General features: G+C 43.5%; 2 protein-coding genes, 1 long non-coding RNA gene and 1 pseudogene across 3 annotated transcripts; 3 read left to right on the top strand and 1 right to left on the bottom strand.

Annotated features, from left to right (window-relative positions):
* Positions 1 to 3,375: 3,375 nt before the first annotated feature.
* On the bottom strand, positions 3,376 to 5,899 carry LOC136353887 (uncharacterized). Its single transcript, XR_010737395.1, has 3 exons — positions 5,463 to 5,899; positions 4,796 to 4,876; positions 3,376 to 3,659 (listed from the first exon to the last, which is right to left on the bottom strand). It is a non-coding gene; the product is annotated as an uncharacterized lncRNA (long non-coding RNA).
* An 18,411-nt stretch (positions 5,900 to 24,310) lies between these two features.
* On the top strand, positions 24,311 to 26,214 carry LOC136354192 (uncharacterized). The gene is made up of 3 exons (XM_066305877.1): positions 24,311 to 24,457; positions 24,798 to 25,792; positions 26,070 to 26,214. The coding sequence occupies exons 1-3, from the start codon at positions 24,311 to 24,313 to the stop codon at positions 26,212 to 26,214; spliced, it is 1,287 nt and encodes a 428-aa protein (XP_066161974.1).
* A 7,607-nt stretch (positions 26,215 to 33,821) lies between these two features.
* On the top strand, positions 33,822 to 53,851 carry LOC4350560 (uncharacterized). The gene is made up of 2 exons (XM_066305876.1): positions 33,822 to 34,148; positions 52,326 to 53,851. Exons 1-2 carry the CDS (start codon positions 33,822 to 33,824, stop codon positions 53,691 to 53,693), a joined length of 1,695 nt encoding a protein of 564 aa, XP_066161973.1. The 3' UTR covers positions 53,694 to 53,851.
* Positions 53,852 to 55,783: 1,932 nt separating this feature from the next.
* On the top strand, positions 55,784 to 61,371 carry LOC136354191 (uncharacterized; annotated as a pseudogene).
* Positions 61,372 to 72,089: the final 10,718 nt, after the last annotated feature.

Here is a 72,089-nt window from a genome sequence, read left to right as displayed (position 1 = left end):
GGTATTTCAGTTCAAGAACAAAAATCGAAATTGCTGTCAAGCTAAGGGACCTAAATTGAACTTATTCCTTAACAGTATACACAGAGCTGGGGAGCCCAATGACAAAATATATGGTTTTGAATTTTGTAATCCAAGCCCAACCAGTGTTAGCTTACCTAAATGTTGGGCTCATATCGGTTATCTGTTTGGTATAAAAATGATACGAGAACTAATTGTGCTCATACACTATTTTCTGTTTATCTCATTCCTCTGGTCGGTGGTACCTTCGTAGCAACGTTTACTCACTCAACGATGAAATGCAATTCTTCGATGCAATAAAATTTTGAATCAACGTTTTGATCTTTGGTTATCCTTCATAGTGAAATATCTTGAAGTTTGCAACGAAAACTTGTATATCAACTAGACGATCGTGAAAAAAAATGTCGATCTATAGTTTACTAGTTGCCTGCTCCTGAAATGGTCGAAGCCACACCCATCAAAAAGGGATGATATCCAAATGCATTTCAGCTAGTTGTAGTCAAACCACACCCATCGACCTTTTTCTTTTCCAGCACCATGTACATAGAATGCGATGGCATGCACAAGCGAAGAAATGATTAAGAGAACTGCATTTGCGGGGGAGTTAGGGGGTTTCTATCGTAATGCATGCCACTACTTAACCAGGGATTCATGTAAATACTAGTTTAGCTTATTATTGCCGTGACCACTGCCTACCTTTTCACATTCATTGAGTAATGCATGCAATTATTGATCGATAGAGATGTCATGGTATGGCTTTCCATGTATACTATATATCTACGAAGCTCATCCTCACTAAGTACATTTAATGCTAATTCTCTTCTCTCTCATAAAGTTACATCACCTCAATTGTTTTTAGTCTTTAGATGATTCATCAAGGGTATAAATTGCATCTCTTCCCCCAAAAGACACACTATACAACCCAATCATTTATAACCTATGAATAATTGATAAAAGTAATATCTATATATATATATATATATATATATATATATATATATATATATATATATATATATATATATATATAAACACATGGAAAAAATCGTACAATAGGTAAGAAAGAAAATTTTACAACTCATATATATTATATTATCACACAATTCTCCCACAGCAACGCGCGGGGTACACATCTAGTTAGCTAAATAATTGCGTACGTTTGGGGAATATTGTGTCCACGCTGGTACGGTAGTAAGTTAGAAGGGAAACACAAATAGCTTTAGATTCTTTTATTTATTGCGCGGTGATTTTATTAAAAAAGATCATGCTCATGGTATCTTTCTCTAGTTAGCATGAAAATGGTACATAAATTTTTCGACGTATACCATTTTCGTAAATAATAATAGAAATGATCTTATTATCAATTGTTTCGGATTGTAAAATTCAGTTTTTTCTGATTTTGTCTATGTCATATTGAAGTTTTCACTAAATAGTTAAATTTAAACTTTCAATCATACCAGTATCATTTTTTTAAAATATAATAAAATATAATATCGTTTTAGATCGTTTTCATCCTTACCTCTACTAGCTTGGACGTTATCACCACCTGGATAAGAAACGGTTACGGAGTAAAAAGGATATCGCCTTTTTATAGCCAAGAACTAACAAGTACGTTCCAAACTAAACTCCATTGATCACGAGAACACATATATATATAGCTGAAATTGAAAGCGTTTTATCCCAGGATTATCTCTGCTATATAAATCGCGAATAGATTATAAAATCAAAGGTGTTTTTGATTATTATTTTGTGATGAACAATTGGCATTTGAGATTATTGGTTTTGATATTTGGAATTTATTCACGAAGTGGTTTTGGAGATGATTGGATTTACAGGTGAATCGCAGGTTCTGTGTTATTTCATGTGACCGGTCAGACCGGGCTCTGGTAGCCGGTCAGACCGGCGTGTATCGCGCGGTCAGACTAGCCCAGCCCGCGGTCTGACTGGCCGACTCTGTGTGGGTTTCGGTTTCGGGTTGTTTGTTTGGATATCCGTGATTATTTCATGATTATGGCTTCTAGATGGATACTATACGTATGTAATACTGTTATTTGCTACTAATGAGTCAAGTTGGAGATAGCTTGGTCTCGGAATATGGTTTCTTTGTTTATTTCATGTGTAGGTGACTCGATGCCTCGGGAGAGTATTTGCGGTGATGGACCGGGAGTCAGCTTGGGGATAAGACGACGTCCGTGGTGGTCAGAGATCATGCGGGATACTTAGGTTAGAGTTGATGCACGTGGTTGATGGAGATTCCATATATGGCATACGATGGAGGTATTGTGTGCGTATGAGATGCGGAGTCGAATCTGGAAGGAGTCCAAATTTGGTACGATTGGTTATGTAAAATTTGTTTCTTGTACGAGAGGGTTTCCTAAGGTGTTTAGGACTCATAGTATGAGTTTGGTTCGTGGCTTTAGGCTGCTTAACTCATGTATAAATAGAGGGGGAGCGTGAGGCTTCCTGGTATCGCTTTTGAGAGCAATTGAGTTGAGTTTTGAGTTAGGGTTTCGAGTTTAGTCGAAATTTTTATAAGGACTGCTGTTGGTGCACTTTGTAAACACGGAGAGAATCAATAAAGTCGTCATCTACTTTAAGAGTTCTTCGATCTGTGTTTCACCGGTCTAACCGGCGATATACCAGCGGTCAGACCGGCGGCATTGCGGCGGTCAGACCGGCGGGAGCACGGCGGTCAGACCGGCGGCGGCAACGGGCGTGGCAGGCGACTTCGGCAGTCAGACCGGAGATTCAACACCGGTTAGACTAGCGGCATCTACTCGGTCAGATCGACATATCAATCTTAGTCAGACTGACTTCCGTCGATTTCGAGGGTAACTTTTATTTCCGCTAAAAGTTTTCGGTTTTTGGGTATACCAACCATTCACCCCCTCTGGTTGGCTTAGTTAGTGTGATTCGATTGTACATAGATTTCTTATGACATATAACCCCCATTGGTCCATTATCCTCCGGCTATATATACGCACACCCTACGCCCATTTCATCGCATCAAGAGTTCAAGATCGATCAATTCAGTCACACAGCTACCATCCTCAGGTGTTCAGAAATAATGACTGTCAAGGCTACCATCCTCTCGCTCTTCTTCCTCGCTGCTGTCCTCTTCCATGGGCACAAAGGTATATAATACTATTTATCTCTTTCTTTCCCCCCAACATATTATTACCTTTTCATAGGATTTGAGGTAAACAGGGTTCACAATCTTGACGAATTTCAAGAATTTCGAACATCTTAAGGCAACTTAAAATGTACATATGTAACGATTATATTTAAAATTTGTCAAACTCCATTTAAAACTTTTGAAAAATAACATCTTAATGAGGCTTGAAAATCACTAGCGAATTAGGATCGGAAATCATGGTACTCCCTCCATGTCACGCCCGGAAATTCACTAGTAATTTCCGAACTTATTTGTGCATAAAATCCTCGTCCAGGAATCAACCGAGGTACACAAATTGACAATTTAATATACAAATCCATCATAATAATAACGTTACATATTTACAAAAGAAAAGAAAAATAGCAGCGGAATTAACGGTCTAGCGATGGCTTCAGCTCCACTCCCACAGGCAGCTCAACTAGGGTATAAGCCAAACGTCTTCTCCTTCTGGATCCTTTTTCTTCAACTAAGGTTGATTGATTATTGCAAGAATGAGCATATGACATACTCAACAAGCCACACAGCAAATATGTAAGTGCACAGGATAGCAAAGGATGGCATAATATATGCTCATTTGCAAAAGCAGTATTTAGCAAACATTTAAGAGCAGTAAAACAATAGAGTAATTTAATCATCAATTTTAATCAACACTGAACAGCACACCCGTGCTGCTCAGGCCCAACCATTCTGAACAACCATACCCGGCTGTACAGATCTAACTCCAAACCAGGGGCTAAGAAAATTATTACTAATTATAGCATCCATAATTATTGTGAGAGGTGTGAGACTAATCACGAAAAACATTGCTCAACCCGCCCATGACCGCGGGCATGGCTATTCGAATAGTTTTACTCTGGTCAGAGGTGTACCACTGTACCCACAAGACACAGCTCCACGACATGTCACCATGCGCCTCAATACCACCACGGTACCTCGGAAAGGAACTGTGACAGTACCCCTCGCACAACACAACTCACCAGAGTGCACCAATCCTAGATCATAATCACCCCGTCTATAAATATAACCAGAGGCATGGACTCCCCAGAGACCCCCACGGACTTCTCGCCGCTTCTCAGTCTGGTACCCCGTAATGAACCATGCTATACAAAAGGTAAAGCCGTTGCCCATGCTAGCTTGTGGTTGGCACGGTTAATGTCTCACAACAGTAACTCGCGAACCGGTCCTTAATTGTCATAAGCACGACCTTCAAAACCATGTGCTCACAACCCACCATTGTCAAGTTTTAATTATCAATTAATTATCATAACACGATCAACCATCGTGAGCTACCATTAAATATAATCATAAATAATAATGGAGTAGGATTCATCCCATTAATAAGCTAATGTTTCTAAGCATGGCTAAGCAATTATATATATATAGCATTTAGCTGAACCAAACCAATATATAAGGTTCAAGCTAATCAATTTATTACCCAAGGTATCAAGGAATAGGGTATTCAATGCAAATTGGCCATAACAAAGGAATATGTTCACACCACCCGGTGACATTCGAAAATAAATGCACAGTTGAAATAAATAGAGAATTTAAATATAGAATCAACATGCTCAAAGGATTGTGTTTGGGATCTGTGTGACTTGCCTTGCAACAATCGGTCTTCAAATAGTCTTCTGAACCACTTCCGACGCTCTCACGGACCTTCGCAACGACGGAAACGACAAGCTAACACGCAAAACGAATAAAAGACTAATAAAAACCAAATAAACAGTACATAAAAAGTAAACAAACATGTAGATCATGATTTTAGATGAATTATGAGAATTGAACGGCCTTATTCTGACTTCATATGAATTAGTTATGAATTTTACAAGATTAATTCCAATTAAACCTATTAAAGAAAAGACTATTCCAAATTAATTAAATAATTTACAAATAATTTATAACTGAGATATAAGACTAAAACATCCTCTGGAAATTATTGGAATGAATTTAGTAGACGACGTATAGTAAAAAGAACTAATATGCCATTAAAAAGGGATAACAGGATTTATATTGATTTTAGACGGCTGAGATCAACTTTGACCTAGTTGGCAAAAATTGGATGGCTCGGATTGATCTGATTTTTTAGATGGCTGCCACGTGGGATCTGAGAGACGGCGTGGCACTTAGATGGCAGGGACAGCAGTTGACAAGGCGATGACATGGCAAACACGCGGGATCGACGCCGGCGGCTCTATTCGACGGTGAGGATGGCAAACGGTGGAAACCGAGAGCACGGGGAGGAAGAGGAGAACGCGACAATCCTTACCAACACTTACGCGGCGACGAACGACGAAGGAGATGGCCGACGACGAGCTCCGCAGGGTGGCGAGATACTGGTCAACAACGACAGCAGCGTTCCGGCGTTCTTTGGCGAAGACGAGATGGTGGACGTTTTTCTCCTCGCAGCTGCGAATCCAATGGAGGCGGCGGCGACCGAAGGGGACGACGGGAGGTGCAGCGGGGCCTCGCCGGAGATCAAAACGCGACAGCGAACTTCGGGTTGACGGCGACGATAGAGCTCGGTGGATTTTGGCTTCGGGGAAGGGGTGGACGGGGTGGAGCTTGACCTTGCGGAGCCGAGAGATGCGACGGAACAGGTCGTCGACGGCCGAGGCGGCTGCTAGGGGCGGCTGGAGCGGCTGCCGGCGGTGGACAGAGAAGACGAACGCGGCGACGGTGCTACAAGCGACGGCAGAGAGAGGGAGAGACGGCGGCCGAAAGAGGAGAGGGAGGGGACTCTATTTATAGCCATGGGAGAGAGAGATCGGGCTTGGAACGCAAGGAATCGCGCCGGGAAAACCTAGGGTTTGGTGGAGAGATAAACTCGAAAACGAATCCAAATTCGCGTCGAATTCAAAGGGATAAAATAGGATTTTTTGAGGAAGAGATAGAAGAGGATAAGGGAAACAAATCCCCTCAACTAAATTTAGAAATGCACGAGAGGAAAGGCCGAATTTGGAGGAGAAAACGACGCTGGATCGGGAAGAACAGGCTGTCTGGAGGTTGAAGATGATACTGTAGCGACAGGGAGGAAAAGTAGACTTTTCGCTGGGCTTCATTTTCCAAGGCCTGATTGAAGGAGGGACATGAAATGGACTTTGGAAAAGAGAGGGAGAGGGCTGCAGGCTGAGAGGAGACTGGGCTGAGAGTGAGAGGACTTTTCCTAATTCGGCCCGAAAAGGAAAAGGGGAATTTAATTACTTTTTCAATTAAATTAATCACCAAAATGATCTTTGAATTGTTAAAAAATACTTCCAATGCTCAAATAATTTCAAGAAAAATCCTGCAAATAATTTGACACTCAAAGTACTTAACAAGATTATAATCAGACCATTTAATGTTTAATTTATTATTTAAATAATTGCTGAACTGCTCTTTGTATTATTAAAATTAAGAATGCTCTTTGTATTATTAAAATTAAGAATTGAACTCCGAAAAATCCGAGAAAATTTCAGAGAGTATAATTTACCATGGAGAATTTAATGAAAATTAAATCCAGCCATGCTTTATATTTAGGAAATTTTATTTCCCACATTTAACTTCACTTGTAAATTAATGAACATTTAATATAAATTCCAATAATAATTTATTAAATAATTTATAAATCTTAAAACGAAAATCAGGATGTGACACTCGATATACTTTTGATAGACATATTTTTAAATTCGAAAAATTTATTTTTGATAGGCATATTTCAATCCAACAACCTCTCCTCTTAATGATTTTCTCGGATTTAATGCGTGACTCTCCATCCTTTCACACAAGACTGGCTACATGGGCATCGAGAAATGTAAATATTAATTAATTGCTTGTTTACGAGGAATAACTAGTAGCATGTTTAAATGGATGATAAGTAGAATTACTTTTCCTTGGTCTATGTGCCAAGATGAAATATGACTATCAAGAGTAGATGGAGGGAGTAATATTTAACCCTGATAACCACATTCTGCAACTTTATCATGAAACAAACCAATAAAATTCTAATACATCGAGAATTGAATCGAAATATGTCCATGGCATAATTATTAGTACTCCCTCCGTATTTTAATATATGACACTTGACTTTTCGAACAACGTTTGACCATTTATTTTATTTAAATTTTTTATACAAATATAAAAATATTTGTGCTATGCTTAAAGAATATTTGATGATAAATCAAGTCACAATAAAATAAATGACAATTATATAATATTTTTAAATAAGATGAATAGTGAAAACGTTGGTTAAAAAGGTAGTATATGTTTGCGTGGTGGTGCACGCGCGGATGTGCAGGCGAGGCGGTGGGGTGCGCGCCGTCCGACATCCACGCAGAGAGGGAAGCTGGTGGAAGGGCAGGCAGAGTACCAGGTGACAGTGGACAACACCTGCTCATGCCCGCAGTCGGGCGTCACCGTACGTGCGCTGCCTCGGCCTGTCGAGCATCGAGCCGGTGGACAAGTCCTAAAAGCATTATCACAAGCAGCTCGAAAAGGGTCTTCACAGGCGGGGCGGCCGTCCGCCTGTAAGCCAACGTCTTCGGCGGCGGGGCGGCCGTCCGCCTGCGAAGATAATTTTCGCGGGCGGACGTTGGCTAGTTTGGTCCGCCTGCGAAAATAGGAATCGGCCGCCTGCAAAAAAAAAAACTTCCACCTGCGAAGATAGGTAGAAAATATTGAAATTTAATAATAATTTGCCCGTAAATTACTTTTAAATTATTTAATAGAAATTCTTGCATGTAGATTATTATGTACATATATTGGAAGATTATGAAGCATTTGGTACTGATAAATGTACATATATTACATTACTCAAAAGTGTTGCCAAAATATATATATTACAATATTTTTTTACATTGTCACTTTAAATACGCCATCTAGTTAATACATTATGGCATAGCACTGTTCACTCCCGAAGATCTTTGAATTTGTCACTTGTGGCTAGGGCACCCTCTGGGTCGAAGAAATCCCCTTTCACATGACAGCACTCATGGTGGATGAAGTGACACAGGTCACGCTGGACATTTTTTATGCCTGTATCGTCAAAGCTTGTTCGACATTGTAATCTTGGCAACTGCATGCATTGAAGATAAACAATATATTAGTATCATAAATATATGAAGTTGTCTAGCACATAGTATAGAGACTTACATCCTCCGCGTTAGTCCTGTACCTCCCATTAACTCTAAGGAATTCGCAAGCGTAATACCCGCAAAGGACCGTTCCTCGCGGTTGCTTGTGACACTTCAGGACATATCATAAAAGATAGTTAAAATTTACAATTAGTGAAACAATTCGTATACATTAAGTGAGTGGAGTAATACCGGCCAATAGGTACGTACTAGCAACTTCTCCCTTGTTCGGGTCTGTTCTCCACCCTTGAACTTGTAGTACTGGTATGCTCTGTATGGATGTCGTACCGTTTCACATTAAGGAGGATATTTATTTATAATACATTCATATAAAATGCAAGAGTCATAATCACTTACTACTGTAAGATTGTTAGAAATTCTTTGTATGACTGGTGTTTGTAATCGAGAGGGTCCAAGACTACCACGGTTCCGTCTTTAGGGTGGATGAGTAAACAGATATAATGATCGCTACATATTAACAACGGCATAGTTAGTTAGTACCAGCTAAAATAAGACATATGTGCAGAAGATAAATGTACCCGACTTACTTAAAATTATAAGCGGCCATGACGACTCTCTTATTTTGAAAGTGTAAGAAGGCTCGTCCAATGTACTGTGCGACAGTAATCAATTTCTCCTTGTGCAAGCCCTTCTTGTATTCAGCTATCTCTTTTGGAGTCTTGCCCTTCAGCTAGTCTGACCCTGGTGCTAGCTTCACGGTATGTTGTGTTTGGCAGATTCGAGTTGGATCCAAGAATCCGATAGGTTCTTTTGTCTTCTTAGCATCCATGTATTGCATCCTACAAAAGAAGTTTGTTAGTAACAATCACATGGATTTGTATTGTACATATTTTTCATATAATTAACTAAAACTCATACACACATGCACCAAACACCGACGTAGTTGACGTCCATCTTATCCCGATGATATATGGCGTGGAGATATGAGAAATCTAGCCATACGTAACCTTCTTCGCCGAAACAATCTACCAGTGATCGAGTTGTTATATTGCCCAAGCCTTTCTTGCTGGCCTACATGTAGAAGGTATGTAACCTTTTCATCTCTCATGGTGCTTCGTTCAGTGCCCATTCCGGCAAGAGTGCTTTCCCATGTTCGTACTCAGCCGGGCAATCATCGGTTGCGAACTATTTTGGCCCGGCTAGTTCAGCGGCCTTCTGGGGGTCATCATCTCTGAGCTTGGCACGTTCCTTACCCCCTCTGAAGACGGTTACCATGAACTTCTCCTTGTTCTGATCTTTGGACTTGGAGTCGTGGCTACTAAGCACTTTAGGCACCTCAGAACTGGTAGTGGCCTTCTCAGGGACAGTGGTCTCTTGCACCTCGGGGTCTTTCGCAGGAGAAGAGTCTTCAAATATTTCTGGCTCTGTACCGTCCCATTCCAATCCTGGTACTTCTTCTATTTCTGACCCGACTGATGCCACAAATTGCACCTCTAGTTCTGCCACTGTAATCTCCATGGGCACATCCGGCACTGGAATCTCCATGGCTGCCTCCGACACTGCAATCTCCGGTGGCACTTCCGGCACTGGATTTTCCTTTTGCATCTCGGGTTGCTCTGCCTTATTAGTCACCTTCCTCTTAGGAGGTCTCGGAGGTTTTCCCAACCCCGGTTCTGGCACCACAGTTTTTCGTGTGTCGTTGGTGCCCAATCCAAAGGATATGTCATTCTTGTGCCAGAGAATTACAAGATCGACCGCATCCCCAAGTACGGATACACCATCTTCAGTCAGGAAGTCAATGTCGTAGGACTCAAACCCTTCGTGGACCACTTGCGGCTGCACCTTGGTATACGCATCGGGTATGAACTCTTCGTTGTATGTTCTCCCAGGGATAGCAATGGCTGTAGCGGCCTCAAGAGTTTTCCTAGAGTGTCCAATGGGAACGTGCAATCTGCAGGGCGTATTCTCCTTGAGGTCATCGAAGGGGTAATCTGGCTAAGGTTCTTTGGTTTCGGGGCGAGGCAAAATCATGTGCTTGACGCAGAAATCCATCATTTGCCTTTCAAACTCCGCAGCCCCTTCGTCTCTAAGTTTATCCTTGTACGCTTCACGCTTTTTGTGGGGGTCATGTTTGAACCCTTCCTTCCAACTCATCTTGCTCGACACACCTCGAACCCTTCCCCCATGCTCAGGAGTACCCAGCGCCGTACTTAGCACATCTTTCTCCCTCTTAGGCTTGAAAAATCCTTTCTTCTGTGAACTGGATAAATTCTCTAATTTATCAGCAACGCTCTGTAGCTCCAGATCTTCAAACGATACTTTTCCTTCATCCGTGATCTTAGGAGTTCTAGCTCTTACCCAGTTCCTTGATCTCTGTGTCCATTCCTCAATTGGTACCGGTTGCCCCTTCTTCCTCATTTCCTCCTCCTCTTTTGTCCACTGCTCCACCTTTGGTGCGTATCCTGCCGAGCCTAAGCGATGAGGAAATTTGTTCTTCTTGGCATACTCTGCATACTTTTGGCTCCTTTGAATTTCTTCCAGGGAGTTCTTCAACGTCAGAAAGTCGACCCACTGATTCGGGGTTATGTTGGCATACGTCGAAAACGGTGTGCGTCCTGTCTTGACAAATTTCGAGTTCAAGGTGGTTTTCCAACCACGCCAAGACTTGGCCATTGTTTGCAGTGCACAATTCCTCACTGCTGCCTCTGATCCATCCGGGAACTGGAAGATTTTCTTCAGCTCTTTCCATAGGACTTCCTTATCCCCATTCGATACATGATCGCAGTCCTTCACCGTGATGGGGATCTTTTCCCTTACTATTATGCCACATTGTGAACTGAATTTCACACGTGCCAACTTAGGGGCGAGCGGCTCTCCTTTTGGCGAAACATAGGTAACAACATGGAACCCTTCATCCTTTCTATTCACGCTTCTCTCGCCCTTCCTTTTCTTCGCCATAGTTGACCGTTCGGTTTTCTTTGAGCCGGTTGTGTTAGCTGGTACCTCGTCAATTTGCGACGGAACTTTTTTCTTCGGCTGCCATTTTGATCGCCGTGGCGCCGTTTCCTATGAGAAGGTATACATGACAGTTTCGAATTAGCTAGGGCTAATAGTTATCACGGTGAACAGTTTACATATTACGTTTACTTACCCCTTCTTTAAAGGGAATGTAGTCTTTGTCGCCTTCTTCACCGTCGCCCTTTTTCCTTCTCTTCAGGCTTGGGCTTGGACAAGGATCGCTTGGCGACGAGTACTCATCGTCTTCGTGAGCTACGTCGCTGCCGGAACTATCTTCTGGTGGGACCGTTGGTTCCGGAGCAACCACAACAGCAAGGGACTGCTCTTGCTCTCCTAAACTATCGGCCATAGTTTCAAACCTCTAACATAAAAGAAAAAGTTATCCTCCACATTTTAAATTACTCAAATAAGTACAAACAACTTTAAATTGCGAAATTAATTACCACTTACTATTATGCTATAATAGATATGTTATTAATTAGTATTTATGCTATTAATTAGTACTTACTATTATGCTAAGTTAATTAGTACAAACAAATTTAAATTGCGAAATGTAATTAATTATACTTACTATTATGCTAAATTAATTAGTACAAACAAATTTAAATTGCGAAATGCTATTAATTAGTACTTACTATTGTGCTAAATTAATTAGTACAAACAAATTTAAATTGCGAAATGTTATATATTAGTACTTACTATTATGCTAAATTAATAATGCTAAATTAGTACTTACAAATTTAAACATATCATCCACAATTTTTTTAAAAAAAATGTTAACATACCCTCCTACATGTTATTTAAAAAATTTGACAAATTCACATATCCTGCAAAATTAACTCCCAATTTCATTCACATATCACCCACATTCCAAATTCACATTCACAATCACATATAACCCCTCATTCACATATCACCCACCCCTCATTCCCATTCACACCCACATGCACACACATATATACCCCCTCACACCCACATGCACACACATATAAAAAGGAACACCCACATGCACACACGTTCGCGGACGACGAACGGCTAACGACGAGCTTCGGTCGTGGACGACGAAGGAAGGGCCGACGACGAGGTTCGGCTGTGGACGACGAACCGGCCGACGAAGCCGTTCGGCCGAGTACGTCTTCGCTCGTGGACGACGAAAGGCCGATGACGAAGCCGCTCGTGGACAACTGCGAGAGAGAGACAGAGATGGCGGCGGCGGCTGTGGAGCGGTCGGCGGCGGTGGAGAGGTCGGCGGTGCGGTGGAGGGGCCGGGGGAGAAGCGGCCGGCGGTGGTGGACGGTGGCGGCGGTGGAGCGATAGCGCGCGAGCTTGCGCGCGCGCGGTGGACGGCGGCGGCGACGGCGGAGCGGTGGAGCGGCGGCAGAGGAGGTGTAGCTCGACGGTGGAGTGGCCGGCGGCGGGAGCGGCCGGGCGGCGGTACGGTGGAGCTGGATCGACGGCCGGCGCGGCGTGGTCGAGCGTGAGGCCGGTGCGAGCTCAGCTCGTAGGCCGGCGGCGCGCGGAGGACGACGGTCGGAAGGTGTAGGTTGCAGGTGGGCGGCGGCGGAGGATGGCGGAGGCGTGCGGCGGCGAAAAAATTTGGCAGCCTGACGGCGCCAAAATTTCTAGGGTTCCCGCCTGGACTTAGAAATTTTGGCGTCGCGGGCTTGCCCTTATATAGGGTAACGATCTTCGCAGGCGGGCGGCCCGCCTGCGAAGATCGTTTTTACTATCTTCGCAGGTGGACGGTCCGCCTGCAAAGATGTAAACCCTACTCGGCATAATAATCTTCGCACGCCTGCGAAGATATTTGCAGGACCGACTCTTTCTATTTCAGAATTATTTTAAAATCATTTTTGTGATTTGAAAATGTCTACAGTAGTTGTAATAAAAATGGTAATTGTACATACAAATAGATAAACGTTAGTATTACTACTTTTGAAATTTAAATATTACTTAAATGTTTCAAACATTAATATTACTTATATGTGCACTTACCATTTTTTTAAAACTTTTTAAAATAAGTTTTCAAACAATCGTAAGTGAACATAACAAAATGCTACTAAATTTTTAAACCTATTTTAAAAAAACTTTTAAAAAATAAAAAAATGTAAATGTCACCCTACAAATGGTAATTGCACATAAAATTAGTACAAACTCATATGCAAAATGTTGCGTGCAATTGTTCGTCAATTTGCGATATGATCACACATCACTTTACATACCACCATTACATAACTACTAACTTCTTAGATGCTTACATGCGACTCAACAATCATTACCCTTTAACATTTTTTCCCACACCGTCCGTGCGCATGTAAGGCTTCACGATCTTCTGAGTAGATGTCTCGACATTCTTAATCTTCTATACAAACTGACTATAAAGTGGCATACTATCGTATTGATTGTAATCTTCGACATCTTCAACCCCATCCACTCCCAATATCTTTTGTTTCCTAGGTAGCACTATATCTTTCTTCAAATTTGATGGGTCTTTCACGTAAAACACTTGTGCCACGCGATTGGCGAGTACCCAAGGGTCATCCTTGTAACCCACACTCGCCAGGTCAACAACAGTAAGACCGAACTTATCAACATTGACCCCATTCGGGTATTTTACACACTGGCACTTAAATATGGGGAATTGCATTGTGTGCCCATAGTCGATTTCCCATATTTCTTCAATAAACCCGAAGTATGAATGTTTTTCCCAGCTTCATCAATTGCCTCCACACGGACACCGCTGTTTTGCGTACATGTCTTATTATCTCGGGCTCTTGTACTAAACGAGTATCCATTAATGTCATATCCCTGACAAGAATTTACTGTAGTTGATGGACCACAAGCCAACCGCTTCATAGTTATTTCATCGGTAGTTTGTACCTCAGGTAAGTCTAGGTCTCGCAACCAATCTACGAAGGGACGCTTGTGTTCTTTCATTATCCACTCAGTGGTGCGACCCTTATTGTTAGCTCGTATTAGTTCGATATGTTGATCGATGTACGGCTCAACGATAGCAAACTGATGAAGCACGCTGAAGTGAGCTTCTTGGAATGATTTGTGATCATGGGTGACGAATCTCTTCTTTCCTATCGTTCCCCTGCCACTCAATCTGCCCTCGTGTCGGGGCACAGGTACTCCAATTGCATATCCATCTTTGAGGTAATCGATATAGCACTCGACAACCTCTTCAGTACTATAACCCTCAACCATTGATCCCTCTGGATGTGCACGATTTCGGACGTAACCCTTCAAAACCGCCATGTAACGCTCGTATGACCACATTTGATGGAGGTACAATGGGCCAAGCGCAACCATCTGCGGCACTATGTGAACAATGAGGTGCTCCATCATATCAAAAAATGACGGAGGGAAACACATCTCAAGTTGGCACTGTGTCTCATGTGCGTATGTACGGAAATTTCCAAACTCTTCGAGACTAATGACCTTCTGTGACACTGCGTTGAAAAAGTAGCACAACCTTGAGATAGCAACCTTTAAATGCTCCGGTTTTATGGCCCTTATTGCAATTGCAAGAAACACAGTGAACAAGACATGACAGTCGTGTGAATTATAATTAGATACCAACAAATCTTTCATTGAAACTAGTCGACTGATGTTTGATGAGAAACCTATGGGCACTCTGACATCACAGAGTGAGTTGCAAAATGACTTCTTCTCCTCAGGTGTCATTGTGAAACAGGCTGGTGGAAGATATACTTTGCCATTTTTTTCTCCTTCTTGAGGGTGTAACTCTTCCCTGATTCCCATCTCGACTAGGTCCATCCTTGATTGCAGACCATCTTTAGTCTTGTTCGGCATGTCCAACAATGTTCCAACTATGTTGTCAAACACATTCTTCTCTAGATGCATGACGTCTATGGCATGCCGAACCTCTAGATCTTTCCAGTACGGGAGGTACTTAAAAAATATGGAATGCTTCTTGAATGGGGGAGGGAGTTTATCATCTGGCTTCGAACTATCATCTTGCTTCTTACTATCCCCTTGTTTTGTATTCTTCTCGAGTTTCTTGCACTTTGTCCCCTTTGATGGTTTCTTAGTCACTTTTCCAAACTCGCAAACAATTTTCTCTGTCATTGCACACACCTTTTATCCCGAGGTTGGTTTGGGTGCAGGATCTGTCTCTTCAGTGCCATCGAACTCCACCTTCATCTTACGGTACTTGTGATTTGTGCGTAGGAACCGCCGGTGCCGCATGTACACGAGCTTGTTGGAACCCGGGAGATACCTATAGTACGTTCTATTCAAGCAAATCACACATCCTATTTTACCTTTAATTAAACCTGAAACTAAAAACATTGCTGGATAATCGTTAATGGTCTTCACTGTGAAGTATTCCCTTAAGTACTCGTCCCACACTTTCAATCCCTCTTTCCATAAATCAGCCATATCTTCCAACAATGGTTCAAGAAATACGTCAATATCAATATCAGGCTAACGGGGTCCCTGTATGAGGATACAGAGTAGTACGTATTTTCGCTTTTGATAGAGCCAGGTAGGAAGATTATACATGGTGAGAAGCACTGGCCAAGTACTATGTGAACTGCTCATGTCTCCAAAAGGATTAACTCCATCAGTACTCAGTGCAAATCTAATGTTCCGTGGGTCATTAGCAAACTCTCTGTACTGAGCATCAAAGTTTATCCACTGACGAGCATCTGCTGGGTGTCGAATCATCCCATCCTTCTTGTGCCCTTCTTCATGCCAGCGCATTAGTTCCGCATCTCGCGGATTTGAGTATATCCGTTAAATGCCGTCTTTGACAGGAAGGTACCACATCACAAGCTGCGGGATTTTTCTCTGTCGTTCCTCAGTTGTGTCAGACGGTTCTAGGCCAGTATTGCTATTCGATTCGTACCGGCTAGCACCGCATGTTGGACATTCATCTAAAGAAGCGTACTCTTTCCTGTACAGTATGCAGTGATTTACGCACGCTTTTCCACACCAAGTGAAAGGGGGCATATGAGTTTCTTTGCTTAATATGTGCTGGATGGTAGTGAGTTAGGCCTCAGGAGCATTTTCTGTAGAAGTTCTAACAAACTGTCGAAACTGGTATCAGACCATCCATGTCTTGCCTTTAACTTCATAAGTTCAAGAACTGACCGGAGTATTGTGAACTCACTATCACAGCCCTTCGACTCATCGTACAAAACTTCCTTTGTTGCCTTCTGTAAAGCTTTAAAGTTATTTAACCCTCTAGCCGACCCCATCAGCACCTAGGGTTCTACATGACGTAATATTTCCTCTAGGTCGATTTTGTCCTCAACAGAACCATCGTCATGCATCATGTCTTCAACTTGTGTCGGAACTACATTTTCAGGCCCGTCCACTTGTTCTTCGCCATGACGTGTCCATATTTCGTACTTGTCCATAAATCCACGAGTTACTAAGTGCTCCTTCACTTTAAAAGCATCGTCAAAGTCCCAGGCTATTTCATTTTTACAGTCAGCACATGGACAAATTATCTTCCTCATATTGTTCTTCTCAGCGTGTGCCTTAGCAATACCAATAAATTTAGACACTTCGTTTCTATATGGAGACAAAAACCTCGGCCAATGATACATCCATTCCCTACTTTCGATATCTCTAAAAAAATAAACGTAAAATATTTGCACAATTGATACCAAATTTGTAGGGTTTATTGAAAAAACTTATCGCTATTCAAAACTAATTAACTAAAGGTTAAGTGTAAAGTAATAAAAAATCAAAGTTTATTTTAATTTTTTTTACACAGACATGCCAAATTAGTACATTAGGAAAATCTAACAAAATCATATCATCGGCATATTACAAAATACAACTATTTTTTGATTGCACCGAATAAATAGACATTAAAAATTTTATTCTCTCTCTATATATGACAAGATCTAGATCTAGAACTAGGAGGTGGATGTGATAGCAAAAATAAAAAAAATGCGAATTTATGTTACCACATTAAACCACTACAACAAGAGGCATCAAGTATTACACATACATCTAACATCAACGTATCAAAAGAAATAAAATTAAAAAATATGGAGCTCTTCCTTCACAATTTTGCATCATAAATCCATCACAAATTAAGGTCTAAAAGCTTAAAAAATTACATACCTAGTGTGGAAATGAGTAGATCTAAGTACCGTAGAAAAATCCTCCGAAGATTTGAAGTTTAAAACCTCCCCCTCTATATTTAAGTCACTTTAGGAGTGAGAAACTTCGGGGGGAATGAACATGGCTCGGGGAGGAAGAAGACTATATAGGGGCATCTTTTCAGGCGGGCCATATAAGCGGCGCCTGCGAAGATTGATCTTTGCAGGCGGACCATATAAGCGTCGCCTGCAAAGATCGATCTTCGCAGGCGCACGACGTCTACCGCCTGCGAAGATCGATCTTCGCAGGCGACGCTTATATGGTCCGCCTGCAAAGATCAATCTTCGCAGGCGGACCGCCCTCTCCACCCCGGGTACTTTTTTTTGCCGGCGGGGTTTTGGCTCCGAATTACATTTCCGCCTGCGAAAATCGAATCCCTACAACACCGAAAATGAGTTTTCTAGTAGTGAGATCAGCGTCATCAACAGCCAGAACTGCCTCGTCGCCGGCGGCGCCGCCATCGCCAGTGGGGCGCCGGTGAGCTTCACCTACGCGTGGAAGACGCCGCAGGACTTCGCCGTCGTCGGAGCCAAGCCACAGTGCTAAGCTTAAGCTAGCTAGCTAGCTGACTATGCATGCGGTACGCGTGAGAGGATTACGTGACGTACGTGTGGTGAGTTGTGAGAGCATGACAGACAGCTAGTTGTGAACTGAAGCCTGTTGTATGTTACCAAAGATGGAACAAATAAAACACCTAGTTAAATTTGCAACTTGAGCTCCATAAGTATCCGCACAAAAAATATCTCTATTTTTTTGTGAATTTATTTATTTATTTATTGCGATGAGTTCATTCGAATTTCGTTCTGCCTGTTCTCAACAGTATGATGTCTAAGACAGATCTATACTCTTGTTTTTTTTTTTCAGGGAAGATCTATACTTTTGTTGGCTCCTTTTTCCTCTCATTTGGTACTAGGTCTTAAAAAATTCATGCGAATGCCTTCTTTTTTTTCTTTTGAACATAATGGCTTCCTGTGCAGTTCTACATAGAGCTGACTGTTTTGATACAGTGATAAAATAGCATCGGTTTCCAGTTAGGTTTGACTGTTTTGATAGAGTTTGATATATTTATAGGGACAAAGTATCTTATATTTTGAGGGAAAAAGTACAAAATACCCCCCCAAACTATTGTGGTTGTCCGAATTACCCCTGAACCACAAAAACAGACATTCTTCACCCCCACTATACAAATTGGACGAATTACCCCCTTGACCTAATCCGCGGTGGTTTTGGTATACGTGACGTACGCGTGGCAGTCCAGTCAGCATTCTATATAAAAAAATGTGGGACCCACCTGTCACACGCTCTCTCTCTCACTCTTCCTCTCTCTCTCTTCTCTCTTTCACTCTCTGTCTCACTCTTCCTCTCTCTTGCACGGTCAGTGGCAGGCGGGGGCGGGGGCAGCGGCTGAGGGCGAGAAAAAGGAGGGAGAGAGAAGAGGGAAGGAGAGTAAGGATAAGTGATACCCCGCGCTTTGCTGCGGGATTCATGTATGAGTATATGTTAAATATTGTCGAAATGATGAGAAAATAATGTGAGGAAGATGATTTGACACATACTTATCGATCTCTATAATATAATATTATAGATGATGTGTCATGCTTGCATGGGATTTAAAATAGACTAGAATAATAATTGTTAGTGAGTGAAGATATAGCATGTTTGTATGAGATTTTAAATGGGCTAGAATAGTAATTGCTAGTGGGTGATAATGTGGCATGTTTACATTGTTGAGTTTTAACTTCTAATAATTGTTAGTGGATACCAACTATATAGAAAGTTTAGTTATGTACCGTAGGGGTCATTTTTGTTTTTATCACGTAAATGCTTAATCACGTAAATAGAATTTAATAATTTTGTGGTCTATTCTATGTTGATTGGTGTGTTTTTCTTATTAGGCATGTGCTTTTAATGAATTTTTTTAAGGTGCTTATGTGTTTTGTTTGAATTGTAATAATTGGATGTAACTCTTTAAGTCGAGGCTGAGATTCTATTCCATTATAAAGAAAAAACGCTTAATCAGCAAGAGTGAACTAGATCAACTTATCACATCAGTGAAACCGTTTCATCTATACTACTGAAGAATATATAATTTAACCCTGCTATTTTAAATTTGGGGGGTCAAAGATTTCTGACATTGCGGTTTAGGGATGCGATACAAAATCGGAGACCTAAAGAGAACTTATTTCTACTTGATGGGGCGGTGGCCCACTTTACATTCTGGACCGGTTTGCAGGTTACAATCTGTACGGTGGCCCACTTTACATTCTGGACTGGTTTGCAGGTTGCAATCTGTACAGTATGTGGCTTACTAACATCCAGCTTGAGTTGTGAAAACCAAGACAGGAGTAAGTTCACTTTGACTCCTTTAATTAGCGGCCAAATCTTATTCATTTCATTGAACCATAATATCAGCTATTTCGACCCCCTAATTATTAAAACCGGTGTAATTTAACTCCCTCAGCGGTTTTAGAAGACGGTTTCACTAATGTGATGTCTATGTGATGGTATTGAACTGATCTTCGTTCGACGTGACATTGACGTGACTCTTATAAGGCATTAGAAATAAAAATTATATGTGGGACCCATTTATCAATTAAAAAAATATTACGGAGCCCACAAGTCATCCTCTGTCCTTCCTTCTACCTCCTCCCTCTCTCTCCTCCAACCCGACGCTCGGGTGCAGCACCGTGCGGAGCACCGAATTCGCTCTGCTCCTGAACCACCACCCCAAAACGAAACGAAGGCTCTAATCACTCACTGATTCACTAACCAAACTACCAAAACACCATTACCATCTTAAAGGCGCTTACCAAATGACGCAGTTGTCTCCGGAAATCAAGAGACAAGAAAAAAGAACTGTCAAAATTACTCCACTAGGATTGACTCGTATGCAGTTTCATGGGGACACTGGTACAGAAACCATCTTTGGTCGGTCGACCAAATTCCACAATAGTCCTGGTTCCATTAAAAACCAGTCAGATGGTAACACCAACTGGGACTAAAGTATTTTTAGTCCCGGTTCATCCCCTGTCAGAGGTATGTCAGGGGGCTGAGGATCTTTACTCCCGGTTGATACTACCAACCCAGACTAAAGTCAGTAGAACCAACTGGGAGTAAAGATCATTTAGATCTTTAGTCCCGGTTGGAGTTAAGAGTAAATATTTCTCTCCTATATCTGATCGGTTAAGATCTAAACCCTCCCACATCTAAGGTTAAGTACCAGATCTAATACATCTCTTCCTCTTCTCAGATCCAATCCCTTCCTCTTCCCCTCCTCTCTCCTAATCCCCCTCCTCCCCTTCCTCCTCCTCCCCTCTACTCCCTCCCATCAGCCGGCGCAGCCGCGCGCAGGGAGGTGGCGCGGGCAGGCGGGAGGCGGGCGGCGGCGGCGGCGGCGGTGCGGCCGCCCGCGCGGGGAGGCGGGCAGTAGGCGACACGGCTGCACGGGGTAGGCAGGCGGCGGGCTGCAGCGCGGCCATGCGCGGCGAGGCGGGCGGTGGCGACGAGCGGCGACTGGCTCGTTTGCTCTTTATATATATATATATATATATATATATATATATATATATATATATATATATATATATATATATATATATATATATATATATATATATATATATATATATATATATATATATATATATATATATATATATATATATATATATATATATATATATATATATATATATAATTTGTGTGTTTACTATATGTATATTTTTTTAGAATTTATGATTCATTGCATCACATGGATCTGAGATATATAATCTTGTATAATCTGCGATGTATTTAATTTGTGTGTAGTTTTTTAGGATTTGAAATGTATTTGATCTGTGTGTATAAGTAACTTAATATTTAGGATGTTGATTTGGGGATGTGCATCCCACTTGATTTGGGAGAAAATACATGGATTAACTAGCCATTAGCAAATAAACAATGAAAAAAAAAGACCTCGAGGAACTACCGCTATCCCTTTTTCCCCTCTTTACTCCCGGTTGATGTTTTTAACCAAGACAAAGATCGATCTTTAGTCCCGGTTATTTGAATCGGGATTAAAGATAGCGATCTTTAATCTCGGATTCGTAGTCCCGGTTAGAAAACCGAGACTACAAAGGGTTCTAAATCGGGAGTAAAGATAATTTCTCCACGCGTTCTTGCAGAGGTGAGGTTAACTACCGGATTTGCGTTAAATATGCACGGCGACGACTCGGTCGCCGCTCCTCGCCGACTGGTTGAGCGCCCACTGCAGCAGCTCCTTGCCGAGACCGTTCTTGTGCAACCCACCAGTACGTTTGCACCGGCCGACGCTGTCCCCGTGCTCCGCCACCATCCGTTCCTCCTCCCAAAAACCGATCAGCCGCACGCCGGCAACACCCAGCTCGGTCTCACGCTGGTCTCAGTTAGCTCAACCACTACTACTCCTCCGCCGTGGATTTCCGCTGCACACGCCGTGGCCGATAGATAGATAGATGGAAACAACCACTGGCTTGCTGCCGTAGCCAATGGGCGAACCGGAACGTCTCCCGCCCGCCACCGCCACTCCGGCCCTCGCCGACTTGCCGCCCTCGCTGCTCCAACGCCTGCCGCTCCCACTCCGGTCAAGGTGAAGAGAAAGGGGGAGAGAGAGAAGGAAGAGGGAAGGAGGAGGAAGAAGAAGGAAAGAGAGAGGATGACATGTGGGCCCTTACGTCAGTGGGTCCCACACTATTTTTTTTAATGATGAATAGGTCCCACATGCATTTTTTAATTCTAATGCCACATAAGCACCACGTCAATGCCACCTGGAACAAAGACCAGGTCAACACCGCTACATAGGTGCCACGATTGTGAAACCGTCCTCCAAAACCGCTGATGAAGTCAAATTGCACCGGTTTTAATATTTGGGGGTTCGATATCACTACTACGGGATGGGTTTTCCCGTGCGGATGAATAGATTTTTGCGTGCAGATGAATGGCCCGCACACAGCACTTTGTTTGCGAAAATCGTGATTTTTGCGTGCGGGTGGCGGCCCCGCACGCGAAAATCGGATTTTTTCCATGCGGTTGCTTATGTCGACCACATGGAAAAATAAAAATATGAAAAAAAATAAAATTCACAAATTCCCCGCAGTCACTGCCGCGCCGACCGCCACCGCCGGATCCTGGCGTGGGGAGGGCGCGGCCGCTCCCGGCCGCCAGATCCCGGCCGCCTCCTCCTCGTCGTCTGCGGGGGCGCCGCTCCCGGCTGCCACCTCCTCCTCCTCCTCGACGTCGGCGGCGGCCGCCGCGCCGCCTCCGCCATCAGCCGCGACGGGCGCCTCCTCGTCGGCGTGCGGCGGCGGCGGCCTCCATGCCGCCGCCCACCGGATCCACCCTCCCCTTTGGCCGCACCACCGCGGACGCTCCTCCCCTCCACAGGATCTGGGGAGGGAAGGAAGGGGAAGGGAGGGGAGCGGATCCCGTGCGGGGGAAGGCCGGCCGCCCACCGGATCCATGCGGGGACGGCCGCCTCCCGCCGGATCCCGCGCCTCCACCGCCGCTGTGTGGAGCTGAGGCCGCCGCCTTCGCTGTGCGCCGAGAGGAGACGAGAAGAGAGGTGTGAAAGAGAGAGGGGGAGAGAAGGAGAGGCGTGAAAGATAGAGGGGGAGAGAGAAAAGAGATAAGAGGGGAGGGGAAATTAAAAGAGATAAATGAGGGGAAATTTTGAAGTGGGTGTGGGAGGGAAAAGAGGGAATACTATTTTCGCGTGCGGTTCTCTTAATAGATTCGCACAGAAAAATCGGCTTATTTTCCTGTGCGGTCCGTTTAGGAGGACTGCACGGGAAAATCGATTTTCCCGTGCCGGGCGACAGGCCGGCCCCGGTCCCCTCTATTTTTCTGTGCGATTCAATTTATGAACCGCATGGAAATAAAAGGGGGTAAATCGTATAGTAGTGTATATCTGGTATTGTAGTTTAGGGACACGAATTAGATCTGGCCACTAGTTAAGAGAGTCAAAGTGAACTTATTCCAACCATGACATAAATGTGGCATTGGCACATATGCCTCCTTTCCTTCAGGTATGCGTTCTCTGCTGAGGAAAAAGGAGGCCAAATCAAATGGTCAGAAGACTTGCTAGAACGGCCCAAAAGGGGAATTTAGACCCGTGAGTGTTGGGGTCAGGAGCTTATCTGGGACTTCTTTACAGTGGCGGAGCCATGATCTTTCTACCCCTAGGGCTCAAATTAAAGGCTAAAACTATCCATAAAAAATCATACACCAAAGTACAGTAAAAGTTAAAAAAAAAGATTGAACTAAAATTTCATGATAATACCTAATAGGATATATCCTCGTGATTTTAACACTTCATTAATAGTAGGGAGAGAATTTACAAAGTAATTCATGACACCACAATGTTTTCTAGCATTTTGTGAGCACTATTGGCAACCACCAATATGAGCATAAAAGGAATGACTTGTATTTTGCCAATACCTGAATCGAAGCCTGTGCAGCATTCAAAACCATAATTTTCAGCTCAGGATTGCTTAAAATCGATTGTAGTGTGAAGCCCATCGTTAGAAACAATCAAGCAATACAGCAAATGCAACATTATTTTGCCCATTGTTACTAGCCCCGATTCCTGCTGTTTCTAGTGTTAGTTGTGTATATCTGTATCCAGTGCTATCCATCCGATAAGTTTCTAGTGTTAGTTGTGTATATCTGTATCCACTACTATTCATCCGATATCTCTCCCGGTTCTGTTTCTATAAGTCGGTTGAGTGGATAAGGAAAAGGTATGCCTATATATGTACTTCGCATATGTGAGATCAATCTATTGCGTTGAGTCTATCTCGCTCTCATGGTATCAGATTCTTTCGGTTCTCGCTTCCGCTCCAACCCCTAACTTCGTCCCGTGCGCATGCCCACTGCTGCCGCCATGTCTTCCCCGTCGCCGCCGTCTTCCCGCGACGCGCTGATCAACGACGTGGTGACCGCCATAGCTGATGCGGTGCGTGCCAACTACACCCCTCCAGACGGCTCCAATCTCGACGAGCCGGCTCGTACTGTAGCCGAACACGCCGCCACACGGGCCTCCACCGCCACCCGTGACACCCTCACCCGGCTCCTTCCTCCACTCACGGCGCCCGACGACACCAACTCCTCTGCCGCACCTCTCCTACCGGCAACTTCTTCCGCTGGACAAGTGCCGCTGGCGCCCTCGACTGCCGCAGCACCGACGATGGCCTCTCTGCTTCCCGAGCTTGCGTCTCTCCTCGCGCAGCTTGCCGTGTGCGGTGCTCCGACTTCTTCCGGCGCGTCGTCTTCGGCGCTCCACGGCGCGCCGCCACCACCGCAGCCACCAGCCCTCGACAACGAGACTGTCTCCACCCTTCACGGCCAAGCAGTCTCCACCCTTCACTGCCAAGCACCCTTCACGGCTCTACGGCACGATCTCCGCCGACCTTCTCCAAGAAGTCATGTCGGCCACCGCGACGGCATACTCCGTTTGGCGCGATCTCGCGCATCAGTTCCTCGGGAACCAGGAACGACGCGCCATCAACCTCAATGTCGAGTTCCGCACCTTCGCGCAAGGCGATCCCTCCATCTCCGACTATTGCCGGCTCCTCAAGTCGATGGCCGACATGCTCGGCGACCTCGGCGAGCCCGTCCACGACCGCAGTCTCGTGCTACAACACCTCACCGGTTTGAGCCCTAAATTTGGACATATGCAATCTCTTCTATCCATGCAGAAGCCGTTCCCCTCCTTCCTGGATGCTCGCTCTCAGCTTCTACTCGAGGAGATCACCAAGGGCAGCAAGTCGGTGGAACCGGCCACCGCGTTCATCGTCAGCAAGTCCGGCTCCGTTCAACCCGCCAGCGGCAAAACCTGCAACACCTCCCAAGGCAGCAGCAACAACTCCCGCAATCGCCGCCGCGGTCGCGGCAACGGCAGCGGCAACGGTGGTTCCGGCGCGAACAATGGCGGGTCCGGCGCAAACCCTAACCAAAGCGCGCCGCCGCGCCCTGCTGCTTCCTCCACGCAGGCCTCGGCCCAACGACCGGCCCAATGGCCGTCCCCCTACAATCCGTGGGCTGGGACGAACCAAATGTGGCCCGGTCAAGTTGCCTCTGGCCTGCTGGGCCCTCGTCCTGCGTTCGCCGGCACTGCGCTCGGCCCAGTCGCCTACCAGGCCGCCCAGGGGACGGTTGGGCCGGTCTCCTCGTTCGGCCACTCCACCCCGCCGGCCTCCGTCTACGCCACGCCGCCATCAGTTGTGCCGCCGTCTCCACACATGGTGCCGCAACCACAACCGTGGTCAGCGCCATCACAGTGGGACCCTCAGGTGCTCGCCAGCAACTACAACACTGCCGCCCTGACGCCGCCAACCAACGACGAATGGTACGTGGATTCAGGCGCCTCTTCCCACATGACTCCTCACACCGGTACCCTTACCCTCGCACCCACAACCTCTCCCTCTTATATTGTTGTTGGAAACGGCTCCTTGCTTCCTATTACTGCCACTGGTAGCGCTTGCATTAATTTTCCACACCAATCCTTTCTTCTTAACAATGTCTTAGTTTCTCCTGACATCATTAGGAACCTTATATCTGCTCGCCGTTTTGTTTGTGATAACTGGTGATCTGTTGAACTTGACCCGTTTGGTCTCTCTGTGAAGGATTATCCAACCAGGACTGAGATCGTCAGGTGCAATAGCTCTGGAGACCTGTATCCCTTCCCAGCAGATGCTTTTTCCTCAGCGGCCTCCGCCCGCACCTTCACTGCTACGGAGTCCACCACGGACCTTTGGCATCGCCGTCTAGGGCACATTGGTCATGATGCTCTCACCCGCTTGTCGCAGGCTTCAGTCATACCACTACCCAGGGGTGCTGCCCCAGTCTGTCATGCTTACCAGCTTGGTCGGCATGTGCGCCTTCCTTTTACTAGTTCCTTTACTAGAGCTTCGGCAAAGTTTGAGTTAGTTCATTGTGATTTGTGGACATCCCCTGTTCCTAGTGTTTATGGTTTTAAGTATTATCTTGTGATACTCGATGATTACTCTCATTATGTGTGGACCTTTCCATTACGTCTTAAATCAGAAACTTTTGATACTATCTCTCACTTTTTTGCCTTCGTGAAGACCCAGTTTTCCACCACCATTCGCAACATACAGTGTGATAATGGCCGCAAGTTTGACAACCTCACCGCCCGCACCTTCTTCCTCACCAATGGTGTACACATGCAAATGTCATGCCCCTATACCTCCCCTCAGAACGGCAAGGCCGAGCGCATGCTTCGTTCCATTAACAACATTGTACGCTCCCTGCTTTTTCAAGCCAGCCTTCCCGCTTCCTATTGGGTTGATGCCCTCCACACCACCACTCACCTCATAAACCGGCATCCCACCAAAACCCTTCAACATCACACAACTTTCTTTGCCCTTTTTGGTGCCCATCCTAGCTATACCCACTTTCGAGTATTTGGCTGCAAGTGCTATCCTAACCTTTTCGCAACCTCTCCGCACAAGCTAGCCCCACGCTCCTCTCTCTGTGTATTCCTAGGCTATCCCCTCCACCATAAAGGGTATCGGTGTCTTGATCTTGCTACCAACAAGGTCATTATTTCACGTCATGTGGTGTTTGATGAGTGCTCCTTTCCTTTTGCTGAATTAACTAATGATCCAGTTGATGGCTACTTGGATTTTCTTGAGGATTTTTCAGCACCGACGCTGGCTCCGATTGGTCGCCCCCGCTCTGGTCCCACTGACCCAGCGGCTCGCGCGGCCCCAATGGTGTCCCCCTTGGCCACCACTGCTGGCGTGGCTTCTCCTGGGCGATCCCCGTGCACGGCTCTCACAGAGCCGGCCTCGCCCGCACCTTCCGCCGGCTCGGCTATCAGTCGCACAGCCGGGCCACCGCCCGGTTTCTCGCCGGCCCGGTCATCCCCAGGCCACGACTCGGCTGCTGGGTCGCCTCCTGGCTCCTCGCCGGCTCGGTCGTCCCCCGGCCCGTCGCTGGCGGTTCCGCCTTCCAGGACGCACCACTCGTTGGCGCCTCCCATCGGTGCCCCACCCGTGCTCGAAGTGCACGGGTCCCGGGCGCCGTCATAACGAGCCAACTCGGTGTCTCCCCCGTCGTCAACACGCATGGCATGACGACTCGCGGCAAGAACGGCATACGACTACCGGTCACGCGCTACAACCTCAACGTCGCCACCCTCTCTCCGGTGCCCCGCACTTATCGCACCGCCCTGGCCGATCTGCACTGGTGTTCTGCGATGGAAGAGGAGTTTGCCGCGTTGCAGGCAAATCACACCTAGGACCTGGTTCCTCGTCCCTCAGGTTGCAATGTGGTCACCAGCAAATGGATCTTTCGACACAAGTTCTAGTCTGACGGTAGCTTGGACAGGTACAAGGCACGCTGGGTCCTCCGTGGTTTTACTCAGCGACCCGGGATCGATTTTGATGAGACCTTCAGTCCGGTTGTCAAGCCAGCTACTGTCCGCACCGTTCTCAGTCTTGCTGTCACTCGGCAATGGCCTGTTCATCAGTTGGATGTCAAGAATGCTTTCCTGCATGGTGCACTCCAGGAGACCGTTTACTGCACTCAGCCATCTGGTTTTGAAGACACCACCAGGCCTGACATGGTGTGTCGTCTCAACAAGTCTCTCTACGGTCTCAAGCAGGCTCCCCGCGCTTGGTACAGCCGCTTTGCTAGCTATTTGCTCACTCTGGGTTTCACCAAGGCTAAGTCTGATACTTCATTGTTTATCTATCACCGAGGTTCAGATTTGGTTTACTTGCTCCTATACGTGGACGACATTGTTTTGACTGCTTCCTCAGCTGGTCTTCTCCGTTGGGCTATACAGGCTTTACAGGCTGAATTTTCCATGAAGGATCTTGGTACACTGCACCATTTTTTGGGCATTACAGTCACCAGTGACAGCTCTGGTCTTCTCCTGAGTCAGCGTCAGTACAGCATTGAGATTCTCGAGCGTGCTGGCATGTCTGATTGCAAGCCATGCTCCACTCCTGTTGACACCAATGCCAAGCTCTCCTCCACAGATGGCTCACCGGTTTTAGACCCAACTGACTATCGCAGCCTGGCTAGTGCACTTCAGTACTTGACATTCACTCGGCCAGATATTTCTTATGTTGTTCAGCAGGTCTGTCTCCACATGCATGATCCCAGAGATTCGCATCTCGCTACTCTCAAGCGTATCCTTCGGTATGTCCGAGGAACACTTGACCTTGGACTACACATTCGGCACTCTCCTTCGACTGACCTAGTGGCTTATTCTGATGCTAATTGGGCCGGCTGCCCTGACACACGCAAGTCCACCTCGGGCTACGCTGTGTTTCTTGGTGACAACCTGGTCTCCTGGTCTTCCAAGCGTCAGCACACTGTGTCTCGTTCTAGCGCCGAAGCGGAGTACAGGGCTATGGCCAATGCTGTTGCAGAAACTTGTTGGCTGCGCCAATTGTTACATGAGCTACATACACCACCCTCCAAGGCTACTTTGGTATACTGCGACAACGTCAGCGCTGTCTATCTCTCCACTAATCCGGTTCAGCATCAACGGACCAAACATGTGGAGATCGATCTACACTTTGTTCGCGATCGCGTCGCCGTCGGTTCTGTTCGTGTGCTCCATGTCCCAACGACCTCACAGTACGCGGATATCTTCACCAAGGGTTTGCCTAGTTCACTTTTTGTGGAGTTTCGGTCCAGTCTTAATGTTTGTTAAAACGACGTTCAGACTGCGGGGAGGCGGGGTGTTAGTTGTGTATATCTGTATCCAGTGCTATCCATCCGATATCTCTCCCGATTCTATTTCTATAAATCGGTTGAGTGGATAAGGAAAGGGTATGCCTATATATGTACTTCGCATATGTGAGATCAATCTATTGCGTTGAGTCTATCTCGCTCTCATCTAGGTTGGGGAAGATTAGAGAGGAGACTGACTTGGATTTGGCGAATCAAGGTTTGAGGCGAAGTGGGTGAGAAAGGGGAAGCGTCAGTGCCATTGTCACTGATGCGGGCTGCCACCGTGACCGATACGCTCCGCTCCCTTCGCCCGATGCGCGTCGCCGCCGCCACCGAGACGCCCCATAGCAGATGCGCGCCGGCGCCGCATTCATCATAGATGTGGCGAGAGGAGAGGAGAGGAGCTGAGGAGACGATAGCGTGAATGCGTGATGCGGCGTCGAGAGGAGAGGAAGAGGGATTAGGGTAGACTGCCTATTGGGCTGTGATGGCTGTGATGGGCTGGGAGACCTGGGCTAGGAAAAGCTATGTGTGGGGCTGGGCAACATGAGTGGTTAGGAAAATCTGAAAAAAAATATAGGTACCAGTTCACTAAAAATTCTCATGAGTAGAGCTCGGGTCCAAGCTGCTCTAGGCACAGTTCCGCCCTTGCTTCTTTACATACCACGTCAGGCTAAACCCTCAATTGAGGGAGTTACAGGAGGCGATATATATATATATATATATATAGTGACGGACCTAGGATTTTAATCCTGGATAGAGTCAAACCGAAAACCTCAAGCCCAAAAATACAATGAAGTCTTAGTCATTTTGTGCCTTTTGTGCAATGGTGGATCTAGACAAGCTTAACAACAAATATAGTATATATACACAAGTCTATACAAGTTCAATGATCATATGTACATGGCTCTGTTCGTAAGTCCTAGTTCCCAACTCCCTCCGTCTCGTTTTTCACGCGTATGCTTGATGTGCTTTTTTTAAAAAGTTTCTATGTGAAAGTTGCTTAAAAAAATTATATTGATCTATTTTTTTTGAAAAATTAGCTAATACTTAATTAATCACGTGCTAATGAACCGCTCCGTTTTCTATGCGCAGAAGATGGGTTCCCAACTCATTCTAGCGAACACAGCCTATATATATTGCTGTTGTTTCAATCATACGGTATAATTAAAAAAAATAATTAGCAAGGTAATTAGGTTTAATCAAATGGGGCATGGTTTGCATGAAGCCAGCGGACCCCGGGCAGTTGCCCAGGGTCGCTGGGCCCTGGCTTCGCCACTGCTTATGTGCAAGGAATGAACTATTGGGCAGGAGCGGATCTAGAGTATGACAAGCGAGAGCTTTGGCCCCAGACAATTTTATAGCGAGTGGGAGCAAATGCTCCCTTGACACTTTTTTCTTTCTTAGTCTATCTAAGCGATAGATTCTTTGCCCCCACTCATGCTACCTCCTACATCCGCCACTGCTATGTTTAGGTCTATTACATAATACTACATCCTAAACAAATTTTGATGTATGCCCATGCATACACGAACCGCTAGATTTTTGAAATATGACATTGTTCATGTCTTTGATTTATATGAATAAGAAAAGGAAGAAGGAATAAAAAAAGGAAAAACGCATGAAATATTCTTGTTCCTATGATTCGAGAGGAAAACGTAGGAAATTAACATTCACTCTAAGCTCATGTTTTCGCTATCTTGCGTAGGATTGAGACAAATCTAGTAGCTCATGGTAACTTGTCTATTCAATTAGTATAGGTTAGATTTGTATTAGTAGATAACTATCCTAGTTTACTCTAATAATCCAAACTTACCTCTGTTTTTTTTCTACGGTCCAATCAACCAAATGTTCCTACAAAATTCCTATGTTTTCTAATCATTTGTTCTGCATATGTATTTTTATTCTATTCCTTTGTTTTTTTATATTCCTACGTTTTTTCAATTCCATGTTCCAAATGGCCGCTAAAAATAATGTTCCCATGTGTTTGAGTCACAGGGTATCTTACGCATGCATTTTGAGATGAACACCCGGTAACATTGTCCACCTAATTTTACAGATTTCTTATCTTAACAATCGAAAGCGGAAACTCAATATGTGATCGGAATAAGCCACGTCATATAGAAAATATTGGCCACTGGATTCAGATCGCAAAATAAGGAGATGTAACTAGAGCCATTAGATCGAAGGGAGAAAAACAGTGGAAGGTTCCAGACTTACCTAATGGCAATCAAAGGTAAAAACATCATCAGAGATGAAATAAAACATTGGTCCTGTTAATTTGGATCAAGGGATATTTTTTTAGCCCTCTCTCAAATAACCCAAATAACTAAAAAGACCCAAAAGGGTGAGCTATTTGAGGGCTATTTGAAAATAACCTACCCAAAAAACTATCCCACCCAAAGGGTGCTAATTGAGGCTATTTTAGGTGGAGCCCACTGAAAAAGTGTATTTTCTCTCTATCTCTTTTCATATGAAGGTACATAAAGACCAAATAGCTCTCAAAATAACCCTTGCATCTAAACAACTTAAAGCTATTTTATTAGAGGACTATTTTCTTACGCTAAAAAAATGCTCTCAAAATAACTTTCGGCTGTTCTTCAAACAGAGCCATGGATGTTCTGCTCACGTCGACCTCTCCATGTCACTGCCACGAACGTCAACCGTGTCACTGCCGGTTTTATGTTATTCTAAATATTAATTACAAACATGCTATATATAAAACTTTAAATTTTAGACGTTTAGTACAACTTTATAAAAAATTATATGTTGTATATAAATATCTTAAAGAATTATATATCGAAAAGTAAGAGAATTGGAGGATAGGGTCATGCAGTGGCAGAGATGATGAAAAAAATACCAACTCGTGCAACACTGAAGACAACGATAAATGATAACAAAATTATACTACCCCTATCCTAAAATATAATAACTTTAGCTACGAGTCGATAAAAGTGTATCTAGATTTCTAGCTAAAAATTACTATATTTAAAGACGAAGAGAGTATAACATAAATTTAACACGTAAATTTGACTTTTGCAACAAATTACGGTAAATTATTTGTTTTCATGGTAATATTTTGTTACGTTCAAATAACACCGAAATGTATTGTTTCCATTCCAAGTCCCCGAACTTAATTATTTATAATTACACCCTCCCTCTCACTCCCACAATTTAAAGTACCACTGGTATAAAGTACCACTGGTAGAGAAACCATCTTTCCTCCCGGTTGGTAACACTCTTTAGTCCCGGTTTTCCAACTAGGAGTAGCAATCCAGGACTAAATATGGATCTTTAGTCCCGGGTAAAATAACCAGGACTAAAGATGGATCTTACCAACCGGGACTAAAGAGAGAGATCTTTAGTCTCGGTTAGTACCTTTAGTCCCGGTTGTAGTTACTAACCAGGAGTAAAGAGAGAATAGCGGCAGTATGGTTCTCTTTCCTTTTTTTTTCCTTTTTATTTTCTCCCGAATCAAGTGGCATGCAAATCTCCAAATCAAACCCTAAATCCCAAATCAGAGTAACATCCCAAATTCACATCACCAAATCCACATTACAAATCTTAAAGTTACACACAAATCAAATACATCACAAATCCTAAAAAATTACACATAAATCAAATACATCACAGATCCTAAAAAATTACACACAAATCAAATACATCACAGATCCATACAATAAATCACAAATTTATACATCTCAGGGAATCACAGATTATATAAAAAAAACATAAAGCCGCTCGCCACGGCCACCGCCTGAGGCCCCGCTGCCGCTGGCCGCTGGGCACGGCCCCACCGCAAGCCACCCGCAGCGGCCCCGCCGCTTGCCACGGCCACCGCGCACGGCGCCGCCGCCCGCAGCGGCCCCGCCGGCCGCCGGCCCACCGGATGGGAAGGGGAGGAGTGGGAGGAGAGGAGGAAGGGGAGGAGGTGGAGGAGAGGGGATGAGGAAGAGTGGATAAGTGTGAGTTGAGATCTGTGTGAGAGGAGAGGAGAAGAAGGGGAAGAGATTCGATCCGTGTGAGTTACGATTGTGGAACAGAAGATAGGTGATAGGATTATATACTACGCGTTCAATTTTAGTCCCGGTTAGTAATACTATCCGAGACTAAAAGATCTAGACGATCTTTACTCCCGGTCGGTAGTACCAACCGGGACTAATGTGGTAATCTTTAGTCCCGGTTCACTGGTGGAGAAACCATCTTTGGTCGTTTAGCCGAAATCCACAATAGTCCCGGTTCCACTAAAAACTGGGACTAAAGTTTAGTCCCGGTTGGTGGCTACAGCAGGCATATTTGATCTTTAGTCCCGGTTGGTAAAGATCATCTTTAATCCCGCTTCATATGTTGTCAGGGGCTGTCAGGCCCTCCCGGGATCTACACCAACTGGGACTAAAAATCCAATCTTTAGTATCATTAGTCCCGGTTGGTAACACCAACCGGGACTAAAGATTAGATTTTTAGTCCCGGTTGTTAAACAACCGGTAAAACAAAGCCTCTATTCCATCCTTATCTCCTCTCCCATCCAGCCATCCTCTCCATCTTATCTTCTTCTCTCCTCCTCTCCTCCATCCTTCTCTTCCTTCTTCTCTCACCCCATCTCCTCCCCTCTCCTCTGTCTCCTCCCCCTCCTCCCCTCACTTCCCCTCCGGCAGGGCGGCGAGATGGAGGCCGGCCGCGGCGGCCCCGGGCGGGGCGACGGGATGGAGGCCGCCGCCGGTGGCCCGGCGCGGGGCGGCGAGATGGAGGCGGCGGCGGCCGGCTGCGTCAGGCGGGAGGTGGTGGCCGGCTACATCAAGGGCGGCTGGTGCCGCTCGGGAGGGCGGCTGGTGCCGCTCGGGAGGGCGGCGGGGATGGAGGCTGCCGCCGGCAGCCCGGTGCAGGGCGGCGAGAGGAAGGCGGCGGCCGGCTGCGTCGGGCGGGAGGCGGCGGCCGGCTGCGTCGGGGGCGGCCGGCGCCGGTCGGGAGGCGGCGGCAGGCGGAGAACTTCTGTTTTTCTTCTCTTCTCTGTGCTATCTGATGAATGCTGAAGATGTTGTTAGATGTTGTTGTAGATGTGAACTTTTTTTCCTTTCTCTGTTCTCTATGATGAATGCTCATTGTTATGAAGATGTTGTAGATGTGAACAAGTGTAAAGAATACGGATGCTTTGTTGTTTGATTTTATTCATTCGATCTATGATTTAGGCTTTGCTGTTGATTTTATTCATTCGATCCACGAGTGAAAGCTAAAGAACAATAAAAAATGGAAAAGGCCAACCGGAAGAAAGGAAAAGAAAAGAAAACCAAAACTTTTTAGTCCCGGTTGGTAATAACAACCGGGACCATATTAAATCGATCTTTAGTCCCGGTTATTTGAACTGGGACTAAAGATTGCGATCTTTAGTCCCGGATTCATAATCCAGGTTGGAAAACCGGTACTACAAAGGGTTACCAACCAAGACTACAAAGCGTTTCTTCACTAGTGGTTGGTAGTATCAACCGGGACTAAAGATCCTCGGCCCCTAATATGCCTCTGACATGGGATGAACCGGGACTAAAGATTTTTTAACCGGGACTAAAATTCGTTTTTAGACCCTGTTTTTAATGGAATCGGGACTATCGTGGAATTTGGTCGACCGACCAAAGATGGTTTATCCACCAGTGTATTATAAATTAAACATTCCAATTAATAGATTTATCTTCATAGTAGGATAGTCATAGTCGCACAAATACGTTACTTTATACACTAGTATTCATGATCGTACAACTGATATGAGGTAAGCAACAGACACGCAGAATCCATGTAAACATGACAGGCGGAACGCAGGCAAGCATCACATAAACAAATTGTAACCATAGGAAAATGTCTATGTGAACATATGCAGCAGATTCTCCTGTATTAATAAGAACAATTGTGGTGCAAGAAACAACATGAGTGGATCTTAGGATAGGAATGGTTAGGCTCGATACACTTATTCGTCGAATCTATCTTTAAATTTGCTTCAGCAGATCCTTAGGATCACTCCAAAATGTAAATAGATCAAACCACTGGAATCTATGTCTAAGAGTTCAACCCAAAATGGCTTGATCTCTATTATTATAAAAATTGAATATGTGTTTTGTCAAAACTTTGGCACGTCGTCCGTGTCCAATTCCCGTCACGCGTTGATCGTCCATTGCGAAGTATTTCTACAAACGAAAAGATAAAAAACTCATGGTGCAATAGCATTTGTTTAAACATATAATTAGTAAATCTAATATAGAATATATGCACCTTTAGCTTTTTGATGTGTAACAAAAGCATGGTTATATCTGAACTAACGTCCTCATCATCTTCCCCTTCTTAATTGGGAACTGTCCTTGGTTTCACCTTGTCATTAAACCTAATGAACTTATCTTTATGTATCACAACATTGGGTAAGGTAGGCTTCTAATGATCATATGGTTGGATTCTGAAATTTTTACACTCAACAAACCATAACACTCCACTTTTTACAAACCAACACTAAACTCATTTAAACAACTAGAGGAAGTAGATAGAGAATTATTTTTATGCCTGCAGTCCTCTAGACAATATAGCTCATCATGAAAATGAGGTATTTTCAAATTTGAACAAATATAGACCCTATACACGTTATACTACTTTTTATTATCACAAATGCCAATAACATGAAAAACTAAACGAAAAGAACAATGCAATTCAAATCTAGCAAATAATTTCTTCTCTAAACAATTGAGTGGACACACACACCGAACTTGGGTCTTAGGCCTTGTAATAGACTAGGCCCATCTCAGAAATGTCTCCCTCCACCTCCACGAATCAGCACATCACTACAAGAAATATGACCTTCTGTGACGAATTCCTCGTGACATCAGAGCTATTCGTCATTAGCACATTCCATTTTATGACGATTAGTATGAGATGGGGTGGCTTAGTGACGAAAAAAGGTGTTCATCGTTAATACCAACTGGAAATCGTCATAAAGTATTTCAATGGGACATTGTGACGAATATTAATTTGTCACAAGGGGCAAAAAAGCAAACGTCACAAATTTATATAATGCATTTCTACAAAAATATATTAAAAGTTAAGGTAATTTAATCAAGTGAATTAATGAGGAAACTAAAATTTTTCTTTAAAAATAATTGCCGAAAATATTTTTGTAACATTATACATGGTCTAAATTATTATTTAAAAATTTCCATGAATTTTCGGAGCTCAATAACTAATTTTAAAACCATAAAGTTTATTTAACCTATTAAAATAAATAGAAAACAATTTAAAATCCATCTCTCTGTCCTTGGGCCTTTTTCGGCCCAAGTGTTACTCTCTCCCTCCCTCAGCCCACAGCCTCTCTCTCCCTCCTCGGGCCGGCTTCCCCTTCCTCTCCTCCCTCTTCGGACCGCCGACTTAGCCCTTTTGTTCTTCCCTCACCGAGAAGTCCATTTTGCCTCCTTCCTCTCAATTCAAATAATTTCTCGGGTAGTAAATAATTTTAAATGAAAAAATTATCAACAACAAAGTTGAATAACTTATCAAGATCTACAACTTTTGCTTTGGTCATTTTGTCATATGACTTTGTTTCAATAATTTGAATTTGAATTTCAAATTATGACAACTTCAAACAACATTTTTAAATATTAAATGATTTCAACTGAAAAAGTCATCAACAACAAAGTTGTATAACTCATCAATATCTATAACTTTTATTTTGGTCTTTTCTTTATCGGACAAAGTGATAGTAACATTGTTCATAAAATTTATATATCTCACTTATAGGTTATAATACCATATAAGAGTTATGTAAATTTTGTGAACAATGTTACTATCACTTTGTCGGATGAAGAAATGACCAAAATAAAAGTTATAGATATTGATGAGTTATACAACTTTGCTGTTGACTACTTTTTCAGTTGAAATCATTTAGTATTCGATAATGTTGTTTGAAATTGTCATAATTTGAAATTCAAATTCAAATTATTGAATCAATCATATATTAAAATGACAAAAACAAAAGTTGTAGATATTGATGAGTTATACAACTTTGTTGTTGATGACTTTTTTAGTTGAAATCATTTAGTATTTGAAAATATTATTTGAAGTTGTCATAATTTGAAATTCAAATACTATATAGGTCAATCAAACTCAGATGGATAAATAATCAAAATAAAATTGGTAGATCCCAATAAGTTATATAACTTTGTTTTTGACAATTTTTTCACATAAGTTCATTAGTATGACTTTTTTGTGTATTACTTCACAATGGTACAATAAAATAAAATAAAAAAAGAGGTTAAACATAGATGGAATGAAACAAGGCCTGTTATGGGCCAACTCTTTTGCTCTCCCTCACCGAGAAGTCCATTTTGCCTCCCTGCTTTCAATTAATTTCAAAATATTAAAACTTCGAATCGAGTTTTATCATACTAAATGAAATTATGTGAAAAAATTATGCAAAACAAAGTTGTATAACTTATTGAGATCTACCTATTTTATTTTGGTTATTTCTCCATCTGAGTTTGAATGACCTATATAAAATTTGAATTTCAAATTAATTATGACAACTTCAAACAACATTTTTAAATACTAAATGATTTCAACTGAAAAAGTCATCACCAAGAAAGTTGTATAACTCATCAATATCTACAACTTTTGTTTTGGTCATTTTTCTATATGACTTTGTTTGAACAGTTTGAATTTGAATTTTAAATTATGACAACTTCAAACAACAATTACAAGTACTAAATGATTTCAACAGAAAAAGTCATCAATAACAAAGTGGTATAATTCATCGAGATCTATAACTTTTATTTGGGTTATTTCTTTATCCAATAAAGTAATTTGTAACATTGTTCACAAATCAGCACAAACCCTAGCTCTACCTCTATAAAAGCCTATATAAACCCTCTAGAACAACTGAGTTTACCAAGCTCCTCGCTCGATTAGTCGGCGATTATAGATTCAGAGTCCCCAATAGTTGGAATGTTGATTTGCCGGGTCAGTTAGATCTACCACTTCAATCATAACTATATTTTGCGCTTAATTACCTATTCGTAATATTTAGATTGCATCTTATCTTGTTCTTGCAGTGTTCTCTCATTTGCATTACAAAGATCATCAATCACGTGTCACGGTTGGTACGACATCGTTTGTGGTGTAGTGATTGCACGATGTCCTAGACTTGTTCTGGTTGTTAGCCATGTCGGAAACATCACATTTGATCCAAGCGAGAGTTATCCCCTGACAAGTTCTAAATTTCATAGGATGCTTGTATTTTTGACTAATTACTATTCTAGTGATAAGTGTGAACAACAAGACATATATGATGACGTTGTTTATATCAAGATATAACAGGTTAGTCTCTCGAAAAGATGCATTCATATATCTGACTTTGTATATCTCAAGATATAGCAGCCCACACTCTTGAAGAGATGTGTCCGATGAACGGTGAGGCATCAACATTGATTTTGTTTGTCTGAAGATATAGCAGCACAGTCTCTCGAAAATATGTTCGTACATATGAGGTGTGCGCGTGGTATTTAAGCGTATGTGGTCTGTAGTGTGCTTGTCGATAAAAACAACCACCACTGTGAGCTAACACTAAACATGAAAATGTATATATACAATGAGGAAGGGCATAGCTTTTTATCTTTTTGACTTCAACGAAAAAGGTGATGGGGTGCTGGTTTAGAAACCGTCACCTTTACGATTCGAGAAATGATCAAAAAGGGCAGCACAAAAACATGGTGTCTGAGCCTCAAATTATTCTCAATTAATCAAAATCATATGGTGAATCATAAATTTTATCACAAACGATCATATGCTACCAAACCACTAATGCTGTAGGTTCCGCCTTTTATTTAGAACCCACACCTACCTTTCCACAAAGTTGTCGGTTCTAGCTAATCAATGGCATCCCGCGGACACGCGCCTTGGTTGAGAAAAGCTTTGTAGGTATCGGTTTTAGTATTTCTGGTATCTTTAGTGTTGTGTGTTTTGTGTATTTATGTACTAGTATTTTTGTCATAGATGGTCGACGCTGCACAATGTTTGCTTATATACTATGAGCAAAGAGTTCATATACTACACACTCTAGACGCTCGTGAATCGAAGGAGTCAATGTTTGCGCATCAAATATAATTTATCTGATCGATTAATTACTCAGTTGGTCCAAAATTGTTTTGCTTTTGTTTTACTGTCGGAATCCTGAACCGGGTAGGTGGATCTAATATAAACTTTCAGAAGCAGTTACGCTGCAGAATGCACCGCGTAAGACTGACTGACTGACTGATCGACTGACTGACTAGGAGAAATTATGGAGCTTAATTAAGGAAACTGAAGCAGCTAGAAGATGCCGAGCTCCAGTTGGTATATCGATTATAAAAATTAAGCCTAATCTGCGTTCCCGCACCCCTGTCAATATATGAACACGCGACTAGCTGGCGCCCTTCAGCTAGGCGGCAAGCATCGATATCGTAGACACTCACTCTGAATTAATTGTTCTGCCTCCGGTAAAAAAAAATGTTTCTCGACCAAATTTTAGACATATTAGCATTTAACACACTATCATACCTCTATTTAATGTTATTTATGATGATTGAACATCACTCCTAGTATTATTTCTACCAAAAATATGCATGAACAGATTTAATGTGGTGATTCGGTATTTTATTATTCAGCCAACAACCATGCACAAATTCAAAGGAAAGTTAAAACCCACCGAACATTAATATCCAGATTAATTAATTAGGTCCACCTTGCTAGAAATATTTTTTTTACAAATTTTACATTACTAGAAAAATCCCCGTGCGTTGCAACGGGTGGATATTATTTTAATCTTATTGTTGTTATATGGTTTAGTTAGAATAAAATTCGCTGTGTGATTTCGCTTGGATACTTTTTTAGAAAAATCATGAGCTGCAATTAGGAGTCCCACTTATTTTTTTTTCAAGAGATTTCTTATACGACTCCTTTTATATTTCCAAAAACAAACGAACTTAAAATCCGACTCAAACACTGATCTGTATTTCCAAAAACGAACGAACTTAAGAACTGACTCAAATACTCAAATACAGATGACGTATCAAAATACCAACAAAAACATCTTTAACTTTTAACTTTTATAATAGTAGAGATATATATGTTTGGGACGGTAGCATTCACAAGAGTTGAGAATACAACTGTATTATTCAAAAGGGGCAGAAAAATGACTTAAATGTCTCTTATTAAATGAGATGATTAGTGGTGTGAGATATTAAATCACTGGATTTTTATCACAAATTTTTTCTCCATGTTTCTGAAAGTAGTTGCTCGTAGCACTATAATTTTTTTTAGACACATCACTCTTAATTTCACATATGGATAAAAATGCATAACACCTCCTTAATGTTATCAGGGTAGGGGGTTAAATAGCTGTAAGTATAAATAGAATACCACGTGCGGCCACTGACAGCTGTTGCCCACAAAAATTGTTTTAATTTACTAGAACGGCTTAGTTAATAAGCCACATGTAGTCACAAGATGTGCGCCTTGAGACACCGGTTGAAAGAAATATAGATTTTTACTGGCAGCCATCTATAACGCGTCACCCATAAAATACTTTTTCGAGAAGTGTGCTCTTAATTGTTTACGTGTGTTGATGTCGTTTCATCTTCCTGCACCAATATTTCAAGTCTTCAACTACATCCACTTATATCGGTTTTCGCGTGAGGACTCTCCGATCACTTCCTTAGAAGACGAACAACCGGAAGCTGGTCATGTCTTCCACTACCACACTGCGCCTCCTCAGCTCCCACGACGCAACTATTCTCTTAGAAATAGAGGATAATGTGGGTTTTCTCGGCACACTCCCTATTTCCATCTTACCTTTCTCCATTGAAGCGAAGTCAGCGGAGACAACAACATTTAATAGGACGGTTGCTAAGCGATATCGTGGCAAGTAGTTTTATTTAGCTTTTATATATTTTTTTCATCTAATGTAGGACAAGTAGGCCCAATTAGAATTTTGTAAAGGCTTATATTTTTTATTCTATAGGCCCAAAGTATGATAAGTTTGGTTTTTATCTAGAACCGACACCTATAATATAAATATAGGTTCTAATTTTTTTTTAAAAAAAGGTACCTATACTATACTATAGGTGTTGATTTTTATCTATATTATTTCTCTATAGATGTGGGAAACGATAATACGTCCTGGTTTTAAATAAGTTAACACTTGTTAGTCGGTACATATGAGGTGTTTTGTAGTAGTGTTTATGCGTACGTATGTAGATGCATGTGTATTTAGTATACAGATCAAAACGCTAGCTCGTCCATAGAAGGCGGCCAACGTATGCCTATTCCAACCATGCATACATATATAGTATATGATATAGTAGTATATGCACAGTCGTTCAGTTTGATATATTGCACATGATGCAGTTGGTCCGAAATATATATATTGCTTGATTCCTCGCGAAAATTGGAGGTTAGCTTTTTTGTTTACTGCCGGAATACAGAACTGGATCGATCTATTTATATATTTTTCAGGAGCAGTTACACTGCAGCACGCATGACACTATTGACCAACACTGACTACGAAATAATCAAGCCTATAGTCCCTCGTCGTCGTCAATTATGGAGCTTAGATAAAGAAAACCGATATGCATGGCAGCAGCGGAGATGCCGCGGTTTCTATGTACGTTCGTGAGTACGTAGCTCCAACTGGTATTAAACAAATTACAAGTACTAACCCTGATCTGTATTCCCAACAGCCTATCAGCATGTGAACGGAGAACATGTACACGACGGCGACTGACCTATACAGCTTTCCTTAATTTTCCTGAAATACAAAAACCATCAGCCGGTTTATCTTCAGACAGTGTTTAATATCTCTACTACTAGGGGCCAGATTCTCTCTCTAGACAGTAGACAGACAGTGAATTTTGCAGCCAAACCACACGTTATAGTGATTTCTGTATAGTAAATCTGCCATGTATAAATTTATACATAAGTACGTCTTCGAAAGATCGTACTTCCTCCGTCCCTAAATATTTCATGTGTGTGTATCATCGTCATCAGAGTCTTGTATGGCAGCGGTTACACTATCTACAAGCTCATGGGCCTCAGACCCGTATAACGCGGGTCATCGTCCGGCCAGGAATTAATATTTAAGCTGCACTCAGAGGGCCAACTTCGTCTTTTCCCTTTAGGAACGGAAATGCTAAGGGCTGTTTTATTTTCCCCTCCTTTCTCAACTCACCTATCTTATTTTTGTGCGCACGCTTCAAAAAATGCTAAACGATGTGTTTTTTAAAAATATATATATAAGTTTTTCTAAAAAAGCATATTAATTTTTTTAAAAAATAGACTAATACTTAACTAAGTATACGTTCACTACTGGAGAAATGATCTTTAGAGGGTCGAGTGATTTCCACAATAGTCCCGATTCTAATAAGAACCGTGACTAAAGATTATTTTTAGTCCCAGTTACAAAAAAAAATTGATCTTCACTCTCGGTTCCCGGTTCATCCCCTGTCAGAAACCTGGCAGGGGGCCAAGGATCTTTAGTCCCGGTTGATAATACCAACCGAGACTAAAGATTACCACTTTAGTCCCGGTTGGTACTATCAACCGGGAATAAAGATCACTTAGATCTTTAGTCCCGGTTGGTACTACCAACCGGGAGTAAAGATTTATCTTTAGTCCCGGTTGGAGTTACCAACCGGGAGTAAATATTTATCTCCCATCTCTGGTCGGCTGAGTCCTAGATAAGATCCGTTAAGTCCCCTCAATCTCTCCTCCCCTCAGATCCAATCTCATCCTCCTCTCCTCCTCTCTCCTCCTCCCCTTCTCCCCTTCCTCCTCCTCTCCTCTACTCCCCCTCCTCCCTCGGCGCGGGCGAGGGGCGAGCGGCCTGCGGCGGGCGCGCGGCGAGCCAAGCGGCGGCCAGCGCGGGCGAGCGGCGGGCCGGACGGCGGCCGACGCGGGCAGGCGGCCTGCGGCGGGCGCGCGGTGGGGGCCGGCGCGGGTGAGCGGCGAGCGGTGGGCCAGGCGGCCGCCGACGCGGGCGAGCGTAGGCAAGCGGCCAGCAGCGGCGGCGGCCGGGACCGCGCACGCAGGCGGCGGCCGGCGTCCTCCCGTTTTCTTTTTTTTTTTCTGATTTGTGATTCATTGCATGGATCTGTGATGTTTTTATTTGGTGTGTAATTTATTTAAGAATTTGTGATGTATTTGATTTATATGTATATGTAACTTAGGATTTGTGAGGTGAATGATTTGGGATGTTACGTGATTCGGGGTTTGATTTGGGATGTTACTTGATTCGGGGTTTGATTTGGGGATATGCATCTCACCCGATTTGGTAGAAAAATACAGGGATTAACTCAGTCGGTAGCAAATTAAAAATGAAAAAAAAAATAAAAGGGGATCAATCGGGACGTGGCTCAGTCATCTTTAGTCCCGGTTGGTGTTACCAACCGTGACTAAAGATGAATCTTTTCTCCCGGGTATCTGAACCGGGACTAAAGACTGCGATCTTTAGTCCCGGATTCCTTCTCCCGGTTCGCTACCCGGGAGTAAAGGTGGTTGCGAACCGGGAGAGATGTGGGGTTCTCCTGTAGTGGTTATTAGTTAATGTGTTTTCCAATCTCCATGATAGAGGGATTAGTTCACTGCTGGAGAAGTGGTTTTTACTTCCAGTTCGTATCCCCCGTATAGTCCCGGTTTTTCAACCGGGACTATGAATCCGGGACTAAAGATCACTATTTTTAGTCCTGGGTGAAATAACCAGGAGTAAAAATACATTTTTAGTCCCGGTTATTATTACCAACCGGGACTAAAGAGGCTAGATCCGGTTGCTTCTTTATTCTTTTCTTTTCTTCATTGTTTTTAATATATTGATTTCACTCCATCCCGTCCCCAAAATCCCAAATCAATCATCCTCACATTGCCTCCAAATCCACAAATCGATCATCTCAAATACATCACAAAATCTTAAAAAAATTACATCACAACTTTTACAAAATTCATCACATATTCACATCACACACAAATCAAATACATCACACACCAATCTCATATCTGGATCACAAGTTCTCAAAAAAAAAGAAAGAAAAAAAACCGCCGGCGCAGGACGCCGCCTCGCCGCGTCGGCCGGCCGCCCTCCGCGCCCCGCCGCCGCGAGGCCGCCAGCCGCTGCCATGCCGGTCGGCCCTCGGCGCCCCGCCACTGCAGTACATGCTGTGGGGAGGAGAGGGGAGGTAGGAGGGAGAGGATAAGGAGAGGAATAGATAAGGTTGAGGAGAGGAGGAGAGGAGTTAAAGAGAGGAGGAGATACCTCGATCCGATAGCGCACGCCTCTCCGCGTATGCTGATCTTTTTTCTCGGTTGGTGTTACCAACCGGGACTATAAATAGATCTTTAGTTCTAGTTGGTGTTACTAACCGGGAGTAAAGCGTATGACCATCTTTTTTTCCGGTTGGTGTTATCAACCGTGACTACAAATAGATCTTTAGTCCCGGTTGGTAACACCAACCGGTACTAAAGATTGAAAAGTACCCTGGAGCTTTTAAACCGGGACTAAAGATATTTTTAGTCCCAGTTTTTAATACATTCGAAACTATTGTGAAATCTGGTCGACCGACCAAAGTATCCCCAATTAGGATAGATGAGAGAGATCAATTAGGATTGGCATCCATAAGAGGCAACATTTACGCGATCTACAAGAGAGGGAACAGAGAAGAGAGTTTATTTGGGAGCAAACGAAAATAAAAATAAATTCATGCGAGTGTTTTGGAGGTAATACTATCTTTTAGTTAACAAGAGGTGACATGAAAAAAAAAATAAAGGTAACAACTACCTCTACTATTAAACTAAACTTGCTCCTGTGACTTTATCTAACTTAAAAAATGTTAGTACAATTGATATCGACATACGCAATAATTGCCCATTGTACAAGGGTATTATATATTGTCAAATGATTAACTAAAAGAAAATAGTGAGGAAGATATATAAATTATCAAATACGGAGAGATGCAGTAATTGCACATAATACGAGGAATATTTTATAAATTATCAGAGTTGAATATATAAAAACAACATAATTAGAGTTGATAATAAAAATATATCGGTGGCAATAACACAATATTTACTAATTAATCCACCCACATAAATGAAAAAAAATTGTGTCGGCTGCACGCGCCTCTCTTTCTCTCTCACAATTGGCTTGGAGGCCACACACGTCCACTCAGAAGTGCATACGCACACTTTCTGTCATCACCTCCTACGGCTCCCTTGCGCTAGCTCCATTTGGCGTAAAAGGACGAGAGTAATCCGATATTTTAATGATGCACAGATTGTCTGACGAGCCAACTCAACTTAAAAACTCTGAGCTAGCTCGACTTTGACTCGTTAACATAAATAAGGCCATGTTTAGTTTCTAAAATAAAAATTTTCACACTATCATATCGAATGTTTGGACATATACATAAATATTAAATGTAGGAAAAAACCAATTATACAGATTGCGTGTAAATTGCGAGACGAATCTTTTAATTCTGATTGCGCGATGATTTGACAATGTGGTGCTACAGTAAATATTTATTAATGACAGATTAATTATGCTTAATAAATTCGTCTCACAATTTCCTGGCGGAATCTGTAATTTGTTTTGTTATTAGACTATGTTTAATACTACTTCAAATATGTGTCCGTATATCCGATGTGACAACCAAACCTAAAAATTTTTTCCAACTAAACAAGGCATAAGAAGTTAAAAATGGAGCTAGACTCGACTCGCTAACAAGTTCGAGTTAGCTTGTTAAACTTATTGAACGATTTCAACATTTAAATTATGCATCTAGTATGATTTGTGAGCAATATGACCATGGACTATGATTAACAAACTATGCATTATGACTCATAAAATTGTGATACGGTATACAGTTGTAAGTTTACTGTCTACGTATATACATGATATGGATGATGCACTTGTATTTTAATGTATCACGAGCTGAAAGAGCTAAGAGACTAAGGGCATCCTCAATGTTTGTGGTGTAGTGTAACCTTAAGGTGGGCCCTATGAATAGTGAGCCATTGTTATAGCCATACTCACAATGCTATTGTTAGAATTTAGCCACAAGAGGGCCCACATAGAATGTAAAAATAATTGTTTCATCTCTTGTTCATGAAGTGGATGAGAGAGAAAAAATATTTTCTTTTTGCTTGTGGTAGAACTTAAGCATAAGGTGCACCCTAAGGTAATGCTACTTTCCACAATATATATGGCTCACTTTACAAGTACAATCATTGCCTTAAGATCACCTTTTTCATACATTGTGGTTGCCCTAACTCGTGAGCAAGCTAGCTCGATCTGCCTCGTTAAGCAAACGAGCAAAAGTTCAAACTCAATCCGACTCATTAACTGCTTAAGTCTACCTGAGCCATTTTTATATGAGTGGAGTTGGCTTATGAGATTTGAGTTTTTCAATCCACGCTCGAGGAGATCATTCAATAAGAGCGTCCCATTTTTTAATTTTTTTGAACCTTTTTATTTTTAGTATTAAAAATAAAGCCATCTTGAACCTTTTAATTTTTAGTATTAAAAATAAACCCTTCTAAAACTTATTTTCATGATCTATACCTTTTGACTACACCAGTCCATCTGACGTCGACATGGCAAAATAGCACTGACACGCCACACATAGGCATGACAATTTTGTCCCGCCGCGCCAACTAGAGTTGTGGCACCAAACAACATTGCTACGCCAGTCTGATTGGCGTGGCCAAATAACACTGTTGTGCTAGCTTAGACCGGCATGGCAGAGTGTACATAGTTTTGCTATGCCAATTTGGTTGACATGGTCAGAAGATTCAGTTCTTGAAAATAAGCTTTAAAATTAAAGTTTTAAATGGTTTACTTTTAAAATTAAAAACTAAAAAGGTTCAAACAAAATTCCACGTGTCCCTCATTACATAAAAAGCAATATATATTTTTTTTCTTGATATTACTATGCAGATAATTTACGAATATCAATGTTTTTGTTAACTTGGGTTTATTGATGTATTCAGTAGCTCATGAAATGTATTTCAGTTGCTCATGAAATGCTGGAGCAATATTTAACTCTAGTGCTAGTGAGGAGACATGAGAACAAATCGGCAATATAATGGTACCATGCATGTTAGAAATTTTCATTGATCACCAGGCTTAGGGTACTGTAAATGCATCATTATCTAAAGTAAAATGTACTGTGTAGGTGGATATATAGCAAAGGATGCCCATGTGGGCAGATGGCACTTAGAAAACATATAGAATGGACAGCAAATCTCAGTTATATATATATATATATATATATATATATATATATATATATATATATATATATATATATATATATATATATATATGTGTGTGTGTGTGTGTGTGTGTGTGTGTGTGTGTGTGTGTGTGTGTGTGTGTGTGTGTGTGTGTGTGTGTGTGTGTGTGTGTGTCTGAGATGCTCTCGGCCATCGATCTAAATTGTGATATAAATTAACCCTATCGATCTCTTCCTAAAGTTTTTGTATATATAGGAGCGGAGGGAGTAGTAAAGCCTACAGTACGCTAGCTAGCTACTGGGGCGAAAGGTTAGTAGTACTATAACCATCCTCTTCCCTCTTTGCATTTCTTAGCTTGTTGCATCCTCATTGAGCTAAAGGTCACATTTTATTTCAAATTATATTTTCTATGCTTGTATTCATTGAATCTGTTCCAGATCATCCCAAGAACTGGAGATAGATAGATATATATATTATAATCTTCACAATAAATTCACATGCTTGTATTTTCTGATATAAGTATTCAAGAACTGAAGTGTTGTATTCAAAATGAAGGCGCTTGTATTTTTATACGTTGTGAGATATGTGCATGCACCAGCATGAAAATGTCCTATACCAAACTAATTATATTTATGCCTATGCTTTTGGTAACAAAACCTTCGTTTCCCATTCTAAATAGATGGTGGGTGCATGACGGATTATTCTGACAGATGAGAAGATATAAATGAATTAAATGTTACAAAGTGGAAAGTAGCTAGTTTAAATTAAAAAGCTTTCTTACAAATGCTGATGAAGAAGGTTAATTACCAGAGGAATCAAAGAAATCATATCATTTAGGAGCTTGGGAAGCTTGTCTACGATAATCACATCATCCAACCCCTAAACCAAATGGGAGCAGCACCAGCTGATTTTTCCCCTTATTTTCCAGCATGCACCAATTAAGTACCACACATATATAGCACAGAATCTAAACATTCTTTGTGTAATGGCATCTTGTAACTTGAATGCACCACTACTAGAAGAACGGTTCTTGATGCGCCTGCAAACACACCTGATTTGTACCGGCCGGCTAGAGGTGGATCAGAAGATACATACCTGTGTAAACAGCTTATGCGCAGCCTGCACAAAAGTTTTTTTAGAATAGTACACGTTGTTTGCAGCAAAGCATTTCATCTAGCCAACTCGATAGTATTTTATGATATTAATTATATCCATGTCATTCAATTTCTCCAACGATATCCTTGTGAAATGAATAATATTTTTTTAGAAGTATATATCATATATTTTTTCCTGAAAAATAATGAAATTGTTCTTGATGTACAGCCATTGTGTTAGATAGAGATGAACTATCTAACAAAAATTGTAAAAAGAACATTCAATGGATCTCTGGAATGACACTATGTCCTGGTTTAGTTACCCAAAATTTTACCCCAAAAAAATCACATAGAATCTTTGGACACATGCAAGGAGCATTAAATATAGATTAAAAAACTAATTGCACGGTTAGAGGGAAATCGCGAGACGAATTTTTTGAGTCTAATTAGTACATGATTAGCTATAATTAAGTGCTACAGTAACACACGTGTGCTAATGACGGATTAACTAGGCTCAAAAGACTCGTCTCGCGGTTTCCAAGCGAGTTATAAAATTAGTTTATCTTTCGTATCCGAAAACCCCTTCCGATATCCGGTCAAACATCCGATGTGACACCCAAAATTTTCTTTTCGCAAACTAAACATGCCCTATATACGAATTCAATAATAAATGTAAATATTGTCTTCTGCTGGCTTATGAATTTTTTTATGATGTCAGAAGGAATGGCCTCGGTATTTTCTGCTCTAAACAGAATGTTTTCCAGGATGCTTTCGTCACCAACGGAACTTCCCTTGTACAATAATGTAAGTAGAGTCACTTTGTGTTTGTAATTGAAGAAAATAAAAATTCTAGGATTTGAGGATAAACAAATCTCGTACGTATCAAATTAGCAAAAATTAAACTAGATAATCAAGGCATTTTTAAGTGGTGATAAATTATAATTGCAGGAAGGGTATTTGTATGTGCAAACAAATGTTAGGTAGAAAGTATCAAAATGCTATCAAATGGACGTAGTTGAAGGAACGATAGACAATAATAATGCAATTATATTTTTTATGTAGTAAAGTTTTTTTTAAGTCCTTTTGATTATGCTTTCATCAATGGTATACGTCGTAAACGTATGCCTATTTAAAATAGGTTTAAAAAAAGGATAAGTTATACATTTGTCATAAACACTACTACGAAAGGATTATTCCGTGAAAAAAAAAGGTTTTCCTGTGCAGGTGGGCAAACCGTATGCACCTAAGTGTCTTAAAAAATCGCTATTTTTACATGCTGGTGGTGTACCGCACGTAAAAATCAAATTTTCACGCACGGGGTAGTTATGTCGCCCGCACGCAAAAATTAAAAATCCAAAAAAGAAACCTAACCGTAGCCATCGCTGCCGTCGTCACCGTCGCCGCTTGCTCCAATCGCCGTCGCCGGATCCGCCGCCCGCTCCTGCGCTGTCGCCATCGCCACCCGCTCCCGCCGCTGTCGCCGGACCCGCGCTACCCGCTCCCGTCACCGTCGCCGGATCCGCCGCCCCCATGCCTTCCCCCTGCCGCGGACGCCACCCTCCCCTCCGGTCGCACCGCCGGCGACGCCCCTCCCCTCCGCCGGATCTGGGAGGGGAGGAAAGGAAGGGGAGGGGAGCCAGAAGCCGTGCAGGGGTTAGCTGCCGCCCACCGGATCCCGCGCCTCCACTGTCGGAGGGGTCCGCCGTGCGTGGTACAGTACTAGTACTACTACTACAACAGCAGTACTACTATGTGTATATAGGAGCTGGATACTATGAACCAAGGTGCAAATGCACCTGGATAGTTTGACACGTGCACCTAATTCCCTTCATGGTGGCTGCAAGGGATGGTATATGTTGTAATTTTTGTGGTCCAAAATGCCCCTCAAGTAGTACTACAGTAGTTCGAACAAATAATTTTTTTTATTCATGAACAGATTAGTTGTTATTAGTTCAATATTTGTGGTTTTCCTTTTTTTTTAAGTTATGACCTACGTTTATTTAATATGTTGATAAAAATATATATTATATTTCTGAAAAATATATGATGTAGATTCAACACCACATATTATGAGATGATATGTGTAAAATTGATATTTTATTCAAGAATAATGTATTTCCATCCCCCCCTCCCCCCCCCCCCCCCCGAACGGCTGTATTATCTTTCTATGGGTGGATTTTGTGTTCCCTTTATTTTGCATTTGCACATATTTCTTTTCTCATGGTTGTCTAGTCAATTTATTTGGTATCAGTCTTTGAAATGTTATGCAAGTTATGGGTTTAGATATAAATTATTTTCTGAATGCTATTTAGAGATGTGTCATTTGCAAGTTTCATTTTCAGAGAAATGCCATTAGTATGAACTTTAGGAAACCATTTGCACATTTATTTAGATATATAAATCATTTTCTAAATGCTATTTCGAGAAATGTCATTAAGAAATCATCTGCAAATTTTATATTTCATAGAAACAAAGATATATGATATATCAGTATGAATATGTTCAACAAATCTAAATATATATATATCACTCAGCTATAAAGTGAAGAGAGATAAAAAAATACTAATGTTTATCCGTACCTGTACAGGATAGAAATTTGCTTTGAATCAATGAATGCTTGCGCTGTCGCATACTACTAGAAAAGGGAAATTAGGGAATAAATCAAAATGTGCCAGTGCATTGTGTACCTTCCCCATCTCTCCCCTATACAGTAAACCATCATTTTGTCACGGCATGGTACATTTCACTAGCACGAATCTCAAGACCCATCAATAGTGTAGATTGTTGGTGTATATGAACTTAGGTTCACATTTGATTTTCCATATACATACACACACGTATAAACTTTATATTATTTTATATATACGTATAAGTTTTGTATTAATAATATAAAGTTTATACGTATGTATATAAAGTATAATTTTTATGTGTACCAAAAAATCGTCGTATAAAAAATATACATATATACAAACTTTGCATACGCGTATACAAACTTTGCATACGCATATATAAACTTTGTATATGTACATATTAAAAACCGAGAGAACAATACGAATACAAAGTTTGTATACGTATGAATACAAACTTGGTATACATGCGAATACAAACTTTGCAATACGTACATCTAAAAAAAGGAAAAAAACCAGAAACAGAAGAGAAACGGAAAAAACAAAAAAAAGGGAAAAATCACTTCTCTGTTCCTTCAGCGCGGCGCGCCATCCGCTGCCCCCTCTCCGCGCGCGACACGTGTCCAGTTGCGCGCGGTCGCGCGGGCAAGGGTGCGCGCGACTAGCCGCCCATTAACTTTTTCGCTCACATTACCCCCCCCCCCCCCTCCCACGCTCCCTACCCACCACCCTCTTCCAAAAAGAAAAACCACATCCCTCCCCCTATCTTTTTATTTTTCGTTGGCATTCTGTTCCCCCGTTTCTTTTTTTTTCTCCTTTCCACCTATAGGTTACTAGCCTTATCAGTCCACGAGTAAAATAATTACTCAGCAGAATACATGCTTCGTAGTGAACTTATCCTAAATAGCAGCAGCTTGTTATTACTTTGTATTGACGTCTGGACTAGCCACAAGTAAAACATCGTGCGTGTGTTTCAAACATTAATACGAGTATTGATGAATATTTGTTTCACCTGTACTGTTTCTGCTGCATGCATTCGTACATACAATCATACCCAGCCAGGAATTTGGATCCACTTGAGTTTAATTAATTAATTTCTTAAAATTGATGTCATCACAATCAATTATAGGTTGTTTAATTTTTTATTACTACTGGGCAATGGTACGTGCAGCGTCCTGTCGAAGGGGTCACAAGAGCAGGGCATGTGAAGGAGGTAGCGGAGAGGCTCAAGGCATTCTTCCAAAAGGCGACGGTGGGGAGAAACGCGGTTATACTCCCCTCGCTCCTCGGGAAAATCTTCATATCCCGCTCCAACCACGCCGGCCTGCGAGCGTGGGGCACCACCACCGTCTGGCTCCACGCCGTGCCACTGCTGATGAACGTGCTGTGTGCGGGGATGGTGGCCGACCTCCCCGCCGCCGGCACAGCCACCTCCGACGACGACGACGACCACCCGCGGGACATCTACGTCAACGTGGAGAGGATGTGCACCGCCGCCTACGTCTCGACGGCCTTGATGACGCTCGCGGCGTCCGCGTCACTCTTGCTCCTCGACGCGTCGCTCTACTACGTGCTGGTCGTCGTCACCTTGCTGCTCCTGGTCCTTGGGTTTCTCGCCTTTCTCTTCTGGCAACAGATGAACCTGGACGGGAACGGATCTTCTGCAGCTGGCGGAGAGCGACGACGGAGCCATGGATGCGGCCACATCAAGGCGGCGATGTACTTCAGCAGGCATAACGCCACGCTCACACGGTTGTCGGCGATGTCCTCGGATGTCGCGTCGTTCGTGTTCGCGGGGCTGTCTGGTGCTATCGTAGGCTACGTCAAGGCGTCCGCGAGCACCTGGCCTCCCGCCGGCGCCGGGCACAGGATGCCCGAGGAGTTGATGCTCTACAGCGGTGCCCTGGGGCTCGCCACGGCGCTCATCACCGCGGTGCCGCCATGGGTGGTGGAGCCGAGGGGCCGAGGGCTAAGAGACCGTTTCGTCAACGTGCACGCGCGCGTGCTCGCCTACGCGGCGCTGCTGTTCCTCGCCCTGGCGTGCGTCCTCGCGGCGCAGGAGATACTGCACGGGTGGGCCGTCCTCATCGCCTTCGCCAACCTCGCGTTCGCCGCCGTCTGCTTCCGTGTGGATTTCCTGGCGGCGGCGGTGTTGCAGGACGACGACGATGCCAATGGCGCCGGTGTCGACCAAGAAGGCGGCGGCGGCGTCACCAATTTCTTCGTGGCGCTATACCACCCGTCAGCTCTGGGAATGCTAATGGCGGCGTACTCAACCTACGCCGGCGGCAAGGAGGCGGCACACCTGAGCTGGCTGTTCAAATGCTTCGTGTGGCTCTTGGTCGGCAGCATCGTCACGTACCTGTGTCGGATGGTGATTAAGGTGGAGATGCGAGGGGCGTCGACATTGGTGCGTAGGAAGGTGGAACTACTGTGGACTCGGATGAGCGTCATTCTCGCACTACTCGCCTTGGCTTTTTGCGTAATAGCCGTGGTGGTTCCCGGGAGCCGGAGCGAGATTGTAGCTGTTTTCGTTTAAGGGATTGCGAATTGGTTATTTTTGCTACAGTACACCATAACTTCGTGGTTTTAGCTGTTGGATATGGCAAAAAGAGACTTTTGGGTGAAAACACCTCAAAAGTTAGATATTTGCAGTGGGCACCGTACCCATTAAAATAATAATTTCCGATTGAAGAGGAGAGAGAAATCGTGTAAAATGTCAAAAATGCCCTTGGGCCCATATGTCAGCTCTCCTATCTCTCTTCTCTATATCCCCTCCTTCTCTTCTCTCTCATCTGACATGTTAGCGATGATGACGGCAGGCAAGATCTGGCGACGGCGGGAGGGCTAAGGCGGAGCGGCCGCGGCGACAACGCTAGAGGCCTCCTCACTCTGCGTGCCAGCCCTCCTCTACACTCCGCGATTGCCGTCAGGCCTCCGCACGCCGTAGCCGTCACCGTCCAGCCACGCCACCGCTCCTCCATACGCAGTTGCCACTGCCGGACCTCGCTTGTTGTCCGGCCGGCGCCGCTGGTCGGGCGCCGTGGCCGCTGCGCCCTTGCCTTCTGCCGTCATCGCTGCCGGACCTCGCCCTCGCCTGCATGTCGCTGCGGCCGCTCCGCCCTAGCCTCCCGCAGCCAGCGGACCTCGCCTGTCACCATCGTCGCTGACATTTGAGATGAGAGAGAGAAGAGGAGGGGATAGAGAGAAGACAGAGAGGAGAGTTGACATGTGGGCCTAAGGGCATTTTTGATATTTTATACGATTTCTCTCTCCTTTTCAACCGTAAATTATTATTTTAATGGGTGCGGTGTCCACCAGCAAATATCTAACTTTTGGGAGTGTTTTTACCCAAAAAGTCAATTCGTGTCATTTCCTACTACTAAAATCGTGAAGTCACGGTGTCTTGTAGGTTAATTCGTACATCATATCAATGCATGTACATCAGGACCATGGCCTTACTATATGTATCTGGGTACATATGTAAACATATTTCATATGGTATAAATTTACTCCATTTGTTCCAAAATATAACTTATATCACTCAGAATTTATCCCAAAATAGTATAATAACTTCACCAATATTCACTTCTCAACCAATCACAACCCTTCGCCATTCATTTTTTCCACCTATCTCCACTTCTCAACCAATCACAATATCTCTCTATTTAATTATACTTATTTTTCTAGTAAGTGTACCCAACTCAAAAACCTCTTATATTCGGGACGGATGTAGTAAATTCTCACTACGGACCATCTAGCTAGAATAACCGGGGGGAGATGTTTTTCTTGGACTTTTCGCGTTGATTATTTACTTTTCTCGTGCGTAGGGTTTTTTTTGTGCTCTTCAGTAATATTGGTCTAAAAACATTTTATTTCTCAGATTGAATTAAGCGACAATCGTCTGAACAATATCAAGGATATTATGTTAGGGTTTTGCTTTTGGCGGCGCCTGGGCGACCGGGCGGCAGCGGCCGTCATATCCGTGGTGAGATGGAATTGGATGGGGTTTATCTACGATCCATTCTTGTGGTCTGCAGGGGTTTCGCCTGCTCGTGTGTTACTGGAATCCAGTGGAGATTACATCGCTTGGTTCCGCCGTGACTATGAGTCTGCCCGTGTTGTTTTCAACACCGTAAGGCCTTGTTCGGTTTAGATTGGATTGAAGAGGATTGGAAGGGATCGAGGGGGAATAATTCCACATCATAATAGGTGTGGAATAAATCACCTCCAATCATAATTCCGCACCACAATAGGTATGGAATAAATCACATCCAATCCCTCCCTCACAGGGATTAACCGAACAAGGCCTAAAGGAATCGTACTCATGGAGGAATTTCTACGACCCCTTTGGTAAGATCAAAGAGTCTGTTAAGATTTTCTTTGATGTTTCCATCTAACATCTACAATTGCCGTAGGGTTGGATATACACATCAGAATGGGGCCCAAGAGAACCCTGATCAGATTCAATCTCGTTGGACGTCAGCCGTAAAATACCATAACTCGGTCAGGCTGAGCTATAAAGTACCGCAGGGCTCAGGGCAAAAAGATCACAATCTTGCTGACCAGGAGGTGATCTCTACAATTTCCAATCTAGGTTTTCATTGTCAAGTCCTTGTTCATCAATCAATGGCGGTTGTTGACGATGGGGGCGAACAAGGGATTATCAGTGAGATAATCACCCGCCCGAAGCTGTCGAATGACGTCTTGGCTGATCGACAACTTGTGTTAGCAATGGAACCCACATTGACGGAGGCGATACATCAAGATGGGATGCAGGAACACACAGCTCGTGTTCAGGTTGGAGGTACCTCTAATCAAGGACCGGCGGGACTTACTGAAGGAGAAATTGTAGAGGAGGAAGAAGATGCAGTTGAGGTGGTGATTGAGGAAGAAGAGGTAAAGAAGGTAGGGCAGTGGACTATCTTGGCAAGATTCTACTCTCTGAAATTTCCCAATGTGGTAGCACTATCCGAGGACATGAGAAGGGCTTGGAGAATCCGTGCTGAGATGAGTTACAAATCTTTGAAAGATAATTTGTTTATCATCACTTTCAGCATGAAAGGGGATTACAACTTCGTTCTTCAAGGTGGACCTTGGCTGCATAGGGGAGATGCATCGCTTATAGCTGACTTTGATGGTTTAACAAGCCCGTCAATGGTACCGTTGGAGACAGTACCCATCTAGGTTCGTATTTATGATCTCCTATTGGTGATGATGAACATTGCTAGAGGGGAACTGCTTGGTAGTAGAATTGGCCGAGTGCGGGAGGTAGACGTAGAGGAGGATGGTTGTAGTAAGCATGATTTTTTTCGTATCCAAGTGGATCTTCCTGTAAATCAACCTCTGAAAACACAGCTAGCAGTCAAGATCAAGCTGAAGGGTAGGGAAGAGTTCCGCAGGTTCAATCTTCGGTATGAATGAATTCCACACTTTTTTTTCTTATGTGGTTTCATCGGACATTCTGACAAGGAATGTGAAAAGAAGATGCCTGATGAAGGATGTCCTTCACTCTTCTCTATGGAGCTGCGTTGCTCCCCTCTGAAACCGTTTGAAAGAAAAGTGAGTTGAGTGAAAGCAGTCCAAAATTCTGGAGTGTCAAGGAAAATAATATTCAGAGGTGCAGGGAGTGCGAGCTCATCTTCAAAAGGAAATAAACAAGACGATTGGCGTCAAGCGGATACTCTTCCCAGAGTTGATGCTTTTGATGATTTTGAAACTAGATAAACTAAAGGAGATGAGGGAGTGGATGCTCAGTTAGCAGAATAGACCAACCTTATGCGGGTCTCGGATGTGAACAACACAAGGCAGAGTCATCAGACCAATCCCCAGGTTTCAGTGGCAGCAGCGACAGGGTTACCTACAGGTGACGAACCTTAACCGATCCTGTCAAGTGAGATGATTCCAGCCATTAGGGACCTAAGTACTCCTCAAGACTCGATTGGTGAGGGATCTGTGGATGATATTAGTAGCCCAAATAAAAGGAAGCCTTTGTCCCAAATTGAGTCAAGGAAAACTGGTATTGTGAAACAAGCTCTGCTGGAGTACAGGCAGCTAGGAGATGATCCAATAGTGGAACAGAAGACGACTGGAAGCACTGCAAGGGCGCTGAAGAGGTTTAAGAAGGAATCAGGGAAGGGAAGTGATGTGGTGGACATGGAAACTACCAGCCCCTAGGCTGCTGGTTCACTGGGGGGACCTAAAGATGGGTCCCGCCAGAGACAATGAGTTGCCTAGCGTTGAATTGTCGTGGGTTGGGGAACACTGCGACAGTTCATGACTTGTGTGCCTTGGTAAAGGGGGGCAGGTTTTCCAGATAGTTTTTCTTTGTGAAACTAGACAGAAAGTAGAGAAAGTTTGTCGTCTTCGCAGGACATTGGGTCTTAGAGGTTTTGAGGGAGTTAGTAGCGAAGGTATGAGTGGTGGTTTGGCTTTGTTTTGGCACGAGTCTGTTTCTATCGATGTTAAAGCTATGAATGAAAGATATATTGATGCGTACATGCGTTTGTCTCCGGAATGATCCCCTTTGGCATGTTACCTTTGTGTAAAATCGCCACCGTATGCGTACATGCGAACCACAAGTGGAAAATTGCCACCGTATGTGGTCTATGTTGAATACAATCAGGCAATCTTCTAATCTCCCATGGATGGTTACCAGTGATTTCAATGAGGCTCTTTGGCATTTTGAACAATTCTCGAGAACTCCAAGAAATGAGAGTCAAATGCAAGCCTTTCGGGATGTCATGCAAATCTGTGAACTGCGGGATTTTGGTTTTAAAGGATTGCCACACACCTACGATAACCGACGGGAAGGTTGGAATAATGTTAAAGTGAGACTAGACCGTGCTATTGCTGATGATAGATGGAGAGACATCGTCACGAATGCACAAGTTGTTCATCTTGTGTCTCCGTGTTCTGATCACTGCCCAATTCTTTTAAACTTCCATGTGAAAGATGACAGCAGGACCCGCAAGAAGTGTCTACATTATGAAATAATTTGGGAGAGGGAAGCAGAGTTTACGGAGGTGGTAGGAGATGCTTGGGCTTCGGCAGGGGACAAAGGAGACCTCGGAGAGGTGAACCTGACACTGACTAAAGTTAATGTATGCCCTGCGTTCCTGGAGTAATAGGAAAATCAAGAATGTAGGAAGGGAGTTGGAAAGCGCAAGGAAGAAACTCTCTGATCTCCTAGAGGCAGGGGCTGACAGTGCAACAGTTCGACAGGCATCGGATCAAATGAATGAATTACTTTATAGAGAAGAAATGTTATGGCTGCAGCCGTCCAGAATTAACTGGCTAAAAGAGGGGGACCGCAATACGCGCTTCTTTCATAGCCGTGCAGTATGGAGAGCAAAAAAGAATCGGATCCATAAACTCAGGGACAGTGAAGGCAATGTTCATAGTTCGACAAAAGTATGACAGTTGATTATTTCAAAAAGATATATGCAGCTGACCCAAGCTTAGACCCAGAATGTGTTACCAGACTGATCCAAAAGAAGGTTACAGCTGCTATGAATGATAAATTATGTGAAGATATAAAGGAGGAGGAAATTGCTTTAGCAATATTCCAAATAGGTCCACTAAAATCCCTGGGACCTAATGGCTTTCCCGCCCGGATTTATCAGCGAAACCGGGGTATTATGAAACAGGATATTGTTAATCCGGTGACCAAAATTTTTCAAACTGGATTAACGCCTATGGGCGTGAATGATACGGCTATTGTTCTCATTCTGATGTCTGACCAGCCAGTGGATTTGAAAGATTTTAGGCCCATTAGCCTATGCAACGTTGTTTACAAAGTGGTGTTTAAGTGCTTGGTTAACAGATTAAGGACAGTTTTGGACGATCTTGTCTCCAAGAGCAAAGTGCCTTTGTGCCAGGTCGAATGATAACTAACAATGCCCACTTAGCATTTGAGTGCTTCCACTCCATTCAGAAGAATAAAAGTCCAGTTAAAGCAGCATGTGCATATAAATTAGATTTATCCAAAGCTTATGATCGAGTGGATTGGCGATTTTTGGAATCTGCGATGAACAAGTTGGGTTTTGCTCACCGATGGGTTAATTGGATAATGGCGTGCGTAACCCCTAAGATATTTTGTAAAACTCCACGGAACCCTCCTTAGTTCATTCTTTCCCTCCAGGGGACTCCGTCAGGGAGACCCTCTCTCGCCATTCTTGTTCTTTTTGTAGCTGATGGATTATTCTTGCTCTTGAAAGAAAAGATGTCACAAGATGAAATTACCCCTCTGCGGATCTGTCGTCGAGCTACGGGCATTTCACATCTGTTGTTTGCTGATGATACACTTCTGTTCTTTAAAGCTGAACAACAACAAGCTATGGCTGTTAAAAATGTCCTTAACACATATGCCAAGGGCACGGGACAACTAATAAATCCGGGGAAATGCTCAATTATGTTTGGAGAAGCTTCACCTCCTGTGGTGCAGGAAACCATTAAGGGTATTCTTCAGATCGAGAAGGATAGTTTCGAAGAGAAGTATTTGAGGTTTCCCACTCCTGAAGTGAGGATGAACAAAGGTAAATTTCAAAGTCTACAAGAGAAAATCTGGAAGAGAGTAATCCAATGGGGTGAAAATCCGCTATCTTCTGGGGGTTAGGAGGTCTTGATCAAGGCAGCCATTCAAGCCATTCCAGTATATGTAATGGGTATTTTTAAATTACCCGAATCAGTCTGTGAGGACCTAAATAAACTCACTAGAAACTTTTGGTGGGGGCAGACAGCAACCGACGAAGAACACACTGGAAATCTTGGGATTCATTGACGAAACCCAAACAATGTGGTGGTATGGGTTTCCGAGACATTAGATTGTTTAATCAAGCTTTGTTGGCCCGCCAAGCTTGGCGACTGCTTGAGTTCCCAGATAGCCTATGTGCAAGAGTGTTAAAAGCAAAGTATTGTACTGCTTCACCTAGTTGGAAAGGTGTTGAACATGGCCTAGAGCTGCTGAAACTTGTGTGGAGGATTGGTAATGGGAAATCAGTACTCATTTGGAGAGATCCTTGGATACCAAGGGAGTTCTCAAGCAAACCAATCACAGTCAAAGGTAATTGTAGACTTAGGTGGGTTTCAGAGTTAATAACAGAGAATGGTTCATAGGATGCTAATAAAATATCCCAGTATTTTTGGGGTATATATAGATGCAGAACACATTCTGAAGATCCGACTCCCCTACAGAGAAGAGGAGGATATCATCGCCTGGAATCCTGATAAATTTGGTAGGTTCTCTGTGCCAAGCGTGTACCATCTTGCAGCTAGGTTGGCTAATTTGGAAGAAAGTTCAAGCTCTTCAGAAAACATTGCAAAGAAATCATGGGATCTGATTTAGAAGTGCAATGTGCCACAAAAGGTCAAAATTTTTGCTTGGAGGGCAGCTACAAATAGCCTGGCAACTATGGAAAATAGGAAAAGGAGAAACCTGGAATCAATTGACATGTGCATCATCTATGGAAGAGAGACAGAGGATAAATGACATGCTTTATGTCACTATCCATATGCTAGTAAACTCTGGCAAACTATGCTTAAGGCTGGAAATCTATCTTTTGATATGAACCTGATTAGAGGTGGGACGGCATGGTTATTTGACTGGCTGGATAGAATTCAGAAACATGAAAGAGCTATGTCTTTGATTGTTTTATGGCGAAACTGGTATGTTCGCAATGAGCTGTTTCATGGCAAATTGGCCCCTCCGATTGAAGCATCGAAAAGATTTTTGGAAAGTTACATGGCGACGCTATGCCAATTAAGTCAAAATCCCTCAACAAATATGGAAAAAGGGAGTATATGGTGAATTACACAAGCCAGGGGTCAGGAGTCCGTCGTACTGCCTAGGACAAAACAAAGATGCAGTGGGAAAAGCCAAAGGAAGGGTGGATGAAACTGAATGTGGATGGATCTTTTGATGCTCAAGAGGGAAGGGGAGGTATTGGTATGATTCTCAGAGATAATACAGGGAAAGTTATATTCTCCTCTTGCAGGGTGCTGACCGTTGCAGTGATGCCCTAGAAGCAGAACTCCTATCTTGTGTGGAGGGAATTACCTTAGAAATCCAATGGACTTTGTTGCCCATTGTAGTGGAGACTGATTGTTTGGTGGCCTCCCAGCTCATTCAGTCTAAAGAGAAGGATCTATCAGTCCAAGCTCATATTGTTCACGAAGTTAAACACCTCCTCGCCAGGGAAAGGGAAATCATCATCTAGAAGATTCACGCTCCCAGAACAATGCAAGTCATGTGCTAGCTAGTAAGGCTCGTTCAGATTTTGTTTCTGATTTTTGGTTAGGAGATACTTGCAGTTTTATCTCTCAGTTAGTCTGTACTGACACTTTGATTGAGTAATATATTTCTGCTCTTCCCCGCAAAAAATAAAAGAATTAAGCGACAATCGAAGAGCATATATATATATACAAAAATCCCTAACTGACTATGTTTGCCATATATATTCTTGCCTATTGGTTGCTGCAACTAATGTTTGCTCAGGGCTTCTGCAACGTTGAATTAAACAGGGTTACTAGAAATGATGGAAGAGCGGTAACAGCATGTAACTTCAGCGTTGCTTTGGAGAATCTTACTCGTGCAGTGGGGGCTGCTTGTGGCTTCCTGCATGTCACGCCTAGCAGCTCACCTCAAGTCGATGGGCCGTTAGTGGGCTGTAGTAGTGACAAGCGTGTAAGAAAACCTAACCCAAAGTCTAAGGGTGAGCAATGGGTTAATTAGCAAGCTATAAATAGAGGCTAGGAGGGAGAGACAGGATATTGAATTGTAATCTGAACTATTCTCTCTATACTGAAGAATCTCTCCTCCTCGCCAACTTGTCTTTATCTGTCTAATTCCTCTCCGATTCTATCTTGATGTCTTTCTTCTATTGCAAGTTGGTAACATTTGGTATCAGAGCAGTTCATCCTGGAGAAGCCAAAATTCCAAACTCGATTGCAACTTTAGGTCAACATGATGGAGAAGCAATAGGAAGGTCTCGGGAAGACGTTGTCAGAGATCCAGGTGGCCATTGGTGCGCTGGTGACCAAGCAGGGCGAGACGCAGGAGATGATGCTGAAACTGGATCATTAAATTTCGGGATGACATCCACAAGTTGATTCTGCAGTCCAGGATTTGCAGCACGACATGGCGGATTTGAAGACGCAAGTGCGGAAATTCGACAAGCAACAACTCGGAGGAGGTGGAGGATCGAACAACTCGTCGGGGTGCGGATTCATGGAGGAGGGCGACAGGCGACCACCGTTGCTGCCGACTCCACCGACTTCGCCATGCTTCGCCGGCTCATCATCGGGCGGTGACCTCGGCCTGGATGGCCACCGCGTTGCTCATCTGAATAGGGGGAGGGCACCAGGAGCGGTCACCACTCTCGTGCCACCCCCGACCAAGGGTACGCCCCAAACTCCTTCTAATTTCCGCAGTTCGTTGGATTTTTTTGCACATTCGGGTCGTGAAGAGTGGGGAAATCAGAACGAGCAGGGTTTGAATTCCCGGTTGCCTAAGTTGGATTTTCCCCAATTTGATGGATCCGATCCACAGAATTGGTGGATGAGTTGTGAGCATTATTTTGGGGTTTATGGCACCCATCCGAGGCTTTGGGTGCGGGTTGCTACCATTTACTTCATTGGGAGGGTTGCATCCTGATTGCGTTCCTCGTGTGCGCATCTCATTCATTCAGATTGGGTAGTATTCTCTGAAGCGGTGAATCAGAAGTTTGATCATAATCAACATCAACATCTGATTCGTCAGATTGATCACATTAAGCAAACCGGCTCGGTCAGTGAATTTTATGAGCGGTTTGATGATCTGATGAATCAATTGTTGGTGTATGATCCTACGTATAACACTTTGAATCTGGTTCATCGGTTCACAGAAGGATTGCATGCAGACATTCGCCACTCTGTTTTGATGCATAGACCTGTGGATTTGGAGTCTGCTCTGGTTTTGGCTTTGTTACAGGAGGAGTTGGTGGATGCAGCAAAGACAACTGAGTCTCGCAAATTTGGTGATCATGGTGCTAAATTCAAAGGGGCTTATTCACTTCCTCTCCCTCCTAGCAAGACCATTGTTTTTCCTGATCGAGGGGTGTACAAGGCTGATGAGAAGAAAATTGTTGATGGACAACGCTCTGTTCAAACTTCAGGTAAGACCAGTGCAATGAAGGCTCACAGGAGAGCTCAGGGACTTTGCTATTTGTGTGCTGAGAAATGGTCACTGTCACACAAATGTTCAGGAACAGTACAACTACATGCTGTTTAGGAGTTGTTTGCCTTGTTTCCAGCTGATGACCATTCCAGTTGCAGTTCTGACGACAATGATCAGGCTACTCTTTTGGCTCTGTCAATTCATGCTATTCAGGGTATAGTTTCTTCTTCTACCAAGCGGCTGCATGGTAAAATTCAAGGCAGAGATGTGTTAATTCTAGTTGACTCGGGGAGTTCCACTAGTTTTCTCAGTGTTGCTTTTGCTGATCAGTTGGAAGGGGTTCAGCCATTGCGACGGCCTTTGTCAGTTAAAGTGGCTAATGGGGAGATGTTGCGTTGTTTGACAGAATTACCAAACACAGTCTGGTCTGCACAAGGTTTTGGTTTTTGTACTACTTTCAAGGTGATCACCATGGGGGGTTATGATGCCATACTAGGTATGGATTGGTTAACTCAACACAGTCCCATGGATATTGATTGGCAAGCTAAGACTATTCGTTTGACACTGGGAACACATCAGGTGACCATCCAAGGTGTCTAAAATGAAGTGACTAGTTATGATGTGATCTCTCAGGAACAGCTAGTTGCTTTGAAACTCAGGAATTCGGTGGAAGGTTTGGTTCAGTTATGTGCAGTTCAATAGGAGCATACTGATCTGCCAGTGCCACCGCAAATTCAGACATTGATATCTGAATTTTCTGTTCTCTTTGAAGAACCTACTGCATTACCACCAGAGCGCCCTTATGATCACACCACTCCATTGTTACCTTTGGCTGTTCCTGTTAATGTTAGACCATACCGTTATACACCAACTTAAAAAGATGAGATTGAAAGGCAAGTTAAAGACAAGTTGCAAAAAGGAATTATTCAGCCAAGTGCTAGTCCCTTTTCCTCCCCAGTTTTGCTTGTGAAGAAAAAGGATGGTTCATGGCATTTTTGTGTGGATTATCGTCACTTGAATGCCATAACAGTCAAGAATAAGTACCCCTTGCCAATCATTGATGAATTGTTGGATGAATTGGCCGGTGCTTGTCGGTTTTCTAAATTGGACTTACGCTCCGGTTATCATCAAATTCGAATGGCAGCTGGAGAAGAGCCGAAAACTGCTTTTAAAACTCATAATGGACATTATGAGTTTAAGGTAATTCCTTTCGGTCTTACAAGTGCACCTGCAACTTTTCAAGGTGTCATGAATTCAGTTTTGGTCGAACATTTGCGTCACAGTGTGCTAGTTTTTGTCGATGATATCCTCATTTATAGTAAAACATTGGCTGAACATGAGAAGCATTTGCAACAAGTATTTGAGATCTTACACACCAATCAGATGCAAGTCAAGTTATCTAAATGCTCGTTTGCTCAACCAAGTCTAGCTTATCTGGGACATATCATAAGTGAGCATGGTGTTGCTACTGATCCTGAGAAGATTCAGGTAGTTAAGACTTGGCCGGTTCCAGTAAATGTGAAAGAGGTTCGAAGTTTTCTGGGTTTAGCTGGATATTACCGCAAATTTGTGTGTCATTTTGGCATTATAGTAGACTTTAATGTGGACTGTTCATCATCAGGAAGCTTTTGATATTCTGAAGTCTGCCTTCATCTCTGCTCCTGTTTTGGCGTTACTTGATTTTCGGAAGCAGTTTGTTGTTGAGACTGATGCTTCGGATCAAGGTATTGGTGCTGTCTTGATGCAAGATCAGCACCCATTAGCTTTTCTCAGTAAAGCTTTGGGTCCTCGCACACAATCGTTGTCGACATATGAGAAGGAAAGTTTGGCCATTATATTAGCAGTGGAGCAATGGCGTTCATATTTGCAACATGACGAATTTGTGATACGCATTGATCATAGAAGTTTGTCTTTTTTGGATGATCAGCGTTTGTCTACTCCTTGGCAACAAAAGGCACTGACCAAACTCTTGGGTCTACGCTATCGTATTGTTTACAAGCATGGTTTGGACAATGCGGCTACTGATGCGTTATCTCGCAGAGTACCTGATGGATTGTCGGTTTTGTGTGCTCTGTCAGTTTCTTTTCCGGCTTGGTTGCAGGATGTGATACAGGGATATTCGGTTGATTCTGACAAACAGAAAATTATTGCCTCTTTTGCTCTTGGTGCTTCTCCTAACTCTAATTTTGAGTTATAGGATGGTCTGATGTATTTTAAGCGCCGTGTCTGGGTTGGTAATAATGTCCAGTTGCAGCAGCAGATTTTGGCCAACTTACATGCTTCTGCTGTGGGAGGACACTCTGGTATTCAAGTGACATATCAAAGAGTGAAGCAGCTTTTTGCTTGGCCAGGACTACGCAAATGTGTGCATGATTTTGTTCAGAGTTGTGATACCTATCAAAGAGCTAAACCTGAACATGTTGCTTACCCTAGACTTCTGCAGCTGCTGCAAATTCCTGAGCATGCTTAGCAAGTAATATCTATGGATTTTGGGGAAGGGCTGCCGTGTTCAGCTTCTTATAACTGTATCTTTGTGGTGGTGGACAAGTTCACTAAATTTGCTCATTTTCTTCCACTTCGGCATCCTTTCACATCTATAATAGTGGCTCAGTTGTTTATGAACACAATTCAATGCATTCATGGCTTACCTCAGGCTATTGTCTCTGGTCGAGATCGTGTTTTCACCAGTAATTTGTGGAAGGAATTACTTCTTCGTGCTGGTACCCAATTGCGCATGAGTTCATCTTATCATCCACAGTCGGATGGGCAGACAGAGCGCGTTAATCAATGTCTTGAGATGTTTCTTCGCTGCTTTGTTCATGCGTGCCCTGCTCGTTGGAGTCAGTGGTTGGCTTTGGCCCAATTTTGGTACAACACATCATTCCATTCTGCTCTGGTGATTCAGTGGGTATGCCTAGTTCTTTGGATTCTTGGCTTCAAGATCGCAACAATATGAAACTTTTGATTCACCATCATTTGATGCGTGCTCAGCAATGTATGAAACATCAAGCTGATTCCAAACGAACTGAGAGGATTTTTGCCGTGGGTGATTGGGTGTTTATGAAATTGCAGCCATATGTGCAGCAGTCCGTGATGACTCGTTCCAATCAGAAACTAGCCTTCAAATTTTATGGCCCTTTTCAAGTTCTGCAGCGCATTGGCTCTGTTGCTTATCAGTTGGAGCTACCGGCCACTATACTTATTCATCCGGTGGTACATGTCTCTCAACTCAAGAAAGCAGTGGCTCCTTCTGAACAAGTTCAGTCTTATTTGCCTCGTTTGGATCCGGATACTGGTCATCTTGATGTGCTTGTTTTGGTGCTTCAGCGTCGTCTGCGCCGTAAGGGCGACAAGATGATTGTGCAGGTTTTGGTATAGTGGTCTGGATCCTCTTCTGCTACAGCCACTTGGGAGGACTTTGAAGCTCTTAAACATCAATTTTCTATGGCTACAGCTTGGGGTCAAGTTGCTTTTCAAGGAGGGAGGAATGTCACGCCTAGCAGCTCACCTCAAGTCAATGAGTTGTTAGTGGGCTGTAGTAGTGACAAGCGTGTAAGAAAACCCAACCCAAAGTATAAGGGTGAGCAATGGGTTAATTAGCAAGCTATAAACAGAGGCTAGGAGGGAGAGACAGGATATTGAATTGTAATCTGAACTATTCTCTCTATACTAAAGAATCTCTCCTCCTCGCCAACTTGTCTTTCTCTGTCTAATTCCTCTCTGATTCTATCTTGATCTCTTTCTTCTGTTACAAGTTGGTAACACTACACTGCCTCCAACACTGTACAGGCTTAATTAGGAGTTTTTACAAGGACTCACCTGCATTGTTTCTACTTCTTGTGCTACATTGAGCAACTAGCACTCTTCGTATGAATTTGCTCGGTGGAGTCGGAGCTGCTTCGTTATTAGGTGCAATGAAACCCAACAACGATAACACATGAAATATCCTTTCTATGGACATCGCTAGCTGTGGGAAGGAAGTGGAGCTTTGGTGGCTTTGGCTGATGTCCAGCGTGATAAGTCAAAGCTGCTTTATCATCTTGGTTATCATCTTGGCAACGTGCTTGGCAACGATGATATGTCCGTAAAAATGAAGTTGGAGATACTATGTTGTTATAACGACAAGCTCGGCAACGATAATATGTGTTTGCGAAGTCGGAGCTAGCTACTATCTTTTCTTACAAAACTCAGCCAAGCCTAACCAAAACACATGCCCACGACATGTTCTTGTTAATGATTAAGTTGCTGGGAGTTAGAGACTATCATAGAATTCTTTCATAGTGTCGTATGTTTACTTGTTTAGCCAACCAATGTTTGAGGCGTTTTATTAGATTTTTCAAAGGGTTCTTTTTTTTATCCATTTGGGTTTTCATTCTTATTGAAATACATCTGGCAACTCTTCTGTCCAGTTTAGTTTTAAAAAGGAAATTTTCGGAGGGTGATTGGTGATCCTCTCTAGCGAGAGGTTGTGAGGCCCCCCTTTGTGAGTTCGGCTAGGGGACCGGACGCGATGCTTAAGAACGTATTCTCGCACAGGCGAGACGGATCCGCTGGGACTAGAGTTGCGAGGTGGATGGTGAGGAAAAGAGAGAGAGGGATTATAATGGTTTAGGCCGCTATGGAGCGTAATACACTACTCCTATGTGTATGTTGATCTTCCCGAGGTTACCAAGAGTTCGGATCCTAGTTGTACAAACTAGGGCTTGGCTAGCCTTTTCCTAGAATCCGATCTATCAAGAGTCGTCCCCTTGCTCGTAGGGTAAGGTCTTCCTTTTAAAGATGAAGGGGATACCACATGCACCGCTCCTATGCTCTCCCTCCAGGAGAGGGGCCCACATTGCCTGTATTGAAAGGCGCTCCATGCCTTCGGCCGGAAGCGATCCATGCGGCCGCCCTCAGGTGGCCCCCACCGAAGTCCTCCTGCTGAGACGGGTGACATCCCCCGTCATTCCCTAATAACTCCTTGGCGACTTCATGGGTACACGTGCATGGGAAGTACCGACCTGCACGCCCCTTCTCTACACATGATGGGACGGGGTATACCAGCCCCCACGCCACCTGACACAAAGTGGGACATGGGTGCGCTGCTGCCTATCCCATCCGTCCATCGCCGGGTCACAGTCCGGTCAAGAAACAGTCGCCTGGCGCACGTCCATCAATGGGCGGTGCACGACTTGCCACGTCGCATTAAATGCGACAGAGACGGTTGGAGCGCGCCCATAAATGCGTTTGGCAGACGGCGCTCCCGCCCGCTCAAGCCGCCACGTGGCGTCCAAGCAAAGGCCTCGGGGGGGGGGGGGTTCAGCCCCTCGGGTCCGAGGGGTACAACGAGGTACCCCGAACCCCCCGGGGGATGGGCGGCCACTTTTTGGCCGAACGCCAGCCCTCCCGAGGGGGGCTTTGGGCCCGCCGGGTGCGTAGCGCAGGAAAAGCTTCCTTCTCCCTAGCCCAGGTACCCCCGGTCCCATATCACCGACATAAATGATAAGACCGATGATACCAATGCAATAATGCCAGCATATATGCTAATATGCACCCTTGGATGGAGAAAATATGATGTGCAATTTTCGAGAAAATAAGATGTGCATGTATAGCATGATTTGTTTAGATCTTTAAATATTGGAGGAAACAGGATGAGCTCTCACGGCCCAACCCCGCCAACGTTCTCCTACCACTAGTACACAGAAGATTATCCTGGAGAAGGAGCTCCCATTTTCCCAGGCGGACTGTTTTCGTGTGCGTCTGCAAAAATTGGCCTCCCATTTTCAAGTGCAGAGCCTCAAAAGGCCCGCAAGCAAAAATCGATTTTCGCTGGCGGGCCGCTTAATGGTCAGCACGCAAAAATAAGCCTATTCTTGTGTGCAGACCATTAAAAGGCCCACACATGAAAATCAATTTTTGGGTGTGGGCCTCTTAAGGGTCCGCACGCGAAAATACCTCTACCTCTTTTCCCTCCCACTCCAAAATTTTCACCTTCTCTCTTCCTTTTTCTTTTATTCTCCCTCAATCACTCCTCTCTCTGCCTCTCCTCTCCTCTACTCTCCTCCCCTCCCTACCAAGCGCACAGGGAGCGGGAGGCGCCCGGCTCGCCACCGCCGCCGCCAACAAGGCGGCAGCCTGGAGCGGCAGGGAGGCGGTGCGGCGGGCGACCGGCCGGATCAGCACCGCGCCGACAACGACGATGAGGAGGAGGCGCCCAGGAGTGGCAACGGTGGCCGGTCGCGGTGGAGGTGGGCTCAGGAGCGGCGGCGGCGCGACGACGGCGACGACGACGATGACCACGAGCGATGGTGGCGGGCGATTCTAGGGTTAGGGTTAGGGTTTTGGATTTTATGTTTTTTATTTTTTTTCGTTTTTTTTTGTGTGCGGGCGGTATAATTTGACCGCACGGGATAATCGAATAACCCATACGGTCCACTTAACCAGACCGCACGGGAAGATGGATTATCCCATGCGGTTGGGCCGCCCGCACGCGAAAATATGGATTTTCGCAGACAGCTGGGTGCAGACGGGCGAGACCTCCGTACGGAAAAATGCATTTTGACTGCATGGAAAAATCTTTTGTGTAACAGTGTACCCTTCTTTCTCCTTGCTTGTTTTTATGGCCATAGCCAGAGATGTCCGAGAATGCTGTAAATTAGGCTAATGATGGATCGGACGCCCTGTCACTATCACATGTATGCAAAGTAGGCAACTACTCCCTCCGTCCCAAAATATAACAATTTTTGGATGGGTGTCCAGATTCATAGTCATAGGATATATCCCATCCATCAAAAAAATTGTTATATTTTAGAACGGAGGGAGTAGTTGTCTCTTTTGATTCCTTCTAACTCTTTTGAAATATTTTTTCTCCTAAAATACGTATTCGATATATAAAGTGCATTAGCAAAGTTCACTCTTATTATCTTCCGTTGGGATTAAAAATACGATACCTTGGAATACTTCCAGGTGAAATGCTATAATGGTATATCCGTGTGCTTGCGGATTACTTCTGTAACCATAAATATACCAGGACTATTTCTGGCGCCATTGCTGGTAATGAATATTTCTAGTAATGTCGTTATGAAATACCAACAGTTTGCATGCCTGCCTTTTTTCCAGACCACATCTTTTGGCCCATTGGGTTCTATATTTTTCTACACGATCCTAAGGGACTTGGGTTACATTAGAGCGGATCTACATGAAACGACACCAAACACATAGAAGACAAGATTTATACTGGTTCAGGTCCCTCGTAAGGTTATAGCCCTAATCCAATTTATATACGATTATGAAGAGAACCGCAGAGATTACAACAGAGAACAACAGAACTGTCCAATTACCGATTAGACGTTTGTCGAGAATGACGGGATGAGATCAATCGGCGAGTTGGCTTCGAGTCATTTCTTCTGTTATGGCCTGGCAATACTATGATTCGATGATCACGTACCCCCTAGGGGGCCTTGTATTTATACCTCGAATTGCATTGGCCTCCAAGTAGAACTTGGAGAATATCTCATGCATATGAGATCACAGAAGCCGCATCTCCTCCGAATAGGACTCTAACACCTTCTATTCGGGGAGTTGGTTTCCTTATGTATTGGCCTAATTCCTTAAGACTAAGGTAACATTCCCATATAGTTGAGGGTATACCGTATTCGTATACTTCATAACCCCAAGGATATGAGGTATGCCTTATCCATAACCCTGACAAAGATGGGCTTGAGACCCACTTGAGATACACAATACTGGTAACCCGTCCTATGTGATCGGTGATCCCATGAATTAGGATGGTGAAACAAGTTATAGAGTGACTGGGATAAGAGACCTTGAAATGGGTCCATCTCTATGATGTACTTCTGTCCTTTTTCTGTATGGCAGGATAATATATACCTTAATGTCATACGAGTGGTTTTCTTAAGCAGAGATATTACTAACCGATGCAACATCAACAGATGCAACAACACCAACAATGCCTCAACTAGTACCGGAGCGTTCTCCAAGTATGTCACATTACTAACTATAGTCTTAAACATGTTTATAGACCATGCTTTTCTAGTCATTAACATATTCATGTTTAGCACTTTCACTAGATCAATTCCTACTTCACATGACATGTTTTGTCTTAATTTTCTAGATTTAAAATATGCCATATTATGACCATATTTTCAACACCATTAACATCTGTACCACACATGGATCATGGATGGAACCCGCAGGTCAGACGGCTAGGAGGAGGAAGATAATCCCATGAGAGGGGTCATGTTCTTTCTTTTGTAGTCTTCACTGCGGTACTCTGATGTATGTCCCTTAATGCCTAGGGAATCTGAGACATATTGTGCATTTTAAACTTGTTTTGGAACTCCTTGTAGTTGCCATTTCATTAATGAAATGGGAGAGGCCATCACCTCTTTCTGTGCGGTCAAAATCAATTTTTCCGTGCGGAGGTAGCGCCCGTCTGCATCCAGGGGTCTGCGAAAATCAATATTTTCACGTGCGGACGGCCCAACCGCACGGGATAATCGATTATCCCATGCCGTCAAGTTATATCGCCCGCATGCACAAAAAAACACCAAAAAAAATAAAATCAAAAAAACCCTAACCCAAACCCTAGAATCGCCTCCCGTCGTCACGCCAACGCTGCACCTGGCCGCCGCAACTCGTCGTCATCGCTATCATCATGCTGCCGCCGCCGTTCCCGGCCCCTATCCTCGAGCCCACCCGCCGCCACCACCGTCGCGCCGGATGCCACCGCTGCCAGATCCGGGCGGAGGACGGCCACTGCCGCCGGATCCGGGCAGG

Source organism: Oryza sativa, chromosome 11 (genome assembly GCF_034140825.1).
Source record: "Oryza sativa Japonica Group chromosome 11, ASM3414082v1".
In the NCBI taxonomy this organism is placed as follows: Eukaryota; Viridiplantae; Streptophyta; class Magnoliopsida; order Poales; family Poaceae; genus Oryza; species Oryza sativa.
This window is presented reverse-complemented; position numbering and strand designations above follow the sequence as displayed.

What these genes read in the sequence shown, in the direction of transcription:
- LOC4350560 (XM_066305876.1), top strand. Translation starts at nt 33,822, where the DNA reads ATGGAGGCCGGCCGCGGCGGCCCCGGGCGGGGCGACGGGATGGAGGCC. An exon ending in GCGGCAGGCGGAGAACTTCT is followed by an intron (nt 34,149 to 52,325) that starts GTTTTTCTTCTC and finishes TGGTACGTGCAG; the next exon opens with CGTCCTGTCGAAGGGGTCAC.
- LOC136354192 (XM_066305877.1), top strand. Translation starts at nt 24,311, where the DNA reads ATGCCCACTGCTGCCGCCATGTCTTCCCCGTCGCCGCCGTCTTCCCGC. An exon ending in TCGACGAGCCGGCTCGTACT is followed by an intron (nt 24,458 to 24,797) that starts GTAGCCGAACAC and finishes ACGGCCAAGCAG; the next exon opens with TCTCCACCCTTCACTGCCAA. An exon ending in CCGCCAACCAACGACGAATG is followed by an intron (nt 25,793 to 26,069) that starts GTACGTGGATTC and finishes CTCTCTGTGAAG; the next exon opens with GATTATCCAACCAGGACTGA.